The sequence below is a fragment of the Mustela nivalis genome (assembly GCF_964662115.1).
Source record: "Mustela nivalis genome assembly, chromosome: 8".
Lineage (NCBI taxonomy): Eukaryota > Metazoa > Chordata > Mammalia > Carnivora > Mustelidae > Mustela > Mustela nivalis.
In genome coordinates, this window is record NC_139027.1 from 102,392,839 (window position 1) to 102,446,986 (window position 54,148).

Here is a 54,148-nt window from a genome sequence, read left to right on the forward strand (position 1 = left end):
GACAAAATATATAATGAATTTTATCTTTATACTACCATTAATACTATTTTCTCTATCCTAAAAAATCCTCTGCGCTCTGTTTATTAATTCCTCCTTCCCCCACTAACCCCCAAGAGCCACTGATCCATTTACTGTCTCCACAGTTTTATCTTTTCCAGAATTTCATATAGTTGGAATTGTACAGTATCTACTCTTTCCAGATTGGCTTATTTCATTTATTAATATGTCTTTATGTTCCCTCCATGTCTTTTCATGCTTGATGACTCGTGTCTTTTTAGTGCTGAAAAAAATTCCATTGTCTGGATGGACCACAGTATTTTCTCCATTTACCTACTGAAGGACATCATGGTTACTACCAAGGTTTGGCAGTTATGAATAAATGTTAGTGTGGATACAAATTTTCACTTCACTTGGGTAAATATGAAGGAGTATGATGCTGGATTATATGGTTAAGACTATGTCTACTTTTCGGGTACCTAGGTGGCTCAGTCGGTTAGGCATCTGTCTTCAGCTCAGGTCATGATCTCTGGGACTCTGGGATTGAGCCTGCTTCCTGCTCAGTGGGGAGTCTGCTTCTCCCTCTCCCTCTGCCACTCCTGCTCCTTGTGCACTGTCTGACAACTAAATAAAATCTTAAAAATTAAAAAAAAAAAGACTATGTCTAGTTTTGTAATCTAGAAGCTGCCAAACTGTCTTCCAAAGTGGCTGTAACCGTTTTGCACACTCATCAGTAGTGAGAGCTCCTGTTGTTCCACATCCTCGCCAAAATTGCGTGTTGTTAGTATTCTGGATTTGAGTCTTTTCAATAGCTGTGTATTTGTATTTCATTGTTGCTGTAATTTGCATTTCCTTGATGTCATGATGTGGAGCATCTTTTCATGTTTATCTGTTCTTTGTGTATCTTATTTGGTACAGTGTCCTGATCTTTCACCAATTTTATTATTTTTTTTAAAGATTTTATTTATTTGAGAGAGAGTGCACATGCACATGAATGGGGGGAGGGGCAGAAGGAGAGGAGAAGTAGGCTCCCGCTGAGCAGGGAGCCTGACGAGGTGGGGCTCTATCCCACGACCCTGGGATCATGACCTAAGCCAAAGGCAGACCCTTAACCAACTGAGCCACCCAGATGCCCCACCAATTTTAAATCAGATTGTTCATTTTCTTATTGTTGAGTTTTAAGTGTTCCCTGTATATCTTGGATAACAGTCCTTTATCAGATGTGTGCTTTGCTAAGATTTCCTCTCAGTCTGTTGCTTTTCTTTCAGTCTCTTGACACTGTCTTTCATAGGGTGGAAGTTTTAATTTTAATAAAGTCCAGCTTATCAAATCTTTCTTTCATGGATAGTGCCTTTGGTATTGTATCTCAAAAGTCATCACATACCCAAAGCCACCTAGGTTTTCTCCTATGTTATCTTCTAGGAGTCTTATAGTTTATATAAATGGAATATAAATTATATAATGGAATACCAATTCCATTATTTAACTTTGATCAAATATAGTTTTACATTTAGATCTATGATCCATTTTGAGTGAACTGAGTGAATACATTTTGAGTGTAGGATTTATATCTAGATTCAATTTTTTTGCATGTGGATATCTAGCTGTTTCATTACCATTTGTTGAAAACACTATGTTCTCTACACTGTATTGTTTTTGCTTATCTGTCAAAGATCAGCTTGTCTGGGCTCACTATTCTGTTCCATTTCTCTATTTGTCTGTTCTTTCACCACTACCACATTGCCTTGACTACTGCAGCTTTACAGTGGGTCTTGAAATTGAGTAGTGTTAGTCCTCTAACTTTGCTATGATTTTTTAATTTATTTACTTGTCAGAGAGAGAGAGAGCACAAGCACAGGGAATGGCAGGCAGAGAGAAAAATAGGCTCCTGGCTGAGCAAGGAGCCCAATGCTGCACTCGATCCCAGGACCCTGGGATCATGACCTGAGCCAAAGGCCAGATGTTTCACGGACTGAGCCACCCAGGCATCCATAACTTTGTTCTTTTCCTTCAATATTGTGTTGGCTATTCTAAGTTTTTTGACACAAACTAAGCTTTTATTGAAGTCTTGTTCATGTTTCCCAAGTGAAAATACAGGGTGGGGAGGCACCAGAAATGGCCTCTCCCCTAGCTCTTTACATTCACTTTGTTCCCTAACACTACATTTCAATAGTGTCAAAATTCCATTTTATCATTTTGATCAAGTTGTTTCCATTTTTTTTTAAAGATTTATTTATTTGACAGAAAGAGACAGTGATAGAGGGAACACAAGCAGTGGGAGCTGGAGAGGGAGAAGCAGGCTCCCTGCTGAGCAGGGAGCCCCACCTGGGTCTCATTCCACAACACTGCATGACCTGAGTAGAAGGTAGACACCCAACGACTGAGCCACCCAGTCACCCCAAGTGGTTTCCGTTTTTTAAGACAGACTGGTTAAAAACAAACAGCTCCTAAAGACTGCAAACCACAGGCAACACAGGCTATTCCCTCTGCGGCTGCTGCCACGCCCCCAGGGCTGTCAGAAGATAATGGTGCGTGGCCCGCTACACAACAGGTTCTGAGGGTGTTCTGTTGTGATGGGAAGGCAGAGGTGGCCCTTCTCGCTGCCTCCTGTCATGGAGCACGAACCAAAGGACATCTGCACGGCACGCAGGGTACCAGGGAGGGATGAGGCGCATCTACCTGGGGCTTAGTGAAGAAAATGATCTTTATACGAGGAAGAGAAAGACAGTGATATGGCACTAAATATTGAATTTGTATACCATTTTCCCCCAAAAAGTCTTCAAATGTTTCCCAGAGGAAGTTGGTCTGGCTTCCATAACCATAATTTATTTCTTTTTTTTTTTTAAGTATCAGACACTAGGTTTAAAAATTTTATATGCAATTCTTGATTACTGTGTTCACTAATTCTCTTCTAGTTCTTGACAGTCACCCATGAGAGAAGTAGTTGATGAACGCAGGTGATGGGGTACCTGGGTGGCACAGTGGGTTAAGCCTTTGCCTTCAGCTCAGGTCATGATCCCAGGGTTCTGGCATCAAGCCCACATCAGGCTCTCTGCTCGGCAGGGAACCTGATTCACCCACTCTCTCTGCCTACTTGTGATCTCTCTCTGTCAAATAAGTAAACAAAATCTTAAAAAAAAAAAAAAAGAAAGAAAGAAAGAAAGAAAAGAAAGCAGGTGATATTTAACCTTCTCTTTTTTTAATTCAAAAAAAAAAAAGTAAAGATTTTATTCATTTGAAAGAAAGGGAAAGTGGGAGAGATAGTAGAGTGGGGTGAAGGGCAGAGGAAGAAGCAGGCTTCCCGTAGAGCAGAGAGCCCGATGTGGGGCTCAATCCCAGGACCCAGAGATCATGACCTGAGCCCAAGGCAGACACTTAACCGACTGAGCCACTCAGGCGTCCCTTAATTCAAGAATTTCTAACAATTGAAACAATAGCCTAGCAGCCCATTATGTTTTTCTCCTGGACACACATAATGTTGATAATTGTGAAAATATGAACAGAATCTGAATCCAAAAGAATTTTTTTCAAGCAAAGTCTGTTAGTGCTGAAGCTCCAGGGAGGTCTGCCCACACCCAGTTCAGAGGCCACAGCAGCCGTGGATGGACAGATGGATTGACACGTAAGACTGGAACGGAAGGCTCCTCGGGCCTCCAGCAGCCTCCCTAACCTCCCCAGCCCAGCCCTGCCCACAGCTCTGTCCTCACCTGGGCTCACATGGCCATGGGTCTGCAGCTCAGAGGACCCACAGGGGAGGGGCCGGCCCCTGCTCTCCAAGAGCCCAGGGCAAGCTGCATGAAGGAGCTGATGGTTGGGTTTCCAGGGATCTTGTGAGCCATTATTAGATGTTGAATTACATAAAATTACATGAATCACATTCAAAATCAAGGTGCTAAATTCTCAAAACTCACCAAAGGCTGATTTTACTATGTGACAGTTAGCTCTGCTCTCAAGGTGGTTTCCATCCATTGTATCTGTATGACGGCAACACTATGTGACAGTGTCGCCTACGTGCAGAACTTCCCAGGTGTGGATTCAGTGATGTCACATTGGTAGCTTCAGATCCGCCATGGTGAGAACGTCAACACCAGGGAAATCAGCAAATCAGCCCTTGACATACGGTTCCAGTCTCCCTGACCCTCGCCCCAGCTGTGGTCAAACATTTATCAGCACACGTCTGGCTGCATGACACCCGAGACAAACACCTAGAGGCTCCAGCTGCCCTGAGGACTGAGGGCATTCCTTTGGAACCATGCCTGGACCAGTGGCCTTCATGACACTGATGCATGCTAGAACGGCACCCACAGGAAGGAACCATTTAGTGAAGCTAGCGGGGGAGGCTGAGCTGCCCTCTGCATCAGTGGGCTTGCCCAAAGCTGAATGTACCATGCATAACAACTATGGGCCCCTTCCAGCTCTTACCTGAGCAACCTTCAGTCTTCTCCTTTAGCATCAAACCCAAATCTGTTACAGTCTCTGGTTACTCTGGTAGGATTCCCCTAGCCTAGTGGAACCTGTCTGTGTTAAGTATTGCAAGCTTCGGAGAGGTAGGAGCTGCCTTTACTCATCCAGGCAGAGAGAAGGGATCTGTGCTCATGTAGACTCCAAGAAGTGAGAAAATTTTAATTTGTGATAAATAGAAAGAGTCTGTGCATGTGAGATCTGGAAAATGGAAAAAAAGAAAAAGAGAGAGCCACTACTGATGTCTCTCCTCTCCCCCCATCAAGCCCAGACACACACAATGACACTACTTCTCACCCAGCCAAGCCTCAGTGGGTACCATCCCTACACCAGGTAGTTCTAGGCCCTGGGAATAGTGGTGAGCCAAGCACACGCTGATCCCTCCTGGAACTCCCATCTAACCTCCCCATCCCAGGGTGGGGTCAGAGTGGGGAGAGCTGTGGCCTGATGCCAGGCTGCCTGGCTTGGAGTTCAGGTCCTCCGTTAGTGATATTTTGGGCCTTGTTGTGCCCTATTACAGCAAACCTGCCATCAACCCTCTCACAAGGGAGCGAGCTGTGGTAGGGTATTGTCGGAGTGAACTTAGCCTGTTTCCGGAGTGCAGTTCCTGCTGATGAATGCACAAGTATGAGGTAAGTGGGTACCAATGTAGTCTTAAAACCATCCCACAGCCCTCCCCAGTACTGAGATACATTTTTTTTTTTTTTTAATCCCAATCTCCTGCTAGTAGATATCAGAAGCACATTCTTAACCAAAAAGTGTGCCGTGCCACCCAGCCCTTGTGGAGCAGACCCAGGATGCTTCCCCCTAGTGCTTTAGTGGGGACACTGAGCCCATTCACAGGAGATGCTTTTAGAGACGGTCCCAAGGAAGTGTGGCTTTTAGGTGATGTGCATTTCGCATAAAGCACGTTAACTAAATTTTAGAAAATTTGAAATTACGATTCTGGTCTCAAACATCCTCCCGCAAAGAGCTCAACGTCCCTAGAAGACTCTGGGTAAATAAGGACATGGTTAATTCTGGTCTCACTCCCACCTGCATGGGGGCCCTGAAAGCCGATTCAGCTACCACAGGCCACCTCCCAGGGGCAGGGAGGTCTGGCTACTGGTCAAGGACAATCCAGACTCCTCAGGAACACACAGCTGAAGATGGGGCTCCTCAGCTTTTTTAAAATGCACACCTGCTTTTGTAAAACAAAAAAACAAGCCCTCCTCCTTCCTTGGGAATTCTGAAGTTTCAAAATAAATTATAACTTTGAGATTTGATTTGAGCAGACTCTTCCACACCTCAGCCACTGCCCTAGGCACTGGGATCACTTCCAGAGGGTGGTTGAAGGTTTCTATGGTGTCAGCCTGGGGGAAGGCCAAAGGCAGATCAAAACCAGCAGCTGCTTGTTCTGCTGGGGTCACCAGGCCCATCTCTGGAGGCAGCCTAGGCCCGACGCTGGAGCAGGACTGCAGTAGGGCAGGGCACATCTACACGAACAGACTGACACCTGTGTGACCCCCAGTTGGGACACTGACCCAAACCAACTGCTGTGAAGGCACTTTTGAGACAACCGTAAGTGTAACCACATACTGACTACTAGCTAATTCTGAAAATGGGTTCACCTTGTGAGTGGTAATGGGCATTAAGGTTATGTAAGAAAATATCCCTATTTTTTAGAAATATCTACCAAAGTAGGTATGAAATTATATGATATCTGGGATTCCCTTAAAATATTTAGCAAAGGACAGATGAATCAAATGTGGCGAAAATCTTGAATATCACTGAATCTGAGTGGTGTGGGGGGGTTGCTGCACCATAATTTAAAAACGTGGGAGGGGCGCCCGGGTGGCTCACTCATTGAGCATCTGCCTTCAGCTCAGGTCATGATCCCAAGGCCCTGGGATGGAGCCCCACACTGGGCTCCCTGAACGGTGGGTACCTGCTTCTCCCTCTCCTTCTGCTCCTGCTTATGTTCTCTCTCTCGCTGTATCTCTCTGTCAAAATAAATAAATAAGTAAAATCTTAAAAAAGAAATTGTGGAGTGCACAGCTGGCTGTGTCAACTCTTGATCTCAGGGTTGAAGTTCGAGCCCCATATGGGGCATAGAGTTCACGTAAAAATAAAATCCTTCAAGAAATAAAAACTAAAAATGCAAAACAAAGAGTCAGTTAAGGCAATTACAGAATTCCTCAGCTCCCCGAAGTTACGGAGATGGTTGCTTCCTCCACATTTTGCAGCAAATGCTTGCTGTTCACATATAACAACCACAAGCTGGTTTCTGAGTTTGGAAAACGTCCCTTTCTTCATGTTACCTGTTGGGTCATAATCCCCAAATCTTTAAAAGGTAGAGAATCCTCATGAAGAAAGGCAGGAGGGAGAGGAAGAGGAGGGAGGGAGGGAATGCTGCTCCGGCCCTCACAGGGTGGCATGGAGCCTGAGCTGCTCTCCAAGGACAACCAGGTGGCGCTCACACAGATGAGCAGCGAGGTCCTCCTGAGTGAAGGGATGTGGGCTGGCGCTAAGCGTGGCCCCTAGAACAGGCTCCTGACAGATCTCGGAGGCGAGATTTTAAATGTGCACGCACAGTTTTCTAGAGAGTGTTCAGTTTTCTTTGGATTCTCACAGGGATCCGTGTCCCTACAAGTTAAGAACCAATGCTCTTCATTCAAGAGAGTCTGAAAGCAAATTGGTTAGAATGAAGTTCTGGCCATAGACTGTCACAAGGAAAGATTTTTTATCTGAGAACATCTGATACTTTTGGAAAAGCTCCTGCTGGATCCAAAACAGCCCGCCTGACAGTCCATCTCTAACACCCGCCCCCCCAACCCAACAGCCTGGCCCTGCAGACAACACAGGCTCTGTCCCCAGCTGGCTCTGCTTCCCCAACCCACACCTCCAGCCAGCAGCACAGTCTCGCTGCCACCCCAAACCAGCCGAACAGGCACGGGGAGAAAGGGTCCCCTAGCGGGAGATGCTAACAGCAGAGCAGGTGACATGCATGGACACAAACACTCTGTTTATTTCGACCGTGGCCAAAGTCAGGGAGAGACGGCAGAAGCTCAGTGCACTAGAAGTTCTCCCGGGCTCAAGGGTTCAATGACAGCTCACTGATGGCTGGGACAGTGCTGGCCTCCCTCTGAGGGCTGGATCTCCCGCCATCCCTGATGGGCTACTGCCCCGTGAGCACGGCCTCAATCATTCACCCTTTACAGTAGGAGAACATCAGTTTAGACTCCTTTATTCCCGCAAGCTGCCGCGTGGAGGGACAGCAGCGGCATCATTCAGTTATGGCGGAGTCCCGAGATGGGGGCTGAGGCCTCAGCAGGTGCACAGGACAGCGCTTTGGCTGAAGGGCTGCTGGCTCCTCAGTCTCACTGCCCACCGCCTGTCTAGCCTCCGGTGGAACGTCTGGGATGAGGGCCCATGGGGACAAGAGCACATGCCAGCGGGCCCAGGTGAGGACCCACCTCGAGCAGCACACGTGTCTCTGTGGAGCGCCGCGTTCACCTCAGCGCCGGAGCCTCAGGAAGAAAGCGTGTTTACACTCTGTACTCTCCAGGGGGTAATACTTATCGTAGAAATCTAAGACGTATTCTTCAGTCTTGAAGCCAAACTTCTGGTAGAGCAGCATAGCAGGGTTGCTTGCTGAGACGTGAAGGGTCACATCCTTGCCCATGCAGGTCTGCCAAAGGGGTGGAAAAGTACCCAATGAGAATCAAAGAGCCTGAGGGAAGTGAGTAGGTGAGGGAAGTCTGTGAAGTCAAGGTAGGTAGTTATGGCAACCGGGGACAGCAGGGCGGGTGACCGCTGGGAGCCCCGGTCACTCTCCGAGGCCGAGGCCCACACTCACGGAAACGCTCGAGACTGAGGAAATGGATGGCGTGCTGGGTGTTTTTGCTCTCCGAAGCAAAGGGCCCGGGGACAGTCTACTCTTAACTGGATTACTCTGTTTATACTTCAGTTACACTTCCAAATATCACACACATCAATACCTGGCCCTCTGACAATCTTGAAGAAGTAGAGAACAAGATGAGCAGTTCTGCTTTTTAAAACTAGATGTTATCTTGCGCTCAAACTTGTAACAATGCCCTTCCTACACCCACTAGAAAAGATGCTAAGTTACGAGGCAAGATATGAAGTATTGGGACTTTTGTCTAGTTAAGAGACCTAAGGACCCAGTACAAACCTGAATCCCACAGGCCCCCTGCCATCCCTCCCAAACTGACAGAACTACTCGCGGTTTCTGTATTCAACACTGCCCTAATCATAGGGGGAATGAGTGACCCTCATCCTATCAATCGAGGCAAATTCTTAAGATTCTTAATCAGAACCAAAGTCCTATAAACTAAGACCCCACGTTCTAATGAGGAAGGCACCAAAATACTGAGGTTGGCAGGGTCCTGAGATTTTATAACCCCCGTTTCCTCCCAGGCCTAGATTTAAGAGCCCTCTCAGGTAGACAGCTCTCCTCTTTCCTTTGCTTCACTCACATTCTGGGCCCACAGCACTGCTGCGAGGGCAGGAAATTAATTTTGTAGCGTGACACTTGTGTACCTGCGCCTGATCCAACCACGGCACCGTTGGGCACTACTGCCCAGCTGAGTAGCTCTGTCTGGGCCTGGGGTTTATGGGTTGGCCAAGGGCGGGGCCCTGCTCACAAGGGTAAACACTCCTGTCCCCACCCGCTGAGCGCTAAGTACTGACCCTGCACCACGCAGGTCAGTACTTCTAGAGGCACACACATGGAAGTGTCACCCCTGAGCTGCCTGCAGACCCTAAGGCTGCCCGCAGGCCCCTGCTGGTGGGGGAAAGGCGAGGCTCTGAGGCCTGGAGAATAGGGTGTGGTACAACTGAGTCTCCTCACAGCACCACACAAGGGAGCACATACTAACTGCCAAGTGAGGAGAGGAAACCAACTTCTAGAAAACGCTTCTAAGTTCCAGCTGGCATCTGGGAAGTGTTAAGCACATTTCATGAAAAGCTGGGAAAACAGGGTACTTGGGTGGCTCAGTCGGTTAAGTGTCTGCCTTTGGTTCAGGTCATGATCCCGGGGTGCAGGAATCGAGTCCTATGTTGGGAATCCTTGCTCAGTGGGGAGTCTGCTTCTCTCTCTCTCTCCCTCCACCCCTCCCCACTGCCCGTGTTCTCTCTCGCTTCTGGTCTCTCTCTCTCTCAAATAAAATCTTTAAAAATAATAATAAAAAATAAAAATAAAATAATAAAAACTGGAAAATGACATTTTATCTTCTCCTTCCTCTATTTATTTTTTTTAAAGATTTTATTTATTTATTTGACAGAGATCGCAAGTAGGCAGAGAGGCAGGCAAAGAGAGAGGGAAGCAGGCTCCCTGCTGAGCAGAAAGTCCCGTGTGGGACTCGATTCCTGGACCCTGAGATCATGACCTGAGCCGAAGACAGAGGCTTAATCCACTGAGCCACTCAGGTGCCCCTCTCCTTCCTCTATTTAAAAGGATTCTTGGGGTGCCTGGGTGGCTCAGTGGGTTAAAGCCTCTGCCTTCGGCTCAGGTCATGATCCCAGTGTCCTGGGATCGAGCCCCACATCGGGCTGTCTGCTCCGCAGAGAGCCTGCTTCCTCCTCCTCTCTCTCTCTCTGCCTGCCTCTCTGCCTACTTGTGATCTCTGTCAGTCAAATAAATAAATAAAATCTTAAAAAAAAAAAAAGATGGAAAAAAAAAATAAAAGGATTCTTGCTTGTGGACATTGGGAGGGTATGTGCTATGATGAGTGCTGTGAAATGTGTAGGCCTGATGATTCACAGACCTGTACCCCTGGGGCTAATAATATATGTTAATAAAAATAATAATAAAAAAAAATAAAAAAATTTTTAAAAAAGGAATCTTGCCCATGTAACACACAATCCTCCTTGCCAAATGGTTTCTTTCTTTCTTTCCCTTTTTTTTAAAAAAAATATTTATTTATTTATTTATTTGACAGAAAAAGAGAGAGAAAGCACACTGTGGGAGAGGGAGAAGCAGACTCCCCGCTGAGCAGGGAGCCCAATGCAGGGCTTGATCCCAGGACCTTGAGATCATGACCTGAGACGAAGGCAGACACTTAAACCACCTGAGCCCCACAGGTGCCCCAGCCAAATGGTTCTGAAATAAAAGTTTACCAGAAAGATTCTGAGAGGGGAATTCCTTACATGTTTTTCTGATGTTAATATATAAGTATATGGTATATTTTCTTCAACAGTGGTACAGAGATGAATTATAACTCAATACTAAAATCAAGTCTTAAAAACTTATACAGCTTGTAGAGTGACAGTAAAGTGAAGAATAATCAGCAATAAGAGAATATATGGTCTTGGTTGAGACAGTTTTGCTAAAATGTTTAAAAATACTTAAAAACTTTTGCAGTTGCACAGGTGGGATTATCCTCGGTGAAAGAAGTCAGACAAAAACAGGCACCGTATGATCTCATTTAGCTCTCAGAATCTAAAAAGCAAACAATAAAAGCTGAACTCAAAGATACAGACAACAGACTGGTAGCTGCCAGCAGCGGGGTTGGGGGCGGGTGAACCGGCTGCAGGGGCGTCCAAAGGAATAGACTTGTAGGTTATAAAACAAGGCAGTCCTGGGGATGTCCCGTAATGCACGGACACTAGCGTTTACAATACTGCACTGCATAAATGAAAGTTGCTAAGAGAAGTGATATTAAGGGTTCTCATCCCAAGAAAACAAATGTTTGTAGCTACGTAACTCCGTGTGGTGCTAGTGTTGTTTCACAACATATACAAGTATGGAATCATCACACTGTACAGCTGAGACGAGGATGCTTTGTATGTCAGTTATACCTCACTAAGAAAAAAAACCCTGAAGACCACAGTTCCACTTCCACTCCTCAGAGTCACGCAGTGGGTCCCTAAGAGCAGCAGCAGTTACCAATATAATATGGGTCCTACGAGGGCTTTGGGCTCTCATGTCTGGAATTACCTCATTTTATTTACTATACATGTTTACAACTAGTTTCTTTGAAGCCTAGGCCTGAACAGCGATCTTATTCTAGAGGGGGAAGATTTTTATCTGTGTGTGGTAAGAACCTCAGGAGGGATGTTTTCTCACTGGGTTTCTGAGACCACCCATTCTGTTCGGCTGTGCTAGGAAGGCTCAGCCCAGCACTGTCCCTCCATCCCTCTTCCACGTATTCCTGAAGGAGCCCAAAAGCCAGCTGGTAGCACAGCTTACCTGAATCAGATGGTAAATCATGAATGTTGCAATCCCTGCTCTTCTCCATTCAGGGTGGACAAACAGAAATGAAATGTAAGCTTCATTGTACTTCACGTCGGGAACCATGAAGCCAAAGGCAATGATGACTTTTTTATAAAGGACAACAACACTGAAGTCTGGATACTGCAGGCACTCAGACAGGTCAATGCCTAAAGAAAAGAGATAATTGGAGATTCAAACTGGATACCTTCTGGAATTAAGACCAAGCTGTTCAGTCTGACTTACAACTACACCTGCACGCTAAAAAAAACCAAAAATCAAAAAACAAAACTGAAGACAGATATATTAGCATAGACATCATACATTCAAATCATAAAAATAAAAGTGAAACTAACATGCTAAGTGAAGGAATGCAGTCAGAAAAGACCACATATTCTGATTCCATGTATGTCTTTTTTCTAAGTACATGTTTGACAAGAAGAAAGATAGGGTCGGTAGTAGAGAATGCACAGGCTAAAACTGGACATACCTGCCTTTGAACTTAGCCTCCTCTGCAGTGTGTGTCAGCTGACACCTCCTAGATGTGGGCCTCAGCGTCTGCACACCCAGACCTCACAGGGTGGGAGCAAAGACCCAAGCGCCCATACTGTTGTGTGTACAGTTTACAAGCTCTTTTGTACAAAGGTTACATTTTATAGTGAATGGGATAAACAAATAATGATTGCATTTATAAGGTATGGAGGCACCCAGAGTAAGGTCAGGAAGTAGGAGATGCTCCTGGAATGTTCCTTTTGGCCCCCATACCACTCCTAAAAGATGAACACAACTCTGCCACCACACGTGCACTGTTACATGATTATCAGACAACAAAGATGACACAGCTCTAATCCCAATGAAATCTTATCTAACATCTGTAATATTTCCTTTGCGTTTCAAAGCAGTGCGGTAAGACAGATCCACAAAGAACATGTTTATATTTAGCAATGAAAATGTGCTCACTCCTCTACTTGGTGGCTCTGGTCTGCAGAGAGACAATATATTCAGGCTGATAAAATAACAAATCATATTGGGTTTACTCTTATTTTTAAAGTCTCCAATTGGAGGATATGTGGGTGGCTCAGTTGGTTAAGCAGCTGCCTTAGGCTCAGGTCATGATCCCAGCGTCCTGGGAACGAGTCTCACATTGGGCTCCTTGCTTGGCAGGGAGCCTGCTTCTCCCTCTGCCTATGCCTGCCACTCTATCTGCCTGTTCTCTCTGACAGATAAATAAATAAAATCTTAATAAATAAATAAAGTCTGCAATTGGGATACATGGTTTTTTAAAAATGCCTTTTGGCTTTATTAACACTCTCCCGAAGGAATAGCTAAATAAACAAAATTACAGAATTATTAGGCAAAAAATCAAAAGTGTCCCAACACGCCCAAGGTACCAGTCAGTGTATCACTGATACCAGGTAGATATCACCTGGTATTTAGACATATATAGAAGCAAAAAAGGATGAATCTTTTATTCTGGAAGTGGAGAGAGACAAGGAAGAGAAACATACAAAAATACTGTTTATTACTTTAACTGCTGGCTTCTTCTTGATCTTAGGAAGAAAGAGGAGTTCATATTTTACTATTCCTATCTTAGCAGAGACAAACTAAATGAAATCATGAGTAAAAGTTTTAGAGTCGCATGACATACACTAATTTAAAAATATCACTAAAGTGAACCAAACAGAAAACAGATCTGCCTAGTTTGCGAGGGGGAACATACCAGGCCAGAAAAACTCCTGACACATGGAGTTTATCGTTGGGATGTGATTTGGCCGGACATAACAGTAATCAAGAGGTGCCTCGGCTTCCGGCGTCCAGTGAGGGTCGCTCCTGTGCAGGTGGGAACGAATCTGTGACAGGAGCTGCAGTTTGGGTGGCTTTGTTTCATAATCACGCCTCCGGGACGGCAGAAAAAAACAAGAGTCGAGTCAAGAAAAATATACAATGTCATTCCTAGCCAAGTGATTCACATAAACTCCTTACTTGGCCTGAAATTCTAAGTAAACTTGTGTTACTTTCTGTGGTAGATACCTTGACAACTTGAAAGCCTGATACTTTCTGGTATGAAATTTAAAATTCGCCTCTGTACCTGATAGGAACACTACTTGTGCTAGCGAGCCTTCATGAACAGAGGGAGGGACCAAACAGCAGCCTGACTCAAGCCAGCGCTCTGGCCCAGGCCCGAGTCCAGCGAGGGAGGGCCCAGCGCTGCCCGGGCCGCGGGGGCAGTCTCACTCACCACCTCCACAGGCAGTGCTGGGCAAGGAGGATCACGTGACTCTGCCTCGAGTATGGGGCACAAACACACCTTCTCAAGACAGAACCGGGGCCTCGCTAGTCAGCTCAGCTTCCACAGCACTGCTAGACAACGAGACTCATCATCACCCCCAGACTAAGCCCAACTGAGACAACTCTCTCATTTTTTTCATTTAACAGACTACCAAATATATATAATTTTAAAACTGAAAAGAAACACAATGAGTATAATACTTATAAAGAAATCTAATGGAGTTAACTTACTATTCTTGCTTTTTACATTTCTTTCAAAGGACTATCCTTTCTGCCTAAAACTACAATCAAAACAAGCCAAGGATAAGATTGGACGTGGAGCACAGACTCAGTCTGTGTTGATGCCTGTTCCCAGGGGAGGGTGTGGACTCACTGCTGTGGAGGACCAGGGTGTAGAAGCCACCAACGCCATTCCTCATAACATGCTCAACATCACAGCTCTTGCCCATGTACCTGATGTATGGCTTCAGGATCCGAGAGGTGTAAGGGCTGACAATACTCTGGTCCACGGCCATATCTTCAGAGCCCACCAAACGATACAGAAACCTAGTGGTCTGGTGCCGAAACCCTTTCCTGGATGGCAAGGCAGTCTACGAGAAAGAAATGCTGGTTATGCAGAAATAAAGTCACTCAAATGATGGGTTTAATTTCACAGATTAGTACATAGGACTTTTTTATGTGTCGGAAAATAGGTCTTTCTTATTCTTATTCAGAATGTTCGATGTGCAATACAAACCTCATAGGTACCTCTGCATAAGATCAGATACGAAAAGCCGATCCTGGTTACAATAGTTTAAACTTGAGATAATTTAATCAATTTTAAAGTAACTTAAAAATTTTCAGCCACTGGAGTGAGTGGAAAGCAGGACTGAGCTCTGGATTTACAGTTTCTGTCAGTTGCATTCTGCCCTCTTGACACCTCCAGTCCAGTTGTCAGATGGTAACCCACTCACGTGGGTCACGGTGCAGGAGTCGGCTGGTATCCGCAGAGCAGCAGCAACCCTGTGTGTTGGTTTAGTAAAATGGGCCTCTGCTCCACTGAGTACACCTGACAGGAGCAGGACTGACATAGACCATCGTCCTTACGCCAAATCACGACAGTGGAGAGGCCCACTGTGCTCCTCAGGTGGGTGTCCGAGAGGAACAGGTGGGATTCACCCTGGGAGCCCAAAGAGAGATGTCTGTTTCCCAGAGCGCTGCTCCAGGGCCCCCAGTCATGTAGGAACAGAATGTGTGCAATTAGGGTTTTACAGCAAAGAGCCCAGATGGAAGATTCAAAGGCACATTTATAAAGTGGTTTGCCAAGGGCTGGATGAAGTTTAGAAAACTGACTTGCTTTTGGAGAGTCCGTTTGCTCCTTAGCTTAGAAAATAACTTTGTTGAAAGGAGAGAAAGAATTCCTTCTCTTATAATTTGCTCTCATTACTTTCCCCAAATGGACACCAAAACTTTCAGGGGCGCCTGGGTGGCTCAGTGGATTAAAGCCTCTGCCTTCGGCTCAGGTCATGATCCCAGGGTCCTGGGATTGAGCCCTGCATCGGGCTCTGCTCAGCAGGGAGCCTGCTTCCCCCTCTCTCTCTGCCTGCCTCTATGCCTACCTGTGATCTCTGACTGTCAAATAAATAAATAAAATTAAAAAAACAAAAACAAAAACAAAGCTTTTAAAGGATGACTCTGAAATTCTTCCAGGACTTTCAAAAAAGTTTCAGAGGGAGATTCAGAGCTATACCATATAGTTTCCAAGGACAGCCTCAACACTTCCTCCTGCACCCATGGGGACATGTGGCTCCTCCTATCAAGCGGCAGAGTCCATTCCCTCCCCTTGAACCTGGGTGGGCCTTGCAACAGGCCTTGACCAATGACAAAGTATCAGAAGTAACATTTTGGTATCTTGAGCCCAGGCCTTAAGAGGACTGGCAGCTTCCAGTGTCCAGGCTGGACCCTGGAATGTCTAGAGGCCCCATGGAGATGGGCTCTGGAGGAAGGGAAGCCCATCCTGGTCGTTCTAATCCTGACCAAGGTCCCTACTGAAGGCAGCCACAGGGCTGACCTCAGCCTTTAGCACATGGGGTAGAATCACCATCCAGCTGAGCCTAGCCAACCCACAGAATCAGAAGAAGGACGGAATACTGCTTTAAGCCTCTTAAGTTTTGGAGTGATTTGTAACGCACCAATAGACCACGGAGATAGCAGCCACTGAACCACTGGCCCATGATGGACGATCTGGCTCATGTGTCGAGGTGAGTTGTGTGGAACTCCACAGGTGTCATCCAGTATCCTGACTTCTTTCCACCTAGCCCACCTGCGACATCTGCCTGGATCACTGCCACCACTTCCCACGGGTCTCCCCACTGCCACTCTCACCCCTTATCACCCGTTCTCCACATGGAGTCAGATGCTTCTTTTAAAATCAAATACATTCCCTTCCCTTGTCAAAACTCCTATGTGACTACCCTTACAATTTAAAGTCCTTGCCTTTCACTGCAGGATCTACCTGTTACCTCTGTGGCCTCATCTCCCACCTACTTCCTCCGCCATCACTAGGCTCCAGCTCCAGACACCAGACTATCTGCTGCCTTGGGGCCTGCACCTGGGGCTTCTCCCTGAACCTTCTACAAGCCAGGTCCTCCTTGTGGAGAAGATGGGATTAAGTGCTACCTCCACTGAGAAGAGGTCCTCACCCTGTCCCAAGTGGTACTGCGGCCTTCTGCTCTCCCACCCACTGCAGCACCCACCTTGCAGGAAATGATCCGTGATGGATCACCGCTCCATCAGGCGGGCACCATCTGCCCTAATTCACCGCAGCGTCTCCAGCTAGAGGAGTACTTAGCACACATGAAGTACTCAACATTTGCTGAATGACAAAATAGTGGGGGGGGGGGGGCGCTGGGGAGCATCCCAAACTCAGGTAAGTTTGGGAAATATTAAGTGAGTTTCTTCAAACTTACAGTTCTAAACAAAATGGAGCACCAGGTGGGCTGCTGGGTCCCTTCCCCAAACCCATCCTGAAAGATGCCACAAGAGTGTGAAGGAAGATGGAACACAAAGGCTTTGAGAAACCTCAGGAGAAACCAAAGGAGGCCAGGTACAGGTGAGGCAGCATAGGGCAGCCTACAGCAGAGAAAGGCTTTCCACCACAGATGGGGCTGGAGGTGCTTCTTGATCAGGCCACTTCCTCTTGCAAGCTCTGCTCTGAGTAGATCTCAGCCAGTCAACTTTGCCTGCAAGTGCTGGCTGGAGGGGTCACGGCAGGACACCCGGAGTGCTGGAGACTTCTAACTTGCCAAGAGGATAACACACTAGGAACCAGACTTTTGCCCCTCCCTCAGGTGTATACACCAGCAAAGGCACCTGGTTAGAACAAGACAATATTCATTCACAAGGAAAAAAACACTCAAGATATGTCATCAACAAGGAGTGCAAAAGAAAACAAAGTAAACAAAGTACACAGAAAAAGACAGAATAATTTACTAGACAGCCAAGTGTTTTCAAAAAGCAAATAAACAGTCATCAGAGAAAAGCAGACCAAAATGACAATGAGATACCATTTGACACCCACTAAGACAGCTATAATTAAAAAAGGTAAGTACTGGTAAGGATGTGTGGACAAGTCAGGGTCTGAACAAATGGAGAATCAGCAACTCTTCGTAGATCCCTCAGAGAACTGAAATCACAGAGCGAACTACTCCCCCACAAACTGAAAAGACCAACAGGTGGATACAGAGAAGAGTAGAGTAGAAGAGCAGAGTAGAAACCTCCAGGGACAAACCGACAAATTACTGGAGGCACAGTGTGGATGAAGGGGAGAGAAAAAAACTACGGGGGGGGGGGGCACATTTTTGTGACTTTTACCTCCAGGAGCTCTACCAGGTTCTCATGGTAAGGATCAAAGAAAAATCCCCTCAGGCTTCCAGCAGGGAAAAGGCAGCTGTTTTGAAAATACGTCAGAGTCCTTTGTTCTTCTTAACAAGGTCTGCTCTCAAGAGAAACTATTTTACCAGAACCTAACCCATTGGTTGTGTGTGGTTTTTTAAATTAATTAATTATTTATTTGTCAGAGAGAGAGAGAGAGAGAGAGCGCGAGCGAGCGCGTGCACAAGCAAGGGGAGTGGCAAGCAGAGGGAGAAGCAGGCTCCCCGCTGAGCAAGAAGCCCCATGTGGGGCTTGATCCCAGAACCCTGGGATCATGACCTGGGCTGAAGGCAGACACCTTCCGGACCAGGTGTCCTGACCCATTGGGTTTCACCAGAACCGAACCAACCTGTGGAAAGGGAATTAGCCATCTCCAGCTCCCTCCTGCCATTCCACGCCACCTAACTGGGGAGGCAAATCTGAGAAGCACTGTGATAGTCACAGCCCAGGAACACATGTTCACCGAGAACTAATCATAGGTCCATAGAATGCTTCTCACTCTACATCTCACTGCTATACCACTACAGGCCTATTTCCCACAGTTTTTTTAATCTACGATATCCTATTTGGCTTTCAACAAAAAATTAAAAGCATGTTAAAAAGCAAAAGACATTGTCTGAAGAGACAGAGTGAGCATCGGAACTAGACTCAGACAAGGCAGAGATGTCGGAATTATTAGACTAGGAATTTAAGACGACTATGATTAACATGTTAAGGGCTCTACTGGACAGAGTAGACAACACCCAAGAACAGAGGGGCAATTTAACCAGGGAGATGGAAATGCTAAGAAAGAATCAAGAAGAAATGCTAGGGATCAAAAACACAATAGAAATATAGAACTATCTTTGGTGGGCTCATTAGTAGACTGGATACGGTTAAAGAAAGGACCTCCGAGCTTGAGAATATGTCAAGAGGAACTTCCAAAACTGAAAACCAAAGAGGAAAAAAAGACAAAAAAAAAAAAAAACCAAAACAAAACAAAAAAAAAACCAGAACAGAACAGAATATCCAAAGCTGTGTTACAACCACAAAAGGTGTAAAATACACATAACAGGGATACCAGAACAAGAAGAGAGAAAGGAACAGAAGAAATATTTAAAGCAGTAATGACAGAGAACTTCGCCAAATTAATGAGACACCACACCAAAACCACAAATCTGGGAGGCTCAGAGAACCAAGGCAGGATGAATGTCAAGATGAAACCGATGAAAAGCATCAAGTTGCACACAAGTCAAAGTGGTTGCCCGGAGGCTTCAGGGAAGCTCAATTTTAAAGTCCCCTTGCTTCTCTCTTGCACAACCGCTCCCGCCTTCTCAGCCTTTTTTTTCAGGAAGCCAGTACTATCCTGAAGACTAGCCGGAGAGGCTGGCGGCACAGACACAATTCCCATCGAAACCAGCTAGATCCTGTGTTTCCCTGTAAAATCCCCCAGCCCCTTCCTCAGCCTGCTGCAGTCTCCCGAGCTGGGCAAAGTCATAAGGCTATTGTTCCTCTGTAGCCCAAACTCTTTGTGTGGTACTTGGCTCTGAAGCACAGAGGTTAGTGGTTTTTGACAACAAATAAGCATATAAGACGCCTGTGACTGCTGTGACTGAAGGAGATGCTCTGTCTAACAAGATAAATGAGATCAAAAAACACTTTTGAAATGCACAAATAGAATTTAAAAATGGTAAGGAAGATACAATTCTGAAAGCTTCCAGGGTGCGGGAGGAAGAAAGACCACCTACAAAGAAACACGAATAAGCCAACAGTGAGACTCTCAGCAGCAACACTGTATGCAAGATAATGGAGTGATAATTTCAAAATGTTGAAGGAAAAAATAAAACAATTTTATATCCAGCTATGCTATCATTTGAATGCAAGAGTGAAAGGAAAATAATCTCAGACATACAGGTATTCAAAATTAATCTCACAAAGACCATGTTTTTTAGAACTGTTAAAAAGTAGACTAACAAAAAATTAATCTAGGGAGAAACGATGGGAAATAAGCGTAAACAATTTAGTGAGGTTTACTGTTACCTAAATAATACAAAAGAAAAAAGGTAAGAGCATGCAAAAATATTCTGTTTGGAAGAAAGACTACATGATAATATTAAAAAATTAACAGAAAAATAAACATATGTCATAAGTTAGAACTTACAAAAAGTAACTTTCTTTATAACTAAGAATCATCATCATATAAACTATTTTCTCTGACCACAACATAATCTGATTGGAAATTAAATCAACTACTACAAGAGACCTTAAAAATGCCTACGTATCGAAAAACAAAAAACAACAAAAAGCACTAAATAACTCGGGTTACAGAGGAAATAACGAGAAAAAATACAAACTGCTAAGTACTGATAAATACATCATTCCAAAAGTCCTAAGTCATAGCTAGTGTAGTATTACAGGGACATTTATAGCTATGGCTGTATATAACAAGAAAGAGTATGGATTGAGCCAATGCACTGATAGCTGCTCCCCTGTGTAACTGCATTAAAATGATACTGAAATTCCAGGTTAGGATGGGGGATTAATCACACAATTTTATCCCTTCCCCAAACCCACTAAAACTATAGAATAAGACTTTAGAAAAAAAGAGAAGGATACAAAAATAGGAAGATCAGGGGAAGAAACATCTGGGAAGCAGATGGACAAATACTAACTGCTTCTAAGCCAAAATTCCAAGCTGGCTTTGGGGAAGGTGAGAAGCAGGCCAATCTGTACTGTAGCATCCTCTTAAAACCCGGGGGCAGCACCAGACTCCTCTGGAGTTGGGGAAAAACGAGGCAGTAGAAAAAGAGGCAGGCAAAAGCTGTGGGCAGTCTGAGCCCCAAGCCCTTAGCCCCTGCTGCCAGGTGCCTGCCTCCCCGTGGACGTCTGGACATCCCATCCCTAGAGAAGGTGTGACCAGCACTCTGGATGGTCTGCTTCCATGGCACGGAGGAGGGGTCCCACAGGTTGAAGGCTAGGGTCCCCCTTTCCCTAGGTGGTAACCAGGGTTCTAAGACTGGAAAACTGACTGGCCCAGGGGGAAAGACCCCAAGGAAGAGATGGTGGGGGGGGTCCACGTCAAAGGATCCTCCTCTGTAATGGGTCTGGACACAGAGATCCAGGTTGAGCCTCGTTCTCCCTCAGAAAGGGAGAGCACTGCCACCAGGACTGCTCAGGTGTCTCTCGGTGTCCCAGCGCTGGCTGGGGACTCTGGCCTAAGTTCAAGGCCTTCTGATCATGTAACGTCTCCAACTTAATTTCGCAGGCAGCTCTCCTCCTAAAGCCACTAAGGACGCGCTCCATGACAGCACGGGGGTAAACCTACAGAAAGGTGAAGCTGAGGCACAGGACACTGAAGGCTCAGTGCTGAGGAAGGGCCAGTGCGTCTCCAGGAAGGGAGGTCCCGGGACCACTAATGAGTGACAAGGGTCACTCGAGGGCAGGCACACTGAGGCCATCGTCTTAAGTCACCACTACAGTGCATCATCTTTTATTTAGTTTTGTCTTTTTATTTTTTTCATCGTAAGTGCCCTCCTTAATCCCCAATCCCTACTTCCCCCTTCCCCCGGAGCAACCAGTAGTTGTTCTCTATAATTAAGAGTCTGTTTCTAGATTAATCTTTTTTCCCCTTCATTTGATCTTAATTCCACGAATGAGTGAAACCGTACGGTATTTGTCTTTCTCTGACTCATTGTGCTTAGCATTGTGCTCTCTAGCTCCATCCACATCGTTGCAAATGGCAAGATGTCATTCTTTTTTTTTTTTTAACAGCTGAGTAATATTCCTCTGTGTGTGTGTGTGCGCGTGCGTGCGTATTTATAAACTTATATGTGTGTGTGTGTATATATATATATAAAACCCATGTTCTTTACCCACTCATCTATCAGTGGACACCTGGGTTGGTTCTATAGCTTGGCTATTGTAAGTAATGTTGCAATAAACAAACAAAGGGGTGCATGTATCCCTCTGAGCTTATGTATTTGTATTTTTTGGATAAATACCCAGCAGTGCGATTACAGGATCATAGGGTACACTGGACCATCTACTAAACTCAGTGAGCTATAGACCAGAATCTCATCAGTGCTCAGCTGGGTTTCACCACGTACTCTCAGACTCCTCCACTCCTTCCCTGCCCACTCCCTGGATCAGAAGACTCTGACCTCCTACAAGCTGGAGGGAAGCACATCAGTCTGGAGGCAGGAAACAGGGCCTCCGTGCCCCTGCCCAGACGTCTAGGACTGCCTAATGACCCTGAACACTGACTTCTTAAGAAAGGGGTCACAGGTGCTGGAGCCAGAACATGACCATGTGAGTTTCCTGGGGCTGCCATAGCTATGGCCCACAAACCTGGTGGCTTAAATAACAAACTTACTCTTCCACAGTTCTAGAGAACAGAAGTCAGAAAGCATGGGGTCACCAGGGCCATGTGCTCTCTGACTATTCCAAGGAAGAATCCACTCCATGCTTTCTCTTACCTCCTGGTAATGCCAGCAATCCTCAGTGTCCCTTAGCTTATAGGAACATTGCTCTGCCCTGACCATCACATGGGCCTTCTGATCATGTAAAGTCTCCAATTTTATTTCGCAGGCAGCTCTCCTCCTGAAGCCACTATGAACATGCTCCATGAGAGCACAGGGCTAAACTGCAGGTCTCCCTGAATCTGTCTCTGTGTCTCTTCCCTCCTTCTCATAAGGACACCAGTCATATTGGATTAAGTGCCCACCCTGCTCCAGTGCGACCTCAACCTCGTCTTAACTAATTACATCTGCAAATGCCCTATTTCCAAACAAGGTCACACTCACCAGTACCAGGAGCAAAAATGTCAATATATCCTTGTGGAGGAGGAAGGGGGGGGGTAGGGGAGCACAATTGCCTTTACAGCACTGACCCAGAGAGACTGCTCAGCTTACCCTTCCTGGAAGCCTCCCTCTAAGAATGGCAAAGTCCTTACAAAGCTAGATGGGTGCCTCCTACTTAGCCTTTTTTTAAAAACTAAAGGTGACATAAAAAAAAAAACTCAAGAGTAGTGCCCTCGGTGGTGGGGGGTGGGGAGAGTAGGCAGTACACAGAACCTCCAATGTGCTTGTAATGTTCTGTTTCTTAACCCAAGGGATACATGCAAAAGCACTTATTTTAGTAGTCTATAAACTATACTGATGTGTTTTATATATTCTTTAGTTATAGGATATATTTCACAACTTAAAAAATTAAGTATAGAGATTAAAAAGACAAACCCACAAGAACAAAGACATGATGAGTAGATGACTACAACAAAATCATCTGATAAGTGGCAAATGGCTAAGAACAGAGAGCAGAGCCTAAGGCAGCAATGCAGACAGACCAGGAGAGGCACGATTTACATGCAGAGCCTCAGGGAAGGTGATGGGTCCTGCTAACATTGAGAGTGACAAGAGGACTATGGACTGAGGGTCTCTTTACTTAAAAGGCTAAAGCCTCCAATTATACCCCCACTGCCCACATCCAGAAACGATTTTTCCCTCCATGGGTAGAAGGCTAGACTGTCTGGAAAGGCTTGGGCAGACATGGGAGCTGGCGGTATGGTCAACAGTGGGACTGAAAATGGGAAGCCTCAGAGAAGCAGGCTCCCGGTGCTCCCTATTCACCCTTAGGTACAGACAGGCAAGTTACTACCTCCCAGGAAAGAAAGAAAATAGGAAAAAAGAAAGGCAAGAGATCCATCTAGGGTAGGGGTTGTTGGCAAACTATACCCCACAGGCCAAATCTGGCCTGTTGCAGTAAATAACGTTGTCACTGGGACACAGCCACGCCCAAGCATTTTATCTTGGTCTCAGAAACAGCACAGTAGAGTAGCTGCAACTCAGACTGTGTGGTCTGCGAAGCCAGAACCATCTACTGTCTGCCCCTTAACAGAAAGCCTGCCAACCCCTGGTCTAAAGGGTCCAAGATCCAAATAATAGGTGTGTTCTAAAGAGACAGAAGAGAGAAAATAGAAGACAGGAAATGAAGAAGATGTTCCAGAATTCCAGAAGAGTTTCAAACTGCAAAGGCCCACACACCACATGGCCAACACAATGGGAGAAAAGGCCCCACACATGGTACATCACAGAATAAGATCAGAACACTGGCACCATCAGCCCACTAGTTTCCAAAGAAGACAGAAAAATGTGCAAATTATCCAAACAGGCAATCACCGACAGAGAAACAACTAGGAAACGTGAAAAATGTTTAAACTCACCTGTAAACGAAGACATGTAAATAAAAAATAAGATTTCACTTCACAGCCATCAGATTAGCAAAAGTAGTTAAAGGCTGCTTAGGAGCAAGAGCTAGCAAAGATTCAGGAAAATAAGACCTCTCATTCGTGCTGTGGAAGGGTGTATTCTTGAAGTTCTCATTCCCAGGAATGCACACACACCTGGACTCCTCTGGACGTTCTTGAGCAGCACTGATACGCATTGATCTCCTACCTACAGAGATGTGTATGTGTCCTCGGAGCCTGCTCAGCACATGGTCTGGCACATTCTATGTCCTCCACAAAAGTGTCACTCAGGGCGATGACACAAACCATGTGCAAACTCAGTCCCCGCCAGGGACTAGGAGAGACAAAATGTCAAGGCTGTCTTGAATGCCCCAAAGGAAACAAACCAACCTAGATGTATTAATGGGTATTCATAATGAATAGCTTCAAAACATAAAGCCCAGCCATTTTTGTATCTTTCTCCCTTGCTGTTTCCTGTCTCCTCCCAGATCACTTGGGAGTTTAAGTCCCAGCACAGCTGTGCCCACTCGTGGTGCTGCCTGCCCCACCTCCATGGCCGCCCCGAGAGGCTCACCTGGTATCGGTCAAGGATTCGAAAGTCTGGACAGGTTGTTCTGTATGTGGCTTGTCCAGCTGGAAGCCTCGAAACTCCTCCTTCTTTGGCTCCATAAATGCCATCAACTAACAGAAGAGCAGCATTAACAACTTGATCCAAGTCAAAAAGTGGTAATCCTCGATCTCTTTTCGCTTGCCTGACGATCAGCTTCCGCTTCAGTCTGCGAGCTTCCGGTGTCATGGCTACAGCACTGGGACAAGCTTCTAGCCGCTTCAGGAGCAGCTTCTCCTCATAGATGCTCACAGGGGTGTACTTGGGCCCTTTAGGTTTCCTATCCTTCTCCAAATGAGGTTTCCTCTTCTCTCGAGTCCTGGTTTGCAAAGACGTGTTGGAATCTGTGTCTTCACTGTCAATGTCCATCCTGTCGGGCTTCTCCTCCTCACTCTCTACCTCCTGCTTTATCTGTTCCGGCGCTCGGACCTTCTTTCTGCCCCCGACTACAGCCCCGGACGCTGCTGCCCCAGCGGGAGGTGGAATGTACTCCATCCCTGGGTCTATGACCCCATCGCCTTCCATCTCATCATCATCTGTGCAGAGTGCAAGACAGTGTGATCAAGACTGAGGAAAGAAGAAGTGCAGGGCACACGACCCACCAGGTGAACACGCATGCATTATATCAGGGCCCACACATAAAACCAAAGATGCAAGAAAGGCAAGTCTTACCATGAAACAAGGCTTGTGGTGGCATCACATCTGGAATCAGATCTGCTTCTGAAAGCAAGCTGGGTGTGGCCGAGTGAGAGGCAGGGGTCCCAGGGGCAGAGAAATCCAGAGATGGAGAAGGAGATGGACTGGTCAAAGGGGTGCGGTCAGAGGAGCTCAAGGATGAGAAGTCAATCACTTCTCCTTTTTCTAGAATCACATCTGGCCTGCGGCCACGGCTTATGAACTTCACCGGAGTTGAAGAAGTACTCCTGTCAAGAAAGCTGGCCGCTTCCTTCTGGGCTCTCCTAATGTCCTTTGCTTCCTGAGTACGGGACCTTTTCTCTTTTAATTCCATGGCAGATTCCACGGGATTCCGACTTGCCCGTTTTCGAAGGCCCTCAACAGTAATGATGGGATCTAAAGTTGGTTTTGAGGCTGCCGGGAAAGAATAAATACCTAAATTTTCCAGAACAAATATCTCAACTTTAATTTGTTTTACTAATTTGTTATTGTGAACTTAACTACCATGTTCAAAATAGAGAAATGTTCAATGAATGACCTAAACTAAGACTTAGAGCTTTCTTAAGAAAAAAGGGATTATAATGCAAATTTAATTAATTAAAAGTTATCTTTTCCTTATCGAAACTGATAAACATTAAGTTTGGTAATGCTCAGCAAGAATGTGGGGAATGGGTATTTTCATGCCCTTCTAGTAAGGCATATATTTTATTACAACTTTTTGGAGGGTAATTTGACAATACCAGTTAAAATTCTGAATAAATAATGCTCTTCGATATAGCAATCTGTTTCCAGGAATCTATCACAAATAATTTACAGACAAATCTGTACAACTGTAGCATTGTTTAAAATAACAACAACAAAGAGGTAGAAGTAACCAGAACATCCATCAACAGGGGAATGGCCTCTTATACATCACCATATTAAGGCTGCTCAATGGGATACAATGAAAAAAAAAGAAAAGAAAAGGAAAAGAAGGTAGATCTACATGTACTGCTATGGAAAAATGTCCAAGGTATCCTCGTAAGGGGAAGAAGGAACAGAGAATGGGTATTACAGAAAGAGTTTATTTTTCAATAAAAATGCTTAAATATACAGAAATAACTTCTAAAAGCATTCACAAGAGATAGCAGTGGTTACTCTGGGGAGTGAAAAAGGTGTAGGTGTCGGGGAGAGGGACACTACCACATTCTACTTTTCAATACTATTTTTTTTCTCAATTATATTTTTAAAAATTTAAAACTCACTAAAACTTTTTAGATATACAAAAACCAGATCAATGTTGGCTGTAAGGGGTTCATTTTTTTTTTTTAAGTGGGAGAATGGTCTCATAGTTAGACTACAAAAGAGTCCTTATCTCCTAAAGATAACATACTGAGATTTTTTAAAAAGATTTTATTTATGAGAGAGAGAGAGAGAGAGATCACGATTAGAAGCAGGGGCAGAGGGAGAAGCAGCGTCCCCAATGAGCAGGGAGTCTGCTTCGGGACTCCATCCCAGGACCCTGGATCCTGACCTGAGCCAAGGCAGACACTTAATCAACTGAGCCACCCAGGCGCCCAACATACTGACATGTTTAGAATTAAATGATACCTGGGATTTCCTTGTAAATAATCCAAGGGGTGGGATGGGTGGAGGGTTGGGGGGAAGTACCAAGGGCTCCAAATAAAATGAGACTGCTAGCAATTAACTGCTCAAGCGAGGTGAAAGGTACACAGGGATTCATTACATTACTCTACTCACCTTGGTAGATGTTTAAAAATTTCCATATTAAAAAGGTGTAAAACAAAATGAGATTGGAACTAGAGAACTTTTCGGATACCAAAGGAAATTTACAGAACTCATAACTTGAGTGCTCACCTTGGAAGCACAAATACAACTGGTCACTAGCTTAAATGATAAAATATTTTTAATATGGTATTTATTTCTAGCAGACACAAAATGTGTCATAATGAAATTGCCAGAGTCACTCCAGAGAGGCCGACGGGCTCTGCCTGGTACAAGCAGGATGTCTCGTAAGCTCACACTTGGCTTCGGCCGGGGCAACATCCTGCACTGACTGCTCTCCCAGGAGTACCTTTCACTTTCAGGGTCGAGGCAGACAGCTTCTCTCCTTCAGGCTTCATTGTTGGGGGCTTGTTGTGAACAAGCTTCCACCATCCTGGTTCTCCGAACTCTTGAGCACCGGAACGGAAGAACATCGGGCTTCCCACGCTGAGGCAACCCGCTACTGTGCTCCACCAAGTCGAAGTCTTTTTCCTGGAAAAGTCCAAGGATTTAAAAATTACTGGCTTTTCAGTGCTCTCATTATGTAGAAAATACACTCTGTATACTCTAGGACTCAAAGCCTGTGATACCCTAGGGAACCTCCAATCTTTGAACGAAAAGAGCCTAACAGTCAAGCGAGAAGCTCTGGGGGCACCTGGGTGGCTCAGTCAGTTGCCTCTGGTTTCAGCTCAGGTCATGATCTTAGGGTCATGAGACTGTGCCCCACGTGTGCTCTGTGCTCACCAGGGAATATACTTGAGATTCTCTCTCTCCCTCTTTCTTTGCCTCTCTCCCCACTCATGTGTACTCTCCCTCTCTCAAAATAAATATATATTAAAAAAAAACAAAAAAAAAAACAAAAAAAAGGAGAGGCTCTGAAGCCTGCCTGGCTTCAAGTCCTGGTTCTACCACCTTCTGGCTGCCTCAGTTTCTCCTTCTTTAAAATCAGAGTAACAGAAGTTAGCTCAGAAGGTTGCTGTGGGGATTAAATGAAATAATTCAAACAAAGCTCAAAATAAAACACTTATTCCAATTATCATGATTATGGAGTTCCACAGGCTAATTGAAATGAAAGTTGTCTTTATATGTGAATTAAATACAGCTTTCAAGAAAGCAAGCAAGAGAGGGGAGCCTGGGTGGTTCAGTGGGTTAAGTCTCTGCCTTTGGCTCAGGTCGTGATCTCAGGGTCCTGGGGTCAAGACCCACATCGGGCTCTCTGCTCAGTGGGGAGCCTGCTTGTGATCTCTCTGTCAAATATAAATAAAAATCTTTAAAAAAAAAAAAAGAAAGAAAGAAAGTAAGAAAAAAAAAAGCAAGCAAGCAAGAGAATCATTAGCCCTAGTGAACAGTTCACTTTACCCCAGGAGTCAGATGCAACGCTCAAGCAGCTCGTTTGCCTATACATAATAGAGTGGAATAAAACTATACATTATGTTCCACAAATACAGTTGGAACACTGGGGGAAATAACCAGTTTTGGGGAAAAAAAAAAAAAAGAAAATATGTAACAAAAACTTGAAATGATACGTAAAACGTCAACTATTCAGATTCCTGTTGAAAATGTTTTTAAAGGCAACTGTTGTATTTTCACCTTGAAAACACAATTACCTGAAATCCTGAAACACGGTCTCTCATTAGAAGACTAGCCTTAACAGGTGGAAAATATTCTTAGGAGGCAAAAAGAAAAAAAGGATTCTTAGGGACAAAGATGTGCTAGAAAAGAAAGAAAAACTACAAACATATGCTTTAATAGGCACGAGCACTCTGAGATGGGGACAATGATACCTTACCTTCCGCCCCAGTGTTTTGGTCCCAGAGCACCTCTCCTACATTCATACCTTTTCCCAATCTTTCCAAGCCCCACTGTTGCCCAAAGGATAGTGTGGGCATTGGGGGGGGGGCTGTCTCACACAGTAGGCATGCTAGTCTAGCTGATGGTGCCCCTTTCCCCAAGTCCCTGAGGCACAGCTTACTTTCCTTCCAGCTTTATTCTTTCTGTTGCTCTGACCCAGTAACTCCTACTCTCCTACCCTCAAGATTTGCTTACTCTTATTTCTGCTTGCTCAAACCTGCTTCTGAATCCCTGAAGGGAATTTTACATTTCAGCTCCAGAATTTCTTCTTGGTTTCTTTTCAGTTTTTTTTTTTTTTTTTTTAGTTTTTTTTTTTAAGTTTTTATTTATTTGACAGAGAGAGAGATCACAAGTAGGCAGAGAGGCAGGCAGAGAGAAGCGGGCGGGGGGTGGAGGGGAGAAGCAGGCTCCCTGCTGGGCAGAAAGCCTGATGTGGGGCTCGATCCCAGAACGCTGAGATCATGACCTGAGCTGAAGGCCGAGGCCCAACCCACTGAGCCACCCAGGTGCCCCTCTTTTCAGGTTTTTAATCTCTCTGTTGATATTTCTGTTTTGTTTAGACATCATTTGCTTGACTTTCTCCACATCACTTCTTTGGGCATCTTCACCACAGTTGTTTAGGTCTTTGTCTGAGGATGCCTGGGTGGCTCAGCTGGCTGAGCGTCTGCCCTTGGCTCAGGTCATGACTCCGGGGGTCCTGGGATCAGGCTCCTTGTTCAGCGGGCAGCCTGCTTCTCCCTCTCTCTCTACCTGCCCCTCCCCCTGCTTGTGCTCTGTCAAATATATCAATAAAATCTTTTAAAAAAAAAAGTCTTTTTCTGGTAGATCCACTGATAAGTCATTTTCAGGGACAGTTTCTGTTGGTTTGTTTTTTATCCTTTGAATGGGCCATACTTTCCTGTTTCTTTGTATTCTTTATAAATTTTTGTTGAAAATTAGATATTTGAATTTAAAAATGTAGTAACTCTGGAAATCAGACTATTTTCCTTCCCTGCAGTTTAAGCATTTTTGTTTTCCTGATTGTTGTAAGGTATTTCTGTATCAAAGATCCGCCTGAGGTATAAATTTTAAGTTCTTCTCGGGTCATTCCCCTGGGCATGCCCAATGACTTTCTGATTTCCTCTGTGTATGTGGTTACTTTTGACTGTCTTACTCTCCCATGTCTGGCTCCGAAAGGGGGGCAAAGAGAAAAATGAAGGTGGGGAGGAAAGTGCCAGCGTTTTAAGACCCCTTGAAGTCACTGCAGCCAGAGGGAAAAGGGCTGACAACCATTCAGGGGAGGTGCAACCCACCTCTTCATATTCATTTCTGTGATCAGAAGCAGCAATCAGTGATCCAAGCAGATTCCTGGTATTTGGAGGACAAGGTCCTTTTTGTCTACCCTGACTCCCACAAGCTGTGTATGAGCTGCTTTGGGAACAAGTGCATTGCTTGCCGCCACAGGGCTGAACGGTGTGGAATGGGGAAAAGTCACTGTGCTAAGAGCCGAAATCCACCACAATCCATGTAATTTACCTTCCAAGCCTCCCCCTGGAAGTTTCAAGACTTCAGTATAGATCGAAGATCCAAAATAATTACATCAGACAGATTCTGCCATTTCAACTGTTTTAGGGAAAGACTTCTGGTGCTTCCTACCCTGCTATCTTCCTAGAATCCTTGCCATATCATTTAAAAATTTTTAAATAATATGAATGTGTTTTATCATATTTCATCAAATGTAAGATTCATTGACTTTAAGATATACCACTTTATGCACAACAAAACAAGAAATCTAGCCATCAGTTATGACACACTATCCCTTGTAAATTGCATCCAGCTTGTATCCAGCTATCAGAGATGTGAATATAAGAATGTGTGCATTGTAAAAATCAACTAAATATGGTAATAGAGGAAAGTATTCAAAGTATTCTTCACTAATCAAAGATCTCCTATATACTGAACACCTGAAATTAATAAAACACTGTTATGTTGAACTACACTGGAATAAGAAAAAAAAAGTTGGGGACGGATGCCTGGGTAGCTCAGTCATTAAGCATCTGCCTTTGGCTCAGGTCATGATCCCAGGGTCCTGGGATCAAGCTCTGCATCAGGTTCCCTGCTCAGTGGGGAGTCTGCTTCTTCCTCTCCCACCTACCCTACTTGCGTTCCCTCTCTCGCTGTCTCTCTCTCTCTCTGTCAAATAAATAAATCTAAAAACAAAAGTTACATCTCCTAGAAAAATTCAAGGCTGGGATTATAAAAGCAGATTAAATGATCACACATACAAATGCAATTAAACTGCAGTAATTAATTAAAGCTTTTGTACACATTTAAACTTGTTTCCACAACATGTACATAAAGTCTTTTGAATAAACCTTTACATATTTCAACTTCAGTAAAACATTAAATGCATATAAAAGCAAACATCCGAAAGAAAATATATTCATAAAAGCAAACATCTGAAAGAAAATGTATTCAAATCTTGTACTTCATTACACAGTATACTATACTGTATGGTAAGTGAGAAATACTTATCATTAAGAATTTAAAGAACGTCGGGGCGCCTGGGAGGCTCAGTGAGTCAAGCCTCTACCTTTGGCTCAGGTCATGATCCCAGGGTCCTGGTGTGGAGCCCCGTGTCGGGCTCTCTGCTTGGCAGGGATCCTGCTTCCCCCCCCACCCACACCCTCTGCCTGCCTCTCTGCCTACCTGTGATCTCTGTCTGTTAAATAAATAAATAAAATCTTAAAAAAAAAAAAAAAAAAGAATTTAAAGAATGTTCTATGGATAGCAGAATGAAAATCTTCAGTAGCTATGAAAAAGCTCTAACTGTGCATGTCCTCTGCAGGCTGCTTCCCTGGGGCATAGTGATTCTGCCTAGGTTCACAGAGATGTGTGAGTATATATGCGCTGACTGACTCTGGCAAGGGGTTTCAGGTGGCTTTTCCAATAACTGATGCTGACAGCAGAGTCCCCAGAGCAAAGGACAGCACTGAGGCAGGAAACTGAGTGACAAGGAATCACAGAGGAATTTTTTTTTGAGAGAGGAAGCGTGCACACGTGAGCTCGCAGGCCCAAGCAGGCAGGGGACCGGCAGAGATAGAATCCACTCCCAGGCTGGGGCAGGCAGGGCTCAGTCTCACGACCCTGAGATCACAACTTGAGCCAAACACAAGAGTCAGAAGCTTCACCAAGTGAGCCATCCAGGCGCCCCACACAGAGTAATTTTTAATGTTCCTTCAATCCTTCTGATGAGATCAAGGAGAAGGGTTGTTGCTTTAAATTCTCCCTAACAACCGCTGGTACCCTTTTTAATCAAGACAGAGGGTCTCGATTGCCTTTACAGGCCTTGGGATCCAGCTACAATTTAATAGCACTGTTTTATTTTTAGCACACCTATTTTTATAGTGTCATTCTATGTATGGCAAATGATATGGGTCTTCTACTTACGATGGTGGTTTGAAGTTTCTTTTTAGAATGAATGTCTTTATTAAAAAAAAAAAAGTGTCTGAATTTAAATAAGTAAATGGTAATTCAAGTGATACACTAACACAGCCAAAACCCACTAGTTTAATGGCTAAACTGCACAGAAACTGGAGAGTAATTAATGCCTTTCAGTAAAGTATTAAAAAGGAAGAAAGCCTTGGCTGATTCCTCTCAGAACATGCTCTGCAAATGAACAAATGAAACAACTGAAGAACTTATGTTAAAATGTGGTAAAATCCTTAAAAACAGGCAATTTAAATCCAATTTCTTCAAGAAGACAATCTACCAAGCAGAATGGCACTTAGATAAGGAAAACATTCCAAGATCTAATTTTATCAGTTTTCTCCCTTTCTTGCGCCTTATAAATGGGGTGTATTAAGTTCCATAAATAGTGCTAAATCATTAAACTAAGACAACAGATTTCCTTTCTTAAAGAAAAGAACCAGTTATACTGTCAATTCTTTTCTTAGTAGCACTAAATAACTCAAGAACAAAAATAACTCCTTTTGTAAAACCGAACTGAATCTCTTCTATTTTCTCTGCACAGCAAGCATTCAGAAAGCCGCCACTCCTCTCGGCTGTCCGCCCTGAGCTCCCAGTGATGCTGGCAGAGCTGTGACCTCTCTGCGCTGGACGAAACAGAGGCCACAGTGCCTTCAGAGTGAAGGCAGGTACAGACTCCCTGTTCTGATTGTGATCAGAGCCTGTGGCACATCTACTCTGACCCAATTAGGCAAGATTTATGAACCTCACACGGGATGTCAGAGGGCAACTAACAATCAGCATCTCACACGATTTGCCAGTGCAGCTGCAAACTCATTAATCCCTAATAGCAATAAAAATCTTGTTGATCTCAGTATCTGTGCACTGGATTACTGAAGCAGCCACCAAGGAGGCGTGCTCAGCCGGAAAGTCAGTGCACTATCACAGAGAAGAATGAATGAGCAAGCCTTATGCGTATTAATGCGCCTAGACTTTGCTAAGCGCTGCAACACCAAAACGTTATCAACAGGTTCTATCTGCTAGTTAATAAAAACAAATACCGCACTGCTAGGAGTCCATTCATGAAGAGCAATTTAAAGAGGTACAGTTCATCACTGTCATTTTCTTCCTCTGACCTTCCGTAAGATACTGATTTCAAAAGGACATGATGACCCTATATCCCCACATTAGAGTTACTCATCCAACTATGAAACAGCCTCATGCAACCCAATGTTCTATGTTTTAACTTTCTAAGAATCTCTTCAAATCTCTTCATGCTCAGTAGAAACTAAAAGTTTCCTCTAAAGTAGGAGGAGAAAAGTCTGGAAACCTATACCTGTTTTTAAAGATATTATTCATGAGAGAGAGAGAGAGAGACAGAGAGAGCACAAGTGGAAGGAAGAGGCAGAGACAGAAGGAGAAGCAGACTCCCCACTGTGCAAGGAGCCTGCCATGGGGCTCAGTCCTAAAACCCTGGGATCATGACCTGAGCCAAAGACAGACACTTCACTGACCCAGGCACTCCTAGAAACCTATACTTCTAATAGTATATGCTTCCACTTTGGTTTTTGGTAAAAAAATTTTTTAACTTAAAAAAGTAACAACATCTTCTGGAATTAAAACATTCTTTGTAACTGCCACAAGTACGAATTCCTAAAGGGCTTCGTTAGGCTGTCTCAAACCTTGTGTACCTTGCACTTTTCTTCTTCATTCAAGTGTAAGTTTTTTAAAAATCATATTACCTATTCCCTAGTAAAAAGGTCCAATGTTTCTCAATAAAGGCGCAGATATCTTCTTTCCATCGGAAATAACCTTGCCGTCCACTTCCTTCTAGAGACAAGTTGTACATTGCCAGCATGACAACCTGGAACACAAATCCAACAAGGGCTGGGAGAAAAGCATCATTAGGGATGCTAATCTTCCAAGGGAAATGGTCATTGTTTTATACCTGTGTAGGAATGGGTGGGGAACAGAGGGTGGAAAAGAAAGGATAATACCTTGGAATAGTCTCAGGAGAGAATTTTATTTCCTGTGTTGCTTCCAACACTAGTGCTTTCAGCACTAACCCACTACAGTATGTGCAGTTGTTCCTGACACACTGCATATGCAGGGCTGAGGTGTGGCTGAACTGGTCAGGATAAGAAACAGCCATCCGAAGCAACTAAGCAACCTGTCGTTGCTACTCCCCTCCGCAACCCTGTTCCCTGCATCTCTCCATCCTACACAAAATGCTAAGCAACTAAGCAATCTGGCTGTGGTTACTACTCCCCGCCCCACCCCATCCCTGCATCTCTCCATCTTACACAATGAGGCACTAGATAGGTGGTAACCTCTGGCCGTGAGCCCTCCAGGTACCTACTACAGCCCCCATTTTCTCACTGCTGGGGCTGACCTTTATTAAATATTTTGAAAATTACCCCTGTCTATATATTTTTCTAAGCTCTTTACAGAGCAGAAACAGAAGACTCTCAGAATTTCAAAGCTGAAAATAATGTTAGTCACCATCTACTCAGTGTTTAGCCATTTTCATACATAGAAATCTTTCTTCGGATGACATTAGCATTAGACAGAGAGGCCCGAGCCAAGAGGTCTGGCTGCTCAGCCCGCTCTGAGGCTCCAAGACACCCCCAGAGCTCCATGTGAAAACTCCTCATCTGGTCCAGCCTTGCTTGTTTACAGGTAATGAATTCATGGTCCCAAATTGGGAAGTGTTTTCCAGAAATATAAGTAACACATGTTCACTGTAAAAGATTTCAATAATAGAAGAGCAAAGAGGGAGTAAAAAGCACTCTGAATTAAATCTACCATCAAGAAACAATCACTTCTGAGACATTCAATCACCATGCCTTTAGGCATTTCTTCTTACATTTACACGCAATTTTGAATTATGTAATTTCATATAAATCGATAAAATGATACCAGCTATTCAAAACTATGTTTTCGGGCACCTGGGTGGCTCAGAGGGTTAAGCCTCTGCCTTCAGCTCAGGTCATGATCTCAGGGTCCCGGGCTTGCATCCCACATGGGCTCTCTGCTCAGCAGGGAGCCTGCTTCCGCCTCTCTCTCTACCTGCCTCTCTGCCTGCTTATGATCTCTGTCAAATAAATAAATGAAATCTTATAAATAAATAAATAAAACAAAACTAGGTTTTCAACCTAATAGAAACAATGATTGATTTGGGGCCACTGAAACTGAAAAGGGGACAGAGAATCCATGAAAAGACACTAATTTGATTCTTCTTTCCAGAAAGCGCGCCCTGAAAGTGTAAGGGGGCTACTGAACTACAATTCAGGCTCCCTACCACCTGTGCACACAGCTTGAGACCCCCAATGGTCCAGAGGATAATCTGACTTCAAGGGCCTGGTAATGCTGAACACTTCTAATAATGCTTACGTTTCCCATTAATTGAGCTCCCCCCTCCTTAGACTCCTGCAACTTACAGACAGCCCACCAAACAATTAACCTCATCTATAGAGTTTTCACGTTCTTCCACACATTTTTGAAACAGGTCCCCATCAGCCAACAAACATCTTTAAAACAGTTACTGTCCACTGGGATTTACTATTTAATGGATATGGAATTTCAGCATGGCAAGATAAAAATGTTCTGGAGATGGACAGCGGTGATGGTTGCAAAACAATGTGAATGTACCTAAGGCCGCTGAATGATATGCTAAAAAAACAGATAAAATGGTAAACTTTCATGTTATATATATTTTACCACAATTTTAAGAACTTATTGTTCAAGAAATACTTTAATGAGAGACTGAAATGAGCTGCTTCTGCCTACTCCCAAAGCGCTCAGACACATTGATTCACTGTTAATCTCAGCTATAGAGACATTGTCTGCTACTCTATTTCTGGTATTTGGGGGGGGGGGCGTACGTGTGAAATATTTCATGACTTTAGAAAGTTAAAATTCATATATTTACTGGAAAATAACTTTTTCTATAACCACTTAGTATTTATCGCACAAACTTCAAACTCAATATATGAAGGAGATGGTTTTCCTCCTCTCCTGGAATCTGAAATCCTAAGTAAAGGAATCCCAGGTCAGTGTTCGGCTCTCCCACTACCAGCCCAAGCCCATCAGTGACAGTGTGTCCCCAGGGCAGAGATCCAGGCTGGCAGAGCCACAGCAGGCACTTCACCAGCATGTGCTGGGAAACACCCAGAAAAATAAGGAGAATAGGTCATGGTACATTCTCTACCTGCCACAGAAGAGTAAATGTCCAGGATGAGAATGTAACAAGTCCCCTACCCTTCCCAAACACATGATTGAGCTTCTCCTGCATTTCCAACTGTGGTTCACAAATCACCGAGGAGAGGACACAAGAAAGGGCTTGGAAAAAAGGTCAGGAGACCAGACTCCTTCACTAATGGCATTTTGCGATTAAACAAGCATTTCTACTTATTACTTGGATGAATCAACAAAGTTAAGATGTAAAAAGATAGTAAAGCTACATTCCAATATACTGGTTGGTGATATCAATCAATAGAATCTATCCAAAGCCATCTGATTCCCTTTCAGCTCTTTCTTAAGAGTCTGGGTTTTTTATGTATGACTGGAAATACTGGTCAGTAGTTTACCAAGACCAGATCTACCAAGTGTCTGACCTACCACTTCATCATACCAGGGTATTATCTCCCATCAGTCTGTCTTCTGGCAGTGCAAACATGATTTTCAAGTGATGTTAGTATAATTAAATGTGCAAACTGAACCAATATTCTATCTTCTAAGCAATATACCCAAAAGCCGGTTGTTCTTTTCAAAAGAACCTCAACAGGGGCACCTGTGTAGCTCAATGGGTTAAGCCTCTGCCTTGGGCTCATGTCATAATCTCAGGGTCCTGGGATGGAGCCCCACATCAGGTTCTCTGCTGAGTGGGGAGCCCACTTCCCCCTCTCTCTCTGCCTGCCTCTCTGCCTACTTGTGATCTCTCTCTGTCAAATAAATAAGTAAAAAAATAACCTCCATAAAACACTCGTATTCTTGCAAATAAACTATACATATTTACTATTCTTGCTCTTTACGGCTTTTTGAGAAGCTACTTGCAGATCAAATGCAAATCTGCCATGGGTATATGCATCAGAGTAATCTACTAATATTAATCTGACCTTGTCTAGACATAACATCCCATGCACATGCTGAGAAAAACATAATTATAATATTTATGAGGCTATGGCCTCAGTACAAACTTCCCTTCGTTTTCCACTTGCATATTTTCAGCCAAGTCAAAAAAGGCTTCGTAAGTTCACCACTGACAGATTTCATTAGCACATCTCCTAGGGAAGCACTGACGATTAAAATAACTGTCGAAGCTGCTAAAGCAGCTGCAGTTTATAAGGAATACCTAGTGGCTAAGACCATTTCCTCTACACTCTTTCTCATTACCCTGTGTATTTCCTTCCTAGCAAAAAAAATGCTATGGGTAATTAACTCATTTATTTGTCTGCTTACTGTCTAAAGTGAATACCTAGAATGCTAGCTACCCAGCTGTCTCATTCAGCACCACAGTCTCCAGGCCTGCAACAGCACTGGGTTTGTCCGAGCCACTCAGTAAGTATACTCCATTCATTTTTAGACCTTACTGTTAACACTGGCACCCTGTTCTAGACATATTAATAACAAAACCAAAAAAATTAATGCACGCTGGAGATCAGGAAAAAGCTACTATTCAGGCTACTGTTGGCTTGGATTACAGTGCTGGTACTAAAGATGGTTAAAAGGTGGTCCTAGGTATTCACTGAATAAAAAATATTCAAGTATGTCTGTGTTCAAATATAGAAAAACTGGATTTATGTTGGTTTATGCAATGAGCCACATTATATCTCCCAACGATTTGTGGCAGAATCTTCACATTCTTAAAAATGTAAATATGGCCATCTTTACATTTTTTTTAAATGGTTTTATTGTTCTAAACATGGCTACCAGAAAAATGTGAACCTCACTTTCAATTCCATTAAAATTAGAGTTTGGTAGTACATATAAATGAAATTCTCGTGTATCAGAGGTTTTCAAGAATCTCAAACTTAATTCACTAAGTTAGCGTTGAGTACTTTTACAAAGAACTCCTTTCTCCATATATTTGGAATATGATTTTCATTGTGAAATAAAAAGTGACCCTCAAAATAGCTCAAAACTCCATGTCTCGAAGTAAGATCCTCATTCTCTGAATATTCATTCCAATAAATTCTTTGGGGGATCATCCTCCTGAATTCAAGGAGGACAGCTTTTTACTCACTTGCTGCCACGTAAGCTTCAGCCTTTCATACTGCTCCTTGCCATCTTCTGAGCAGTCAGAACAAGTGAACCTAAAAAAATTATCACCCTTAAGGTAACTGAGCTGTTCCCTCAGCTGACCTAGGAGAAAAACAAAAAGGCACATCACAGGTTTATCTACAGCAGTGTTTATCAGTTTATCAACCAGATTTTCCATGCTTTCCATGTTTTTCCTTTTGCAGCCAACCCATGATAGCAGGATGGGAATAGGGAAGGTAGAAAAGATTTTTGTTTTCTAACATAATATATGCCTGTTAAGATCTGTGGTTCCCTAACTTTTACAAGATACTGGAAAAGCAAGTTTTTATTGCTGTCACTGGATTTTCCAACTGTTGATATTCCTGACTCCTACGGGTCACTTTGCTTTTTTTTTTTTTTTTAAGATTTTATTATTTGACAGAGAGAGACACAGTGAGAGGGAACACAAGCAGGGCAAGTGGGAGAGGGAGCAGCAGGCTTCCCGGGGAACAGAGAGCCCAATGCAGGGCTGGATCCCAGGACTCTGGGATCATGACCTGAGCCAAAGACAGATGCTTAACAACTAAACCACCCAGGCACCCCTCTTTACATATTCTTCCAAGAAACATCTGAGTTCCCACTGCATGCCAGGTACTGGCGTAAGAACTGGAATACAGTACCCAAGACAGTTTGCTCTTAGCATTTGATGAATTTTGAGGGCCGCAGATGAGGTTCTCCATCCTCATGGCGCATCAGAACCACTCAGGGAGTGGTTTTGGTTTCTTAAAAGTATGCCTGGGCCTATCTCACACAGAATGAGTCGATTTCTGAAAATGGGTGTGGGTCTCTGCCTTTTTCAATGTTCCTCAGGTGATGCTGATGCTCTGGGAGACAGGACAACCACTGGAATGGAATGTGCTGTGTACCATAGGGCAATGTGAGGGCACAGAAAAGGGAGGCCCAACCTCTAATAGGAAGATGGGAGGCCTAGAAGAGTGGGGTCTCTAGGGGGCTTGAAGAAGGACTAGAATTGGCCAGGGGAAGAGGGGTGCCTGGGGGCTAAAGAGACACACATTCGAGAGGAAATTAAAATGTGCCAAGACCTTAGGATAAGAAAGAATTGTTTGTGGAGAATTAAAAGCTCACCCTAACTGCAAATTTCTGGTTGTGTGGGGACAGGACACTGACAAGAGAAGTTGAAGCTAGCAGGGTCTATCGTGAAAGACTGTTTAAAATAGATTCTGGGGACACCTGGGTGGCTCAGTTGGTTAAGTGGCTGTCTTCGGCTCAGGTCATGATCCCAGTGTCCTGGGATGGAGCCCCAAATCAGGCTCCTTGCTCGGCAGGGAGCTGCTTCTCTCTCTGTCTCTGTCTGCCACTCTGTCTGCATGTGCTCGCTCTCACTCTCTGACAAATAAATAAATAAAATCTTAAAAAAAAAAAAAATACATCCTGAGGACAAGGGGAATGCCATTGAGATTTTCAGGCAGGTGTGTGACTCAATAAGCAGACACTGCTCAGAAGCAACATTAGCTAATGCATAGAAAGTTCTAGATTTTTTCCTATGAAATGAAATGAAAATGTTAACTTATTAATAGTAACAATTATTCTGAATAGTAAGTCCATCTTAAACACATTTCCACATACCAGAAAATGACGCCTTTCACATATATATATATACATATACATACACATACACACACACAGAAATTTCTCTTAGTTATAAACACAAAGAATTCCTCTGGTACATATGTCTTTACTAGTCTCTGCCTAATGCGAAAATCCTGTTTTGGTAAGACTCATGATGGCTGGCAAAGCATGCTCCTTGAAAGCCAGGAAGCTGGCAGATGCAAAGATTAAGTTAAAAGCGTGAGGTATCAGGAGAGCATGTGTGTATCTCTTGCCAGCAGATCTAGGAGGCCAGCAAGTGGAAAACAAGAATGGTCCCAGAAAAAGAGCATAAAATACTTTTAATCTGCTAATTCTCACTTACTTCAACATTCAACAGCAGTTTTCCATGGGAGTTAAATATTACCAGAGTAACTTGAACTTTAATTCTATACTTTCTGGGCCCATTATTTGGCCCCAAATCTGTGACATGATCTTGTTAGAACAATGTGGCTAATTCTTTAAATAACGCAGAATTTCCAATTTTCTGATTTTTATTGGATTGCCATCAAGAACATTAATTTAACAATGTGAAAGGTTGACAGTAATTTTTATTAATACAAATGTGTCTATGCTTTATAGAAATCTGTCATTAACCAACTAAACTAATAATAAATATAATAATTATCTTTTTATTTAGGTCCATTTTACATTTCATGTTTTGTTCACAGATTAGAAAAACAAACCTCTACACAGGAAAGGACAAATGAAAAGAATTGAGAAGCTCCTTACTGGCTGGTATCCATTTTTGGCACTTGTCACAGAAGTAGGACAGCTGCTCCTCCATCCACGACACATCTCCTTCATCACTGTTGAGGGAATCCCCACTCTGATCATGAGATAAGTCCACTGATGCCTGGTCCTCCGATTCCACGATCAAGAGAGTCTCCCCCTCCACCTCTCCCTCCTCCAGCCCTTCTGAGGTAGATGTTCTCGTGGCTTCATCGTCGTGCCGGCTTATCAAACTACCCAGGTGGATGTTACTATCCATCCCTTCCTCTCACAGGTTCCAAAGTCCTTTTCACTAAAAATCCTAAACTCTGGACACGAAGCTTACAGGGGCTTCTACCAGGACCACAAAGACAGAAATTCTTCAGAAGAGAGTCTGCCTGCTTCTTGACTCAGACGGGACTTTCAAAGCAGTAATTTAGAACATATGATCCACTGTCCTTTTCTTTGGCCAAGCTGGAAAGGACAGTGACCAAAAAAGGCTGAAGTCCTCACTAAGCTATCTTCCATCCACACACGCACACTCACACTTGACACTGTCCCATCAATACTTGACAACCATTTTGGGTCATGTTTTTTGAGATCCTTTTGCCAATAACATCTTCTCTCTTTCTGCTTCAAGTTGCTCAGTCAAAATAATCTGTTCTCCCAAAAGACGAATGTTTTCTTTTTTCCGATTTTGTCTCTCAATGTCTCTGATCACTCCATCATGAAGCCTCTAAAAATGTAAGAAACAGATTTCAGTAACACCTTGGACAGGTGGTTTCCATCCTCATGCCATTCAATCCGAGTAACAGTGCTACTAAAATATACTGAAAACTTTGAGACTCCAAATATGCAATTACTATTTCAACTTTCTCCATAAATGTAAAATGTAATAAACCATCAGATTAATTTGGTGGTGTACTCTATCAGTGTTATTACTAAAATGACATCTTACCATATTTTAAGAAATTCCTGAACATTTAGTATAGAGACTTAATGGGAAATAACATTAATTTAAAAAGAAAAAACTGCTCCTGTGTTGAACTTTAAGTTTGATATTCAATGCTTTAAAAGACTTGGTGAGATTTACTATAGTAACTCTATGAACTACTTTCCTGTTGGCAATTATCCTCGCTCATTAATAAACATCGAAGAAAGAAAAAAAAGGTTACTGAAATTTAAATAGTCAGGATGCAAGAAAGAGCCTGATTTTTTCTTATGTGTAAAGGGAAGTAAAAATTATACAGAATTACTAGCCAATTACACAACTGAGAGAGATGGGAAAAATACAGAGGAAAAAATAAAGGCCCATCAGTGGTAATTATTTTGATAAGCAGTAAAGATAGGTATAAAATTCCAGAACACGGACCTAGCACCTAAGGTGAGACTTTTTAAAGCAAAAATCCAGTCATTACTAATAATTACCATTTTATAGTGTTTAGGTCACAAAACAATTTTTAACAGGGGTCTTGTGAGGTAGAGGCCTCTCTTGTGAGGGGCCCAGGCCTGAGGTTTTTGGGTTTTTTGTTTTAAATTATCAAGTCTATTTTAAAAACTCACAAAGTACCTACTTGCCGGACCTCCTCCAGGCCTAGAGTTTCATTCCCTCTTACAGTGGAGTTGAGGAATTTAAGAGTCTTGGAATAGACAACACAATTGAAAACCAACTTTTTGGAACACTGCTCCTTGGCCAGATCTCCAAGGACATTTGACACCTCCCTCTCCAGTTGCCCCGTCCCGTCCCGTGCTCCTTAAACCATGACATATTCACCCACACGCCCTCCCTGCCTCCCAAGGCGCACACCGTGGGCTGGAAACATTCTTCCCAAACCTGCCTCTGAGACCCCACCCTTCCTTTCTCAGACTTCAGAGTATGGCTTAGGAGCTTGCTCTCCTGCCACCATTTGTTACCTTCCTCCAACTACAAGTTTCAGTATTTGCTGATTACCTGTGATTTCCACTTAAACTACCTTCCTAACCACCAACACCTCTTCACCATTACTCACGTAGCATTACTCTTTTTGTTGGTTTCCTGTAAGGATGAGTGTCAGTAGCTGGTATGGGGTAGACAGTCAAAAAATGAGAGAAAACTACAGTCATTATGTTATTTCTTGCTTCCTTGAAACTTCCAGCACACCCACCCTGTCAATGCTTTATTTTGCTCCTTCCCAGGCTGGAAAGAAAGTCCATGGTGACTGGATGTAAAATAAACACATGTTATTCTGGCCAATCTTTGCCTCACCCAACTTCCAAATACCTAGATCTTTCTGCTCTTCCCCTCTCTAGCACAGTAATACTCCAGCCCGCCTGCATGTTAGAATTCCCTGGGTAGCTTTTAAAAGATGCCTAAACCAGATTCCTCATCTCCAAGAGATTCTGATTTAAGAGGTCTGGAGTAGGTTACATTGTAAAAACTTCTAAGGAACATGAGATGTGTAGCTAGTTCAGAACCAAGTTCTTACCCACCCTACTCCATACTCCTTGAAAATCCCTGCCCTCAGTGACCTCCAAGCTAATTAGGACACACTGCCCTCTACTTCATCTCAAATTTCTTTTGATCTCATTTCCTTTCACTTCTTAGAAGAGAAACTCTCCTGCCTCTGCTCCAAAAGCTACCTCCCTGAGAAGCCATACTTTCCCCCAATCTCTAACTTCTTTCATGCCCTGCCATGGTTCATCTCAATACCCCCTCCCTCAAATTCTTACACCATCACACCTTTCTCTGATTTCCAGACTGTGAACGAGGACCAAGACCTCATCTGCTTCACCTCTGTATATCAAGCACACAGCTCAGCCCAATGCAAGAAAGACTGCTTACTGGTTCACCCAGTTCATTCCTTCCATCCTTAGCAAACTAGGCTCAACTCTAACACACGTGCTGACCTAGTTGCCTGTTGTCACATTCAATATTCAGCACTGCTGTGCATCAGTTACAGACTCAGGAACGCCTATCCTTCCTTATCTTTGATTCCCAAAGTGCCTAGTGTGGAGCCTGACACTAGGTCCTTAAACATGGTGAGATCAGTCATTAAAAATGCGCCAACTAGAGTAAGGAAAATAGGAACTCAGAGACACAGAATGGACGGCTAATCTACCCATCAATAAGTCACAGTTACTTCCAGAAACAAAAGTACCGTAAAAAGGAAAATAGTTCCCGGAATCTGGTTTCCATAACTGCTCCGTTAAAGACAAAAGACCAAAAATAAAATAAAATAAAATAAAACAAAAAGCATCCACCAAATTACCTTAGCCAAAGACACGGAAAGTGAATGCCGGGAAGCCTCCTTAACCCTGGGATCAAAACCTCACTAGCACTGAAACACATCAGGATTGAGCCTCATCCTTGGGCCTGGGTTTGGGGACAAGCCAACAACTTGGTGAGTGCACCCGCACGTAAACCCCTTCCCGACTCAAGTTTGCAGCGGCCCAGGTGAGACGCTGAAAAAGTCCGTGTCATGCAGGCTGGTGGTGATTTGGGAACAGGACCGCCGACCACGCCGGGGGCGAGTCTTAGAGGGAGCCAGGCGGCTGCGCCGCCGAGGCGTCGGGGACGCCCGGGGTCGCCTGGTGCCTCCCGGTGCACGCGGCCTCGGGGACTGCGGCGCCCAGGACCCGGCGGGCGGCAGCCGGGGCGCAATCGCGAGAGCGCGGGGGAGCCGGGTCGCGCCGCCGAGGAGCCCACGAAACAGGGAAAGACGAGGAGCAGCGGAGAACCACGCGGAGACAGATCGGGGGCCAGAGGTCGCCGTCGCCGCGGCCACCGCGCGGGCCCCGGAAGAGGCGGTCACGTGACACCGACCTGCCGGTCCTGCAGCTGCTTCAGATGCACGCCGGCCACGGTGGCTGCCGTCAGCACCACCGAGAGGCCTAGCACCGCCTTCGAGCTCCTCGACATCCCCGCGCCGGCCACTGCGGCCTCCTCCTACCCGCCAGGGGCCGGGGCCGTCGCCGAACGATTTTCTGCGGGTGCGGGTCAGGCTCGACTGCTCGAGCGCAGAGCCCCGGCTGCCGGGTGCGCCGCCCGCCGCGCTAGGCGCGAGCAATCGAGAGTCGAGCGGCGTTCTCGGCTTCGGGGAAAACGTTTCTGCGGGTGAGGTCCTGGGACAGGAGTGCCTCTTCCCAATCCTCCCGACCCTGGCACACACGCGCGCGCGCGCACACACACACGGACACACCTGGGACAGGAGTGCCTCTTCCCAATCCTCCCGACCCTGGCGCGCGCGCGCGCGCACACGCACACACGCACGCACACACACACACACACACACACACCCCTGTCCCCTCTGAGAGCGATGGTGACCCGGGTCATTTGCTCCATACCAACTTCACCAAACTCAGCCTCATTGCCGCTTTGGCGGGGCAGATGCCGCCAGAAGATGGAGTTCTTGCTTGAAGATTCATAATTAAAGATGGAGCTCTTGCTTGAAAATTCATAATTAAATGTAGACATCTTGGTGCTGTGTGCTGGCGGGTCAGGCTCTGAGTTTCCTTAAAACAGAAAGCCTTCTGGCTAAAGAACGTGCTAACTTAGCAGCGACGCCTTGTTGCCTCCAGATAAAAGCACTGGTCTGGGGCGCCTGGGTGGCTCAGTGGGTTAAGCCGCTGCCTTCGGCTCAGGTCATGATCCCAGGGTCCTGGGATCGAGCCCCGCATCTGGCTCCCTGCTGAGCAGAGAGCCTGCTTCCTTCTCTCTGCCTGCCTCTCTGCCTGCTTGTCATCTCTCTCTGTCAAATAAATAAATAAAATCTTAAAAAAAAAAGAAAAGAAAAGCACTGGTCGACTTGTTTCCCCTGTAATCTTGAAGAGATCACCTTTATAAGTTCGGAACTGATTCCCACATTACTAGGAAAATGAATGAATGCACGCATGCATGCTACAGTGAGTCAGGCATTGCACAAGACATCATTTTCATTGCACAAGACATCATTTTCACTTTTCCTTAGCATGCTACAGTGAGTCAGGCATTGCACAAGACATCATTTTCACTTTTCCTTAGGGTAGAAAGAAGTTTGGCTTGCAGAAACTAAAGTATCTGGTAGAGCACACAATGAAGAGGATTCCCATTAAGTCATTCTTTCCCTCTGGAGTTCACAGGGAGCAAGCGTCTTCCCGTGGAAACAGCTGTGGACAATGTTGATTAGGGCCAGGTCTTGGTTAGCATCACCCAACGGTTTCTCCAGCATTCATTTCTGTGGAGCTTTGCTAGTCCGGTTTCTGTTATTTCACCGTAAATGGCATGAGGTGATTATTGCGGAGATGCCTAGGTGGCTCAGTTGGTTGGACGACTGCTTTCGGCTCAGGTCATGATCCCAGAGTCCAGGGAGCAAGTCCCACATCTGGCTCCCAGCTCCATGGGGAGTCTGCTTCTCCCTCTGACCTCCTCGCTCATGCTCTCTCTCACTGTCTCTCTCTCAAATAAATAAATAAAATCTTTTTTAAAAATTTAAGAAATGTAATAAATTTTTTAAAAAAGTTATTATTCTTTTCAAATCGCATTTTGTCCACAGTAATTTTCTCAGCCAAAGGAGAATGTACCATTGAATTGGAAAACTGGGTTCCTGCCTTAATAGACCATGAAGTTAGAAGAACTTTAATTTAAGGTATATTTGTATACTTTTCTAATTAAAAAAAAAAGCTATATTAAACTGCTTTTTACTTGTTGTGGACTCTAGATATTTTTCTCTGTGAGTCATTGAGCCTTCAGCAGAGTTACATGACCTTAGAATTTTGTCAGAGTCAGATTGCCTTCCATCCTATTGTGACTAATTTTTCAATTTGTCTTGTTTAAATGTAATTTTATTCTACTTTTAAAAATCCTGTATGTGGGGGCGCCTAGGAGACTCAGTGGGTTAAGCTGCTGCCTTCGGCTCAGGTCAGATCTCAGGGTCCTGGGATCGAGTCCCGCATAGGGCTCTCTGCTCAGCAGGGAGCCTGCTTCCCTCTCTCTCTCTCTGCCTGCCTCTCCATCTACTTGTGATCTCTGTCTGTCAAATAAATAAATAATCTTAAAAAAAAAATCCTGGTGTTAACAGTGTCAGATGAAAAAGTGGATTATCTGTTTAAGTATTTATGATCCTCAGCAGGGCATTTTGTGTAATTACTGCCACATAAATGACTGAAATGTGAGAGAATGACTATAGACTCCTATATCCAATAATCACAAGAAAAGAGACAGGGAGACAGTTGACAAAGTGGCAGTTGTTATGTACCGCATATTTGTGTCCTCCTGATACTCTTATGTTGAAATCCTAATCCCTTAGTGGGGTGGTATAGGAGATGGGGCCTTTGGGAGGTAGTTAGGTTTAGATAAGGTTATGAGGGTAGACCCCCCTCCCCCCAGGATGGATTAGTGTCCTGATAAGAAGAGCAAGAGACTAGAGCTCTTGCAAGGACATAGCAAGAAGACGCCATCTCCAGACCAGGAAGGACCCTCACTGGAACCCAGCCAGGGCTGGCACCCTGATCTCAGAGTTCCCAGGCTCTATAACTGACAAATTTCTCTTGTTTAAGCCATGCAGTCTTTGGTTTTTTTGTTATAGCAGCCCAAGCTAAGACAGCAATGAACTGTTCCCCAAAGGTGTGGATTCCTGCTCCAGAGTCAGTATCATCAATAGCGAAGATTCAAGACCCAGTTCTCTCTCAGAACCTTCCAGCAACTCTCCTCCAGGAGACAGATGCTGACTGATCTTGAATTCTTCACTGTCTTTTTCTCAGTGGTAAATCATCACTTATGCCAGCTAAAAGTCCTAGCTAACCATGGAAAAGTCCCACCTAACCATTGTAGAATCTCAGTAAGAGGTGCTCCTGAAATAATCACAAGAGGTAAGTAGAGGCAGAGCTCCTACTACAAGGTAGAAGGCATAAAATTGAGACCCACCCATCCACGGGAGAGTTAAAAAATCACTTCATGGGGCACCTGGGTGGCTCAGTGGGTTAAAGCCTCTGCCTTCTGCTCAGGTCATGATCCCAGGGACCTGGGATCAAGCCCCACATCGGGCTCTCTGCTCAGCAGGAAGCCTGCTTCCTCCTCTCTCTCTTCTGGCCTGTCTGCCTACATGTGATCTCTATCTGTCAAATAAATAAATAAAATCTTTAATTAAAAAATAAATAAAATCACTTCATAATACTGGCACTTAGCACGTTAACAAGCTGCATGCATTTCAAAGCTTTTTATCCCTTGACTATCCTCTCTCTGCGTCCTCCACCCCCAGCTCCCACTATTCTACTCTGTTTCTGTGACTTTGACTTTCTTAGGTTCCACGTATAAGTGAGATCATACCATATTTGTCTTTCTGTCTCTGGCTTATTTCACTTAGCATGATACCCTTCAGGTTCATCCATGTTGTTGCAAATGGATTTCCTTCTTTTCCATGATAGAATAATATCCGTGTTTGTGTGTATGGTGTGTGTGACATATTCTTTATCCATTCATCTGTCAATGAACAACTTACAGTGTTTCCATATCTTGGCTAACATAAGAATATAGATAGCTCCTCAAAATTCTGATTTTATTTCCTTTGGATTTATACACAGAAGTGCAGTTGCTGAATCACATGGTAGTTCTATTTTTAATTTCTTGAGGAATCTGCATACCGTTTTTCATAGTGGCTGTACCAATTTATATTCCTACCTACTTTACCCCATATCCCCACCAACACTTCTTACTTCTTGTCTTTTTGATGACCACCATTCTGACAGGTGTGAGGTGATACTTCTCTGTGGTTATAATTTGTGTTTTCCTGATTTTCCTGACAGTGATGTCAAGCACCTTTTCATCTACCTATTGACCATTTCAGTTATAAGACGAATGAGTTCTGGGGTTTTAATATACAGCATGATGACCACAGTGAACCATACTGTGTTGTATACTTGGAATTTGCTAAGAGAGTAGATCTTAATTGTTCTCATCACTCCCCAAAAGGGAAGCAATTCGAAGTGATGGATGGGTCCATGAGCCTGACTGTAGTCGTTATTTCACAATGTGCAGGTGTATCAGATCACCACATTGAACACAATTGTAAATATAAACAATTTTTACTTGTAAATTATGCCTCAATAAAGTTAGGAAGACAAGAAATTGTAAGAAAATTTTTAAAGCAGGGTGCTTGAGTGGCTCAGTGGGTTAAAGCCTCTGCCTTCGACTCAGGTCATGATCCCAGGGTCCTGGGATCGAGCCCCACATTGGGCTCTTTGCTCCGCAGGGAGCCTGCTTCCTCCCCTCTCTCTCTCTGCCTGCCTCTCTGCCTACTTGTGATCTGTCAAATAAATAAAATCTTTTAATAAATAAATAAATAAATGAATAAAAGAAAAATATTTCATGGAAAAAAATGTTTTAAAGCACCAAGAAGAAAAAATACATTATACATATACACATATACACACGAAAAGAAAAGACAAGAAGTACTGATATGTGTTACAACATGGATGAACCTGGAAACCTTGAAAACAGTATGCTAAGTGCAAGAGGCACAAAAGACTGGGTGTTCTATGATTCCATTTATATAAAGTGTCCAGAATAGGCAAATCCATAGACACAGAAAGTAGATTACTGTTTGCCAAGGGCTGGGGGGTTTGGGGGATGGGGAGTGACTGCAAATGAGTTTCTTTTTGGGGATAATTAAAATGTTCTAGAATCAGATCGTGTGGATGGGTGCACAACTCTTGACTCTGCTAAAACTTACTGAATTGGACACCTTAAAGGGTAAATTTTATGGTATATTAATAGTTTCACTGGAGCTATTAAAAGAAGGTGAAAAAAGGCTGTTGGTATGTATCAACTCCTTTCTTCTTCACAATGACCCTACAAAACAGGTGCTGTTGGAGTCCCCATTTTACAGATGAGGAAACTGAGGCACAGAGTGCTATATAACTTGCCCAGAGTCCCAAGCCAGAAAGTTACAGAGCAACCTAATTGGTTTTTAATTTTGTTTTCAAAGACATAAAAGATTAATTTTGCCTGGTTTATTTATTTATTTATTTAAATTTATTTATTTGACAGACAGAGATCACAAGCAGGCAGAGAGGCAGGCAGAGAGAGGAGGAAGCAGGCTCCCTGCTGAGCAGAGAGGGGGGGGGTCGATCCCAGCACCCTGGGATCATGACCTGAGCCAAAGGCAGAGGCTTAACCCACTGAGCCACACAGGTGCCCCAATTTTGCAGGGTTTAAAGTTTAAAACAAAGAACTCGTATCTTCTGTCAATAGATACAAGGAGAATGCGTGTATCTAGAATCTTCCAATCCTATATTTTAGCGACTTAAAAAGTGGGAGAGGAGAGCTAAGCAAAAGAGAGAGAGAGGAAAGAGGGAGGAAGACAGGACTCCCCTGCCCATGGGAGAAGGGAGAGAGAGAGAGAGAGAAAGAGAACAGAAAAAACGCCAGGAACCTGCCATAGGTTCTGGGAGAATAGCATTCACCTGCCTCGGATGTCCACCGGAAAATGGACTTCCAAGAGATGTGCTCCATTTACGTGGCCCCTTGGAATTCCGGTTTTGGGTCTTTCATTCCTTTCTTTGCTAGGAGAGCCTTGCAGCACCCAGCAGAATAGTGTTCTCGGAAGATGGTCTCTGTGAGCTAGGCACTGCAGGAACAAGGAGGTCGGAAGCAGGAATTCTGGCTTCACTCTGGGAACAATCCCTTACCTTTGGGGCCTCAATTTCCTCCTCTGTACTATGGGTACAATGATATGTCCGCTACCTCCTTGGAATTAGTATCACACCTGCACCAAAAGCCAGGCAGGTGGTGATAATGCAAGTTGGAGCATCCCAGCCAGGGAGTCTTAGGGGGCCCTGGGGAGAGGGGGAGAGGGAGGGCTCCTGTCACTACTGCTGCTGGGAGTGGCCCTCAATCCTTGCTTCACATATTTAGGAAATGTCTCTTCGTTTGCAGCTCAGTGGGCCTTCTGGTGACATCTCAGTGGGGGTCAGCAGTGAGGACCTTGCTCAAATTCTGGAGGAGTTTCATTGTTTCCAAATACTTAGTAGGACAGAGTTCTTTTGGATTCAAAATCAAATCACATTATCAGAAAAAAAAAGTCAACATTACCATTGTTAATAGAAGAAAAGAGCTAAGTAGAGACTTTAAATATAATTTTGGGGGCGCCTGGGTTGCTCAGTGGGTTAAAGCCTCTGCCTTCGGCTCAGGTCATGATCCCAGGGTCGTGGGATCGAGCCCCACATTGGGCTCTCTGCTTAGCAGGGAGCCTGCTTCCTCCTCTCTCACTCTCTTCCTGCCTCTCTGCCTACTTGTGATCTGTCAAATAAATAAATAAAATCTTAAAAAAAAATAAATATAATTTCGACTGCTTGGGGCCTCTGGGTGGCTCAGTCTGTTAAGCATCTGCCTTCAGTTCAGGTCATGATCCCAGAGTCCTGAGATCCAGCCCTGCATGGGGCTTCCTGCTCAGTGGGAAGCCTGCTTCTCCCTTTCCCTTGGCCCCTCCCCCAGCTTGTACGCGCGCGCGCGCGCGCGCGTGTGTGTGTGTGTGTGTGTGTGTGTGCGCGCGCGCGCGCGCTCTCTCTCTCTCTCTCTCTCTCTAATAAATTTAAAAAAATTTAAATTACAAATCTTAAAAAATCTTTTTTAAAAAGTCTTGATCAGGATTTCTGTACAGACACTTTATTTTTTTTTATTTTATTTTTCTTAAGTTTATTTTTTTAGTAATCTCTATATCCAACGTGGGGTTTGAACTCACAAACCCGAGATAAAGGGTCATACCTTCTTCTGACTGAGCCAGCCAGGCACCCCTCCGTGCAGCTTTAAACATAAAACTTGGTATAAAAAAGACACAGAGAAACAAGCTGTAGTTTTTCATTAAAAAAAAAAAAAAAATCATGGAGTTGTTATCAGGAGATTTTATATGGATTCAATATTTGAATCTGCCCCAATACTTTGCTTTTGTTTTTCTTTTCATAATAATAGAGTATCGTAGATTTATTTTATCTTTTTTTTTTTAAAGAATATATATAAAGACAATGTAAATACTGATCATCCATGACGCTGCGTCCCAGAATCTCATGCTCTACAAACTGAGTGAGCCAGGAGCCCTTCCATGAAGCTCCCTCCAGCTGATCCCAGCGAGCTATACAAATATCCCGTCGTTATGTTTATCAGGATGATACAAAGATTTGGAAACATGGTGAGTTTAACACAATTTGTTTTGTGGACCAGAACTTCTGAACCTCTCATCTCTCCGCCTGTCTTCTAGCGTCCTGGTATCCTGAGATCATACGAACTCCCACCCCTCTCAATTTTGGACTGATGTGCAAATGACCACTGTTCTCCGCTGCTGTCCCCATAGAAGGACAGTGGTGCTCTATTCCCAACTGCTGTCGCTTCAGTGTTGGTTTTGATGGGAGCTGGAAATGCAGCCATTGGTGACATTAAAACAGGAAGACTCAGAAGCCTGTTTGCTCAAACTCAGGTGTACGGGAAACCTGTGGGCTTTAGATGGCTAGCTACCCCATCCTCGCTGAGCTGTTTTCAACTCTTGAAGTCCCTTTTGAAATTGCTTGCTTGCAGGATCATTCTTCTATGTCAAATCCCTGGGAGACACACCGACTGCCATCAGCCTGAGCTTAATTTGTAAGACAAAGATATAAATCTGACCTTCTGAGAAAGCTCTAAGGCTCTGCATTCCTAGGGGAGGAAGCCCCGACTGCCCTCTGCCCTCCCCTCCAGCCTTTTACAAGGAGGAGGAGACATCAAAAAGAAGTACAGTTGGAAATCAGGGGTTGGAGAAGAACCAAGAAATGAAAACTAAGTCGGGGGAGTACAATCATCTCCCTCCGTTTGAACAATGTGGTCACACAATGCTTGTTCCACCTTAGCTCATACAAGGGCAGGATTTGGGAAAAAAAAAACAATGTCTTCACTACCCAGTGTATAATTTGGCTTGTGTTTTGTGGGCTTGAATCAGGGCCAGGTCTTTGCAGCTATTATGGGAAAGCTGGGTTTCCAAGTCACTTCTGTTTTAGCAAATATTAATCATCAGTACTCTGGTGGGAGATATTAATAGGAAGGCATAGGTTTAAAGTAGGATAAACGGTGGGCACGAATGTAGCAGGTATGGGCAGACGCCTAGAGCAATGGATGAGAAGGTTGTATGGGCATGTCTCCTATAGAAAGAGGAGGCAGCGAGGGGGCTGGATTTGTTTAGGAAGAAGGTGGAGGGTGTCAACTGGATTGGCACCAGTGTCTGACCTTTGCAAAAATGTGCCAATCTCAACACCAAATGATTCCAGAAATATCACATCACATGATACCCTCTAAAGCACCCTTATGACTATTTAAAAAGCTCTGCTCGGGTAGGGCCCTGTAGTGGGCTTTAACAGACAGGGAATACAATAGGGCCCCATCTTCTTCGGGTTTAACTTCTAAAGTCAGCCCTCAACTTGTCAAGCAAAAATCACAGTCGAGACTGCCCTTGAAAATCGCTTAGGAAGACTACATGTTGGAGACCATAGACTTCATTTCGGTAAGTCCGACACAGTTTTTTGTCTGGCCCTGAAACTGATTGCTGTGAATTCAGTGGAGGATTTATTTAATTTATTGGGAATTCTGTGTAGCAGAGTTGTCTCTTCTCTCTCATTTAGTAATGTATGCAAGCATTCATTTATATCCACGAGGACTCACACGTACTTATTTTGTACTTTGGTTTATAACACAGCATTACTTTAACTTGCAGGTCAAATTGTTAAAGCTTTGACCATGGGGAGCCCTTCCAGCTGCCTTCTGTACCCTTTGACATATCTCCACCAATGTGGGTTTTTCTTTTTTTCATACTTGCTTACTTTCTGGCATGCAAGTTAGCATCATTTGTTGAACCTTTGTTGTGAACATGACCCCCTTGTTAAAAATTATTGACCATATACATGAGGGTTTACTTCTGGGCTCTCTATTCTGTCTCGTTGTTCTGCATGTCTGTCGTTAAATGCCAGTCAGAACAATACTGTTTTGATTACTGTAAGTTTATAATAAGTTTTGAAATCAAATCTGAGTCCTCCAACTCTGATATTTTTCCAGATTGCTTTGGCAATTTGGGGTCCCATGAGATAGTATATGAATGTTAGGACTGGTGTTTCTAGTTCTGCA

General features: G+C 44.2%; 2 protein-coding genes across 2 annotated transcripts; both read right to left on the minus strand.

Moving 5' to 3' along the window:
* Positions 1 to 7,447: 7,447 nt before the first annotated feature.
* KAT14 (lysine acetyltransferase 14) lies at positions 7,448 to 41,471 on the minus strand. Its single transcript, XM_082743163.1, has 10 exons — positions 41,077 to 41,471; positions 38,681 to 38,799; positions 34,179 to 34,300; positions 27,449 to 27,630; positions 25,372 to 25,788; positions 24,667 to 25,235; positions 14,414 to 14,550; positions 13,392 to 13,567; positions 11,651 to 11,841; positions 7,448 to 8,128 (listed from the first exon to the last, which is right to left on the minus strand). Exons 1-10 carry the CDS (start codon positions 41,333 to 41,335, stop codon positions 7,955 to 7,957), a joined length of 2,346 nt encoding a protein of 781 aa, XP_082599289.1. The 5' UTR covers positions 41,336 to 41,471; the 3' UTR covers positions 7,448 to 7,954.
* Positions 41,472 to 41,621: 150 nt separating this feature from the next.
* PET117 (PET117 cytochrome c oxidase chaperone) lies at positions 41,622 to 45,056 on the minus strand. The gene is made up of 2 exons (XM_082743204.1): positions 44,858 to 45,056; positions 41,622 to 41,791 (listed from the first exon to the last, which is right to left on the minus strand). The coding sequence occupies exons 1-2, from the start codon at positions 44,951 to 44,953 to the stop codon at positions 41,642 to 41,644; spliced, it is 246 nt and encodes an 81-aa protein (XP_082599330.1). The 5' UTR covers positions 44,954 to 45,056; the 3' UTR covers positions 41,622 to 41,641.
* Positions 45,057 to 54,148: the final 9,092 nt, after the last annotated feature.

What these genes read in the sequence shown, in the direction of transcription:
- KAT14 (XM_082743163.1), bottom strand. Translation starts at nt 41,335, where the DNA reads ATGGATAGTAACATCCACCTGGGTAGTTTGATAAGCCGGCACGACGAT. An exon ending in TGAAGCTTACGTGGCAGCAA is followed by an intron (nt 34,301 to 38,680) that starts GTGAGTAAAAAG and finishes TTTGTGTTCCAG; the next exon opens with GTTGTCATGCTGGCAATGTA. An exon ending in ACCACAAGCCTTGTTTCATG is followed by an intron (nt 25,236 to 25,371) that starts GTAAGACTTGCC and finishes CACTCTGCACAG; the next exon opens with ATGATGATGAGATGGAAGGC.
- PET117 (XM_082743204.1), bottom strand. Translation starts at nt 44,953, where the DNA reads ATGTCGAGGAGCTCGAAGGCGGTGCTAGGCCTCTCGGTGGTGCTGACG. An exon ending in AGCAGCTGCAGGACCGGCAG is followed by an intron (nt 41,792 to 44,857) that starts GTCGGTGTCACG and finishes TTACATTTTTAG; the next exon opens with AGGCTTCATGATGGAGTGAT.